The sequence below is a fragment of the Perognathus longimembris genome, chromosome 4 (assembly GCF_023159225.1).
Source record: "Perognathus longimembris pacificus isolate PPM17 chromosome 4, ASM2315922v1, whole genome shotgun sequence".
NCBI lineage: Eukaryota > Metazoa > Chordata > Mammalia > Rodentia > Heteromyidae > Perognathus > Perognathus longimembris.
The window spans coordinates 80,936,353-81,008,441 of NC_063164.1; the positions used below are offsets into that span (position 1 = coordinate 80,936,353).

At 36.5% G+C, this 72,089-nt stretch overlaps 1 protein-coding gene across 1 annotated transcript; it reads left to right on the top strand.

The window, feature by feature from the left end:
* Positions 1-23,615: 23,615 nt before the first annotated feature.
* On the top strand, positions 23,616-57,600 carry Nxph2 (neurexophilin 2). Its single transcript, XM_048345761.1, has 4 exons — positions 23,616-23,741; positions 27,875-28,009; positions 42,739-42,987; positions 56,857-57,600. Exons 1-4 carry the CDS (start codon positions 23,616-23,618, stop codon positions 57,598-57,600), a joined length of 1,254 nt encoding a protein of 417 aa, XP_048201718.1.
* Positions 57,601-72,089: the final 14,489 nt, after the last annotated feature.

A 72,089-nucleotide genomic window follows, 5' to 3' on the forward strand; every position in this document is an offset into this window, starting at 1 on the left:
AGAAAAATGCAATTAATTCACCTCCACTTACTTACCTAAACAAGGATTTCTGGGGTTTATATATTTTAAGAATAAAAGATGAGCTGAATTTATGACCAAAAAAATGAGCAGTATCCCCAGACAAGGAGTAGGAAAACACTGAATAAATAAAATGAAATAACTAAATAATGATAAATGTTTGGGAAGCTCTGAAGATGATCAGAGAGCTATACAATAATGAAAGAAGGAACTTAGCACTGCTGCCAGAGGAGCACTCTGGAAAAAGATGAGACTCTAGGAATAGTCAGGATGGATGAAGGAGCACCATGGTAGGAGGAGCTCCCTGGAAGTAGCCTATTGCAGCCTATGCAGCCTACTGCTACATGGCAAAACATTCCAAATCTAGTGATATGAAACAACAGTAATTTGAGCAGACACAGTGGGAATGGCTTGTCTCTGCTCTACATTGTACCTCGGCTAAGACTGAAGAGCTGGGTAAAGTAGAAGGCTAAGGGCTGAGATGATCTAGAATTATTAGATTTTTTTCTTGCATATTTGGTTCTTGTGCTATCTGGACTCAAACAAAGACACTGGCTAGGACATCAACCACAGAATCTACATATGCTGCTCCAAAGGTTTGGGCTTCCTTGCAATGTGGTGTATCATGGAATTCATGATTGTTTGGGGGTTGTTGTTATTGTTTCTCAAGCAGTTCAAGCAAATAATACATGATTCCTCGCCTCAGAAATACAATAGTCTGAATTCTCTATGATAGTCTTAACTTCAAGATCAATATAATGTGACTTATTTTGCTTTATTTGAGTTTTATCATTTCTGAGGCTTGAACACAGGGCCCACACACACTCCCTAAGCTTTTTTGCTCAAGGCTAGCACTCCATCACTTAGGCTACATCTCCACTTCCAGCTTTTTACTGGTTAATCAGAGATAAGAGTGTCAAGGATTTCCCTGTTCAGCAAAGCTTGGAACTACAATTCTCAGATCTCAGCCTCCTCAGCAACCAGCTCCCAATAATAATGTGATTGTTTTAGACAAGGCCTTTGAGGAGCTAACTTAAATAAAAAATTGTATGGGACTATTCTAATCTAGTATGATTGATTTCTTTATAAGAGGAAATTGGGACATACAGACCAAGGGAGGACATATGAGGACACAATCAGGGAACAGTCATTTGCAAGTCAAGGAGAGAAAACTAGGCAGAAACCAGCTCTGCTGACACCTTAATCTTTCATTTCAGTTCCCAAAACTATAAGAAAATAAAATACTGTTGCATAATCCACCCCATCTATGGTATTGGTTACAGCAGCCCAAGATAACACACCACATAGTATCATTTCTGTTATATTTTTGTTCAAACTCACCCAATTAAAACAGAGAAACATGGTATCACCTATTGCTGAGAGGAATTTCAAATGATAGGCCTGGTGTAAAACTGCAGCATATTGGAAATAGCTTGGCAGTTTGGGACAAAATGGCTCTGATATGGTCTGGAAGATGTAAGATAGGAGGAGAAAAAATCAGACATTGTTCCAACTGCAGTTGAAAGATTGTGGAAGGTAAAATAGAAAGTGACATTTTGATTTATATTTTTTAAATATACTAAAACTTTTGTGGATAAGAGAACCTCAGGAAGTGGAGTGACTGATTATGAATCAAACTGAGCTGTTCTGGGGAGCAAAGCTATGAGCCTGGCTGAGGGGGGATGGCCAGGCAATGAGTGGGTCAGGATTAACAGGTACAATTGACAAGTGCTAAAGACAAAATGAAAGTGAGAACTGAGTAAGTTGAGGTTTGAAGCAGCACGCCAATGTTGCTGTTGTGAGAATCATGTTACTTACTGGGATGGAAAAACTTGACGAAATTCTTTTGGGATAACAATAGGAGAACAGATCAAAAGACCTGTTGGATATACAAAACCCCTTTTAAAAGCATTGTATAATCTTTGAATAGTTATACAAAGAACGTTCAATTTAGCTTATCAATTTTTGAGCACAATGCATCTTTTTATTATCTTTAAATAGCTGTACAAAGGAGTGTCATTTATTAAAGCAGCACATAAGTACATAACTCATTTTGATCAATATCATCCCTTTCAACATACTCATCCCATCCCTCTCCTACCCACCCCTACCCTCACTTTTCTTAAATTTGCAGGATGTTCATTGCATTCTTGTTTATATTTTCCCATCTATTCTCTTCTTCATTCATTTACCACTTTCTCCTTGACCCACCCCAGCCCTTTCAAGTACCAGTTTCCTGGCATTTATTTTGCTTCACCTTGATTTTGCCTTTCTAAAGAATTACACAAATTGAGTCCTTACTTAAGTATCATACTTTTACCATAATTCAATTAATATATTAGTTAAATGCACTTTGATCAATATCAATTCTTCTATCACCCCCCCATCTGTCCAAACCCCATCCATCTCCTGAATTTACTTAGTTCCATTTTTCACATAAAGACATGAACGCTATGACTGTATTTTCACACACTTTCTGTTCTCATTGTCTGCCCCTTCTCTTTGACCTACAGTGCCTCTTAACAACACATGTCCCAACATCCATTTTGTTAAAGGAGTTTCACCATTGCAATCCTCCCCTGTGAATATCATACTTTAGACAATATGATACATTTATATATATATATGCACATGACCCTATATATTTTTATATATGTTTATAATTTATGTGAGAAAATACGTGCCATTTGTCTCTCTGAGGCTGACTCACTTCATTTAACATTTTTTCCATGTAGGTCCATCTCCTGCAAATAATATATTATTCTTTCTGATGGATGAGTGAGATTCCATTGTATGTTCCTAATTCTCACTCACATTTTCCCAGTTAGCATAATGATTTAGGAATAAATTATCTGGAAAAATGAAAGAATAATGTCATGGAATTTACCTGCAAGTTGTCAAGTCCTCTACACAATCTCCTCATTTGAGGTGGATCCTTAGTAAGCAAATGTGTTCTGAAAATTGTGCTGTTTACTTTAAGGAAATAAATGTAAACCTGTTCCACTATCAATCACATACTGTGAAATAAAATAAGTCTCCTCTTTTAAGGAACAAGTAAATCCAATTTATAGATAGGTAGATATTATAATTATATGTATATATATATGTTTAAGCAAAGAATAGAATTAGGAGAATTCAATGTTAATCTCACTTTTACAAGAAGAAATATACTTTATTTTGAAGAATAACAAGTAAACATGTTCTCTAATAAGATAATATGAGAAACATAAGGAGAATTCTGAATACCTTTGGAAAGGAATAGAACCATGTAGAAATCTATGGCTTTCTCCAATAGATAATATTATCTAATAATTGGGCAAATATGTGTGGGGGAGGAGAGGGAGAGAGAGAGAGAGAGAGAGAGAGAGAGAGAGAGAGAGAGAGAGAGAGAAACACTGATACATTCAACCCTGGAAAAGTAATTAGAACCATATGATAACTTATAAATAAATAAAATATAAGGAAACAATATTCCCTTAGCCAAACCTAAGTATGTCTGCATAATTCTCTACATTTAGACTAAATAATGAAAACAGAAGTAATTTAATGTTTTGTAAAGCTGCAACTGGAGGTTGTCCTGTTTCTTCCCATTTTACCCTCTAATTTTACTTTGCTTCTTATGCGTAGCTTGATGTCTAGATAATAGCAACCATTTTTTATCAGAGAATATGTGTATCTGCGTTGTTCCAGCAGTATTTTCATGAAGGGAATTTTTTTGTTTATATCTGGTATTTATAGGCATTCTTTATACTTTAGGGAATTATTTATACCTATTTATATTTCATACAGAGGCTTTCTTTTCACTGTCCATAGATCATGAATCCTGGATTTTAAAATAGCTAACATTTGTAGAGGTTTACAAGCCAGATGTTAAGTTAAATCATTTAAATGTCATTGTTTTTAATCCAAGTAGTCCTTATGAAGTATATGTTATTTTTGATACCAAGAAATAAAATACTCAGTTTTAGATCTTGTGATTATCTTCTAGGGCTTCCATAATGAAATACCTCATAGTAGGTGGATTGGTCAATAGAACTTTATTTTCTCACAGTTTTACTCAGGAGAATTCCAAGATAAAGTTGCTGCAGGATTCATTTTTTGTGAGGGCTCCTTACTGGCTTCTAAATGACTGCTTTCACGTACATTCAAAGGGCTTTTCCCCTGTTCCTCACTCATGGGGAGACTGAAAGCTCTCTGGTATGTCTTCTTATAAGAACACCAAATGGTACAGGATCCCATCCATACTTATGACCTCCTTTGACGTTAATCATGTTCATAAGGGCCCTGTCCTTTGACGTTAATCATGTTCATAAGGGCCCTGTCTACAAACATGGTTACTTTAGGAATTAGAGCTGTTTATGAATTTGTGGAGCATACAGTGACACCTACAGCTTCCTGTTAAGAGGAAATATGATAGTCAGGGTTAGATTACAGGTAGTTTGATAAATTAAGGTAGCCTTAATCTTCCCAGTTGTTTGTATTTTCACCAGGAACATATGCTTTTATCCTCCCGAAATTATAGTCGCAGGATCTACAGAAAATAGGGGAAGAAACTTATCCAGGCTAAAGAATGGGAAACCATATAACATTGTTTTCCATTAAGATTATCATTATTTTTCTTGTTTGTGGTACAGGGGTTTGAACTTTGGGTGTCATGCTTTCACTTTATTCACACATTCAGCTCTTTGTTTTGCTGATTATTTTTTAAATACAATCTCCATTCAATTTTTATAAGCACAAGCACCTGAGCTACAATCAGCCTACATTAGGCTTTCTGTCATTTCTGGATTGCAGGTATATGCAAGTCCATTTGGCTTTCCTCTATGATTACAGGATTTCTTGGACTATTCTGTCTGGACTGGCCTGGAGCCATAGACTGGTTTGGGAAGTTCATTCCCCAGTCTCAGTCTGCTATGTAACTTGAGATGAGAGGCACGTCTCTATCCAAATGTGAACTGAAAAGCAGTCTCATGAACTTTTCTGCCTGGGCTACCCTTGAACCTCCTATCCTTTGCCTTCCAAATATGTGGGATTATAGGCATGAACAGGCAGGGGATAGCTAAAATTTAACTGTTCTGATCTGCAGAAGACGCTGTTAATAAAATAAGAATACCAGCACAAATTGGGAGAAAATATTTACAAACAATATATCTGATTGAGGACTATTATCTAAAATATGAAATTCACAAAATTCATCCATAAGTGAGCAACTTGGTTTTAGAAATGAGCAAAAGGCAATTCACTGAAATAGTTTTGCAGGTGACAAACATATGAAAAGATGTTGCACATCATGACATTAAGAAAATGCAAATTAATACAATGAGATACCACTACCCATAAATTAGGATGGCTGAAATCCAAAACACTGACAGTAGCAAATACTGGTAAAAATGTGTAGCAGAAGGAACTCTGATTCACTGCTGATAGGAACCCAAAATGGTACTATCATTTTGAAGACAGTTTGGCAGGCATGTCTCTTGGTATTTATCCAAATAAGTTAAAAACTTATGTCCACACAAGCCTCTGTATTGGATGTTTATAGCAACCTTACCTATAGCTGCTAAGAACTTAAAGAAGAAAAAAAAAGATGCCCTTCAGTAGATGCAGGATAAAATGTAGTCCATCTAGATAATGAGGTCTTATTTACTGGTAAAATCCAATGACACTTTAAAATGACACGGAAGAGCCTTAGGTATACATTATGAAGTGAAAAAGCCAATCTGACAGTGTTGTCTACTGTATAATTACAGTTACCCGACATCCAAGTAAAGATAAAGAAAAAGATTCATGGTATCAGAGGTTGGGGTTGGGAAAGAATAAAACAGAAGAGCATAAACGATTTTGATGGCATTGAAACTACTCTGTATGATACTATAATAATAAATATATGCCATTAGATATTTATAAAAACCTGCAGAATATGCATTGAAGATAAACCCCAATGTGACCTATGGACTTTGGAGGTTAATGAGTCAGTATAAATGTGATTGTTTGCTAGTTTAACAAATTGCAGAACTGGAGACTGAACCCAGAGCCTACTGCTTGATATGAAAATGTTCTCCCACTTAGCTGCAGTTCCACTTCCAGGTATATGGACTGTATAAATGCACCATGATGGTGGTGTTGATAATGTGGGAGGCAATTTGATGTGGAGGTGCAGATGTGGTCAAAGTATACACAGAAAATATTTGTACTATCTGCTTAATTTTTCTGGGAATCTAAAACTGTTCTTAAAAAATGGTGTACTCGAAAAACAAGCAAAAACAAAGTGGAATTGCAGCTCAAGTAGTAGAGAACTAACCTTGAGCCCTTAATAAGCTCAGGGACATTGCCCAGGCCCTGAGTAAAAGCTCCAGAACCAGTACACACACACACACACTTATGTTCTTTCAGTAATTTGCAGTCTAAATAGACAATCACCTCTCCTGGAAAGAGTTGTCACAATTTCTAATGTACATACAGACTTGCGCCTCCCTCCCTTCCTTCCATCCTCCCTTCTTTCTCTTTATTTTCTCCCCCCTCCCTCCCTTCTTCATTTTCTCCCTCTTCCTTCTGTTTAGTTGTTGTTTGTTTGTTGGAGTCTTTTCTTGAGACAGAGCTCATAAGTATGCACCACAGTCTGCACCCCCACTCCTCAAATGAAGAAAAGATCACCCCTTGGATTGGCCAGACTCCATGCTGCCTTTCTCTGTTTCACTTCTTTAATGTTTTCCTTCCTGAGTCTCCCGATTCTAGAACAATAGAACTGACTGACAATATTATGAGGGGGATTGAAACTATGCCCAACCAATATCTAGCCAAGCAGGACAGGTACTGTACTAATAGAGACAGAAAATAGGAAGCATATCTGGGAAAAGGAAGCCCTGAAATCATCTGTTGTCCTTATATTTTACATAGAATCAGGTAAATCTCCACAATTGTACCATTTTGACCATCTGGAAGCATTATTTAATAGCTAGGGGTGCATCAAAAACATGATCATATATACTGTCCCTTAGCTTTTTTGGTCAAAGTTGGCACTTCACCAGTTGAGTCACAGCTCTACTTCTGGCTTTTTAGTGGTTAATTGGAGACAAGTGTCTCATGGAGTTTCCTGCCTGAACTGACTTCAAACTTAGACTTTCCTGCATTGGTTATCTTAGAATCTTGATCTCAGATTGCAGCCTTCTGAGTAACTAGGATTCCAGATGTGAGGCACTGGTATCTGGCTAGTTCTCCTTCCTTCATCCAAAATAAATCCTTATCAAAAAAAAAAAAAAAGAAGACAAACAACAACAACAACAACAAAAAAAAAACAAAACAAAAAACACTTATCTTTGACTCAACCAATAACATTTGGCATCAACACTAGTTCAGAGGTGTTTGTGCATATTTTCCTTTTCTATTTTTTTCCCAAAAAGAAACAAAGGAATTTAGGTCCTTTTAGATTGACTATTTTAATCAGTAGAAATCCAAAGAATTTGTCCATATAAGAAAGGATCAATTTAGTGAAACAGTTTCTACATTTTTAAAATAATCTATAGAAAATAAATCAACATTATGTTAATTAAACTTTAAATGGGTCATACTTTATAGTTGTTATTAATGTCAGGGAAGAAAAAAAGTTGATATGCAAATGCCTAGAATATCAAGATATTGTCAGGAAATTGCTATGTAGATGAGACAAATTCACACATCCTGAAACAGGAATATAAATGAAGATAATGTGGATGACAATAAATACTAAAAGCAGGCACACTGGAACAGTGGTAATATTTCTTACCTGCAAATGTGAAAACTCTTTGCACGCAGTAAATGAGTTTTTTATGCAGGAGGATAAAAAAGCCTAGAGTGGCTGTCAGAGAAATTGTTGAAATTGGAAGATGCAATTTACTGTTTGATTATTTTGAAATATGAAAAAAACTATATACATAGTGGTAGGACAAACATGAAATAAATTCAAGCATAAGGAAGAATATGATCATAATATTCAGTGCATATCCCTATGAAACTAGGAAAATTGAAGGGAGGGCTTTGGTTGGGATGGATGGAGCAGAATATTTAAAGGGATAATATTGATCAAGATGCACTGTACTTATAAACTGATTTGTTGAATAGTAACCCCTTTGTACAACTACTTAAAGATAATAAAAGTATAAATTTTAAAAAAGTAAAAGACAACTTTGTAAAAGAAAAGCAATCTGTATCCATGCTACAAGTATGTAGTATAATCCTGTAATATTGTGCTACTCCAATATTTTTTTAAATTTCTATTCATTTTTTTCTGAAACAGTTATGAATTTCTCAAGATTCATTAGCATCTATTAATGAATTGTCTTCCATTCTATATCATTACTCAATCAGAAACTCATATTCTGTAAGAAATTATATCTTTCTATCTTCCTCTCCTTTCTTCATCCTATTACCCTAGGTAGCTTATCAAGACTGGGATAAATATGAGTAAAACGAAACTAGCAAGATGCAACATCATATTCTCATGTAGGTTTCTCACACCTATTTTGAGATACTGGCTCAGCATTCACTACCACATATCAGATGACAAATGTAAACAGCCACCAGTTTGTAAATATTTGTAGTGCATTATCTTAAATGGTGCACATTTGGGCCAGGTACTCGTGACTGGCATCTGAAATCCTATGTTTTCAAACCCTAGTACCACCAAACAACAAAGCAAAGCAAGAAAAACTGGCTGAGTATTCATTCCATTGATTGATTTCCAACCTTGGCTAGTGTTCTTTACTGTGTACAAGTGCCTAGTATGAGTATGCAGCATAACATCTGTTGCATAATAAGCATGCCATTGCTATTTGTTTACTTATTCAACTAACGAATTAATAATATCCCTCTTCTTGGGCAACGCACAGATTCATTTGGAAAAAAAAAACATGTATAGATACACACACACAATTATAAGCAGCGGAGTTTCACATTTCACTGAACCTCTCTAGCACTCAAGCAGGGCTAACTACATGTTTCTTGGTGTCCTCAGCCCGCTATGTTATATGGAAATAACAAATAATTTAAGGAGGAAATGGGTGAGGATGAAAGAGAGGGTTACAAACCATGAACAATGAGCTGAGTTTTTTAGATGCCTGGCCCTAGGAGAGGACAACATTTTATGTAAAAATAAAATTTGGAAAAGCAAAATGCTAATAAAAATTCAAGGCTATTCTCCTAATAGTTTTTTAATATGTAAACTTCACCCCTAAAAAGTAGAATTTAGGGGCAGGCATGAATGTAATGTATTGACTATTTTTTAATGTAGCAAATGCACAATTTATTTATTTTTTACTTATTTTTTATCATCGTAATCACCTTTTTATTATTATCTTTAAATAGTTATACAAAGGAATTTTCATTTAACAAAGCAGTTTATGAATTCAGATTATCTTGATCATGGTCACCCCTTTCCATATTTTCACCCATACCTCCCCTATCTACCCCTTTCTTCACTGCTCATTTTTAGGATATATGTTGGCTTTTTTCCTCTAAATACTAGGTTATCCACTATGATAGATAACCATGATTTTTCCATTGTCTTTCCAGCATGTCTAGTCTTCAATGTATCAATGTATTTCTTTCTTTTTTTCCTTCCTTTTTTATTGCTCCCTTCTGGAGTTAAATCTTCTGCCACTACTGGCTGTTGCTTTCAAAGCTTTATTAAAGCTCCTTGGACATAAGCCATGAGCCTTGAGAAACACTGTTTGTGGGCTAGCTTGTTAGTGTAGCTCAGCTTTGTTTTAATGGGAAACTCTACACTAAACCACTAAACCTCCTTGTTTGGAGAAAGAAAATATTTTGCCTCATGCAGTTCTTGCCTCCCCTCTCTTTCCCTTGGTTGTAGATCTCAGATTGTGTAGTGCTTAGCCTTGGCACTTGGTTCACCTGCAAAAAAAAATGAGGACACAGGTAGCAGTGTATCACAGATGGCAGAGAACCTGATGCCACGATTGACATGCTCTATGGAAGCCTAGCAGCTGAAGAGCCTGGAGCTGACAAAGCTGAGAATCCCAAGGGAAAGTGGAAAGGAACTCATGCTCATGAACAACGGTGGGATCTGTATTTACTTTGTCTTATTTCTACAAGATGAGCCAAAAATCCTTAAGCCAAATAATTGCACCTTGGCAATCCATCATTTAATTCTGTCAACACCACCTTCTAAATATAACCAGAACAAACCCCCACATGTTTGCACCTGCTAGCCTGGGCTAAGCCTTTTGATTTTGCTGGTCTATGGATCCTTGAGTGTCAACTAAGAACTGGAATGATTTCTTCTCCAGGTGCCTCCCACAGTCTGCACTCAGAACACTTATCTCCAGTGATCTTTGTTGTGTTCAGTGCAGCTGCCTTGCTCAGCATCAGTGCCTGGGATACTGTTCTGAATGCTGGCTCAAGTTTGATGAATGTGTCTCCACACTGTCCACACCTCCATCCCTGGAGCCACTTCAACCCCACAGACCTCTTCAATCTTGCATTCTTTGAAAGGGATTTTCTTCTGCTTCTCAGCCTTTGACTTTGTTTGCTAGTCCTCTGTTCACTAGCATTCTACCCAATTGTGTTCAAAACGTATTTGCTGGCTGGGATTGTGACTCATGTGGCAGAACTCCTGCCTAGCAAACAGAAAGCCCTGAGTTAATTTCCCAGGTCTGTGAAATAGAAGGAAAAAAAAAACACCATTTATTTCTCTCTTCCTACAAATGTGAGCTTAAGTATTGTTTTTACAAGAATACTTTCTTTTAATTATTTTATATAAAAAGTTGTGTTCAGCCCTTCCCCAGCTTCTTTCTCAGTTTGTCCTTCTTACTCCATATTCCATCTTTTGATATACATTTATTTCATCTGCTTCCACAGTATGTGAATTTCATAAAATATACTAACAAATAAGTTTGATTGTCCATGGAAAATTACTTCACTTACCTATTCTAAGTGGACCAGCTAGAATTCATCTAGCCCATGTGATTGTCACTGCAGCCTCTGCTCTTTCTGCTAAATTAAGCAGCTGACTTTGAAGCCCAAATAGGTAAGCTTCATCCATTTCTATTTGTAAGCATATGCTTACAAATTCAATAAGCATAGAATATTCAACGTGTACTGCACTTCGATGCCTCCCTTCTTTGTCTAAATTCTGCACACTCCAGATATTATCCACTTGCAGACAAGTTTACTCAGCCAGGGAAGTTCAAGTCTTTATATCTCAGGTTTACCAGAGAAGAAAGGAAAAAGCAAGGCAGAGCCTTTTTTTCTTATCGTTAGTTTGTCACACCTGTGTAGGTATTAAACAGACTCTTGTTTCATTAGGATTTTTCTTCTCGCTTTCCTCTCTAGTAATCTCTTCCTCTTCTACTGTGGCTTTAAAAAAAACAGCCTATACTTCTGAAATGAAATAATCTTTTTTTTTCCTACCTACATACAGTATTACTACATAGTATTCCTTCCAAATATATCTGTCTTTTGCCATACAAGGTCTTTATAAAACATAAATCTGACCATTTTATTCCATTTAAATTTTATGATCTTTGAATAGTTGGTCAGTTGATAAGTGCAATGTATCTTGATAAGTGTCATCTGTCCCATAATTATCCTCCATCTCTCCCAACACAACCCTTTCCCTCAAGTTTAAGAGTTCTCTTTTCACATAAGTACATTAAATACTAGGGCTACTTTTTTTTTATTGTCAAAGTGATGTACAAAAAGGTTACAGTTTCATACATTAGGCCTTGGGTACATTTCTTGTACTGTTTGTTACCTCCTCCCTCATTCCCTCCTCCCTCTTCCCTCTTTTCCTCTCCCCCTCCCTGCCCCCCCCCCCCCCCCCCCGAGTTGTTCAGTTGGTTTACACCAAATGGTTTTGCAAGTTTTGCTTTTGGAGTCCTTTGTCTTTTTATCCTTTGTCTCTCGATTTTGATATTCCCTTTCACTTCCCTAGTTCTAATACCAGCATATACAGTATCCAGTGTACTCAGGTAAAATTGAGTGATAGTCCGGGTACAACAACAGGAAGGGGATACAAGAGGATCAACAACAGAAGCTACGATTTCACATGGCATGTTGAAAGTGATTACAACAGTGATATAACAGTCGTTTCCATAACATTCAGTTCGTTTCACTTAGCATTATCTTATGCATTCATAGTGACTAACCTAAACCTGTGCTAATTATTCCCTGTGAGGGAAACCATAGAGTCCCTGTTTCTTTGGGTCTGGCTCACTTCACTTAGTATAATTTTTTTCCAAGTCCTTCCATTTCCTTACAAATGGGGCAATGTCATTCTTTCTGATAGAGGCATAAATTTCCACTGTGTATATGTACCACATTTTCCTGATCCATTCGTCTACTGAGGGGCATCTGGCTTGGTTCCATATTTTAACTATGACAAATTGTGCTGCAATGAACATTGTTGTGCTGGTGGCTTTCGTGTGTTGTTTGTGGTCTTTTGGGTAGATGCCCAAAAGTGGGGCTGCTGAGTTGTAGGGGAGCTCTATGTTTAGCCTTCTGAGGAATCTCCATACCATTTTCCAGAGTGGCTAAACCAGCCACCATTCTGGTACAGCCACCAGCTGGTACATTCCCACCAGCAATGAAGTAGGGTACCCTTTTGGCCACATCCCCTCCAACATTTATTATTGTTGGTTTTCTTGATAAAGGCCATTCTTACTGGGGTGAGGTGGAATCTCAATGTTGTTTTGAGTTGCATTTCTTCTATGGCCAGTGATGTAGAGCACTTTTTCATATGTTTCTTGGCCATTCTCATTTCCTTATCAGAGAAGTTTCTTTTTAAGTCTTTAGCCCACTTGTTGAGGGGGCTGTTGGTTCTTTGCATTTTTGTTTTGGAGGAATTTAATTTTATAAGTTCTGCATATATTTTAGATATGAGGCCTTTGTCCATTGTATGGCCGGTAAAGATCTTTTCCCAATCTGTGGGCTTTCTGTTTATCTTGCCAGCTATGTCCTTTGCCCTGCAGAAGCTCTGCAGTTTGATGCAGTCCCATTTGTCCAACATTTCTTTGATTTGTAGCATTTCTGGGTATTTTTTAAGGAAGTTTCATCCTGTGCCAAGTAGTAGGGCCACTTTTTACCCACTTTTTCTTTCTCCATTTGCTCCTCCTTCCCCTTGACCTCTCCACCATTTGAAAACAATTGCCTCTACTTCCTGGTATTCACTTTGTTAAATGACAAATTTGTTTTTGAAAGAGTTACACCAATGCAATCCCTCCCACATTTAAAAAAAGAAATATGCCTGGAGGGGGAAAAAAAAAACCTAGGAAAAAATGAGGGTGATACCATTCAAAAAGAAATGTATTCCATACCTGATTTATATAATAATAATCCTTCCATACATTGCCTTTAAAATAAAATCAAAATAAATAGGCAAACAAAACAAACAAATACATAAATGTAACTATAATGTGAAATGATTCCTTGACCATGCTTTGGCCATAATTTTATTCTTGTGTAATTCTTTTTAACCTTGTGTCTTCTCTTTAGCCTTCCATGCTCTGAAAACTTTTGGTTTTATAATATTCAATATGCCTTATATACATATTCAGTTTCACATGGTCTTACTTTTTTAAAATTTGTTTTTATTGTTATTGTAGAGTCGGCATACAGATGAGTTACAGTTACATGAATCAAGTAATGAGTACAATTCTTTTTGAACCATGTCTCTATCCCTTTCCTTTGCCCCCTCCTAGGTTTTCCTTTCTGTCCCCATCCATAAGATGTACAATTCATTTTCCACATAGTGTCTACTGATAATATGTTTATATTTATTCACCCTTTTTTCCACCATCTCTGTGCACTTCTTACCTTCCCCAAAGCAAACTAACCAGCAAACAAAAGGAAAAGAAAACAAAACCAGCAACAACAGCAACTAAAAAAAAAAATCTGTTTCCTTTTCTTGGATTTAATTTTATAAAGTATTATATATGACCATATATACATAGCTATTGAGCCCTTTCAACCATTCTTATGCATATCATCGTTGGGCCTCAGTGTGTGAATATCTAGAGTCCTACATAATTTATCATATTCCAGTATGTAGTGTGTGAGTGTGTGTGTGTGTTTAAACCATTCACTGTGATTACTTATAGATTTATAGACACATTCTAGTTATCACAAAGGAGGGAAACATGTAACCTATGTTTCCTTGGCTCTGACTTACTTTGCTTAATATAATTTTTTCACATCTTTCCATTTCCTTACAAATGGTGCAATATCATTCTTTATGATAGATGAGTAGAATTCCATTGTGTATATATACCACTTTTTCTCGATCCATTCATCTACTAAGAGGTTTCTGGGTTGATTCCATATCTTGGCTATGGTAAATAATACTGCAATGAACATGGTTTTACTGGTAGCTTTAGTGTGGCATTGTGTTCTATTGGAAAAATACCCAGGGATGGTATCAGATATACTTAGAGCTCAAAAAGTCAAATCCCCTCCCCCCCAAAAAAAACCCACAAAAACTAAATCAATAAATGAGCTAAAGACTCAAAGAGAGGCTTCTCAGAGGACTAATGGTCAACAGACACATGAAGAAATGTTACGCATCTGTGCTTTTAAAGGAAATGCAAATCAGCATTGAAATTTTACCTTACTCCAGTTAGAATGGCCACTAGCAAGTAAACTAACAACAAGAGATGCTAGCTAGGATATGGCCAAAAGTGAACACTACTATACTGTTAGTGGGAATATAAATTTGTTCAACCACTCTGGAAAGCATTGTGGAGGTTCTGTAATTTCTTTTTTAATACCCCAGACACTACTCTGTGTACTACTTTCTCTGCCCTGTAGCTATCGGTTGTGCCTGATTGTCATTAATATCTAGCACCTTTTCAGAGCCTAGGATGCAGCAGGCCATGTGTGAAGCATTTTCTAAATCATTTAATGATTATAGTAATCTTCTTTTAAAGAACTTAGTCTGTATTTTACCAGTAAAACAATTACAGCTCAAAGAGCCCAAGATCCAATAACCAGCACATGGAAAAGGGGGTTCTGAACTGTATTTTCTTGCTGCAGTGCTAGTTCATGACATCTTTTGCTGCATGCCATTCATCTGGCCCTGCGAGTCTATCCATCCTAATTGCTGCAAGCTCTTCACAGGAACAAGCTTTTATTTCTCTTTGTAGCTGCATGCTTTTGAGACCCAAGTCATCAATTTTGCTGTTACATAAATAGTTTATTGTCTATGAGAAGATACATGACTGGGAACTGCATCTTCACACCATCTGCAGGCAGTCAGCCCTCACTCTTGGACCACATGACCTCACTTTTCACTGCTACCTAAGTAGTGTCTGAACTGCACTGAAGATCATTCAAGCAGTTTATGATGACCCCTGGTCAGTCACACAGCTGTCCACGAACACTCTGGTCTTGTTACAGTCTGTATATGTGGCAATTTACAAGCTTACTTATTGTCTACCACTGATGATTTTTATGAGTGGAGGTGGATTCTGTAACACTCAGACATGTGTTCTTGTCATCTATTATAAGAGACTGGCTGTTATTTTGCTTTTAATGGTGGTCACTGGCCTTGGTTGGTCTAATCATGTACCTTATCTAATTTTCAAATTATGTTTTTTACAGTTATAAAGCATGTTACATGTAACAAAAATCCTGCTTTATTCTTGTACTGTACTGATTTATACATTCTCATGGAAAAATAACTGTAAGAAGCCAAGGAATATATGAGAGGAAGAATAATGAGGTGGTATACATAGGAGCACATATTGGAATTTAATTTAAAGCTAGTATAGCATAAAAAAGATATTTGCACAAGAAAAATCTAACAGAACAATGGAATAGAATCAAACCAAGAAATGTATAGAAGTTACTATATAATAATGACAACATATTCATTCCATAGAAAATGGAGCTTATTTAGTAAGTGATACTATCATTATTTATCTATCAAAACACAGAGGTTATATTTTAATAAAATAATTAATTGTTCAAAGCTTTAAATGAAAAAATCAATAATAGAACTAAATGTATATATACTTACTGTTTTTATGACTTTCTGTTACACATAACCTTTATAATTTAAATGAAAAAGTATTTTTTTTTTGGCCAGACCTAGGGCTTGAACTCAGGGCCTGAGCACTGTCCCTGGCTTCCTTTTGCTCAAAGCTAGCACTCTGCCTAAAGTATTTATTTTTTAAATGTTTTTTATATTTATCAATATTTATTTATTTAGGTCAAAGTGATATAAAGAGGGGTTACAGTTTCATACATAAGGCAGGTGGTACATTTCTGGTTCAACTTGTGACCTCCTCCCTCATTTCCCCCCCCCCCTCCTTCTTCCCTTCTCCCACCATGAGTTGTTCAGTTGGTTCACACCAAATGGTTTTGTAAGTATTGCTTTTGGAGTCGTTTGTCTTTTTATCCTTCATCTCTCGATTTTGATATTTCCTTGCCCTTTCCTAGTTCTACTACCACTATATACAGTATCCAGGGCACTTAGATGCGATACAGTGATAGCAGGGGCACAACCACAGGAAGAGGATACAAGAGGAACAACAACAACAACAAAAAGCTACGATTTCACATGGCATGTTGAAAATAATTACAACAGTGACATAACACTCGTTTCCATAACATGGAGTTCATTTCACTTAGCATCATGTTATGGAACCAACCCAGATGCCCCTTATTGGATGAGTAGATCAGGAAAATGTGGTACATATACACAATGGAATTTTATGCCTCTATTAGAAAGAATGACATTGCCCCATCTGTAAGGAAATGGAAGGACTTGGAAAAATTATGGTAAGTGAACTGAGCCAGACCCAAAGAAACATGAACTCTATAGTTTCCCTCATAGGGAATAATTATTACAGGTTTAGGCTAGTCAGAGCAGAAGATCACAATAGCCCAATGGCTATGCTCATAAATAATGTTTTAATTTTAAAAACATTAAAAGAGTTCAGAAGTTCTAGAGTCCTCAATAGTCATCTGTTTCTCTTTAATGAGAGCATGAGTCATGCACATATATATGTATATATATATATATATATTATTTTGCCTCAGTGAGAATTATATTCAGTTTTTTTACATTAAACATAGTAGTGGGCAAACTTCCACAAACTTATATTAGAAAACCAGGTGCTTATGGCTCATGTTTCTAATGTCTACTCAGGAGGATGAGATCTGAAGATTGAGATTCAAAGCCAGCCCAGATAAGAAAGTCCCTGAGACTCATCTCCAATTAAACCCCCAAAAGCAAGATGCAGAGCTGTGTCCCTGTGGCTGAGTGCTAGCCTTGAGCCATAAAGTTCAGGGACAACACTTAGACCCTGAGTTCAAGTCTGAGGGCCAGCACACACACACACACACACACACACACACACACACACACACACACACCACGTACATACACACATGAGGCATATTTCATTTATTTCAAAGTCTTTATGATACTCGATTATATAAATATGATTCTGCTTAAATTTACTTAAGAAATTTTTTATTGGTATGGGATGTTTTTAAAAGCCAATCATATGTAAAGATTAGAACACTTCAAATTGTAATGTCTCCTACTGTATCTTCCATTCTTTGCACAAGAAAATGCAGATCAATATTTCTGTATCATAGTTCTAGGATTATCATTGCAGTTTAAGTCTCTCTGTCTCTCTCTTTCTTTCTCTCTCCTTTCAACTTTGGTAAATCCTTGTTTGTAAAAGTTTTGATGTAGAAGCACTATTCCATCTTATGCTGTCTTTGAGCTATGCCATCTAAGGAGTTAGACCATCCCTTCTGAGTGTTCCGTCATCTGCATGTTCTATGACTGTGATTATGCATTCCATGGTTAATCTGTAGGTGAACTCAAAGCTTCTTAAAGGTAATTGAAAACATATTAATGAAAATGTGCTCTTATTAATTTTTGCTACAAACCAAGTTTTGCTGTTGCATCTATAGAGGAAGAAATATAATGTTTATATTATTATACTAGTTTATATTATTATAGTAATCTTTAGTGCCTACCCTCAAAGGACATTTCCCCAAGCAAGAGATCCAAATGATTTCTCTTTTATAATTTTTATTATTATTTTTAAGAAGTTGTGCAAATGAGTTGCCATTTCTCTTTAATTTCTTCAGTTTCCTTACTAATTTTTGTTGCTATTCTTAGGTATGTATGTATGTGTGTGCTTTCATGAGTATGTGTCTGTGTATATGTTCTGGACTATTCTATGATTAAAATCATTTTAACCAATTTTGGAAGATTCTCAAATATTAACTCTTGAAATATTTCTACTCCTGTATCTCCTTTTCTTTCTTCCTCTGATTTTCTCAGACATATGGTAAAACTTTTTATTTTTATCATATTTTTAAACATTTCCTTCCTATTTTCCATCTCTGTATCTTTCCGTGTTGATGATATTTTTATCCAGTCTATTTTTTCTGTTGCTAATTGCCTCTCTGTGTCTGACTTGTACTTTTGCTTTTTTATTGCACACACACACACACACACACACACACACTTCAAGTTCATTCTTTTACAAGTCTACTTGCTCATTCTTATTAATTTCTCATTTCCTGTTTGTCTTCTTGGTTTCTTATTTCTTTACAATATTTACATAGAGATAATCAGTATATATTCTGCACATGACAGTCCAGTTTCTACAATGCTCAGCAATGTAAATCTTCACTTGTCATTTCCTCCAATTCCAATTCAGGAAGTTTGTCTTCCTTGTGCATAATGATCATCAGTTGTTCATTTTTTGTTTGCCCTTTCATGGTGATCTTGTGGGCACACTTTTTTCAAGAGATTCTCTGAATCTTTCTTCTACGAACAAAAGGTCACCAGCAGCCTATGACCATTTGGTCACCTGCAGGCTGTGATGATTTGGTCCCTTTGAAATTCACAATTCAGCATAGGATTCTCATGCTCAACTGGTCTACTGTCTACTATTGCCTACGGCTGGCTAAAGACCCAGTACCTGATTTACTGTGCCACTATGGGACAAAAAGGTAAGGATAATCCTGCCCATCCCTTCTGTCACTTGACAAGCCTAGTTCTACAGAGATCATGGTTGAGAATTTATGATCATCAAAAAGAACGTTCTAACTAGGACCTTTTCCACAACAGATGAGTCCCACAGACCACCTGGTAGAGCATATTGCTGGAAGCAGTTATCTTTGTGAATTATTTTTAGCAGTGTACTAGGAAGCCATGAGGGATTACATCAAAAGTAAAAGAGCATAGAATGAATGAAAGAATTTGTCTGGTAAATTATGATAAACTGGAATTAGCTGCTAATCACGATGTATATATATATATGTATATATATGTATATATTCTCTGACCACCTTTGTATTCATTCAGTATCATTAATTCCTAAGTTAATTTTTCTAGTGGAAATGTTTTACAAATGTTCATTAGACAATATGAGTAAATCATGCTAATAACCCTTTTCATGAACTTGGCCAATAAGATTACTGGCTCTTTTGAACAATGTAATTCTTTCTCTCCAATTTTATATTACTTTGGGAAAATAAATTGCACTAACAAACACCAATGATTGTATGTATGTGTGTATATGTGTGTGTGCATGTATGCATATATGTGACTTTAGATGTTATAATATTTCGCATGAAATCATGTTGTTTCTAGATGTTGAACTTTCTCGTATTCTTCTGCCTAGATCTGTTGAAGCCAATAGGAAAAGTGGAACTAAGCAAAGTATTTCAATTAAGTCAACACCATTATCCCAGAACATGAACTTGGGTCTACAGAACCTCACCCTTCTTGTCAGGACAGAAACAAAAGACATGTGTCAATTCCAGGTGGAGGAAGAAAGGGAAGTGAACATAGCCAGTCTCCTGTCTCTGTGTTAGAGCAATCACATAGTCTCATCTTCAGATGCTATCTTCCAACAGACCCCAAAGTTTTTTCTAAAGCACTAGAATAGGAATGTCTCACATTTATGTGAAAAGGGGAACTCCATTGCTAGCAACTCAAAAACATTTTTTAAAACTTTCTAATGAATGAGGATATAATTATTCAGTGTTGGGTAAGAGCTTGTCAAGCTTTTACTAAAATTTTGTCAAATGAATGAATTGCTTTGAATTAGGGAAGAAATAGTATAAAATGTCATATTAAGAATGATCCAATGCCAAGAGTTTATTATCTCTTTCACAGTGCTGTGTGCCCTACTGGACGCACACACACACACACACACACACACACACACACACACACACACACACACACACATACACAGCAAGCAAGGGAAGGCAAGTAAGTTTAATCCATTCAACTGTGCGTTTGGGGGCTAAATGAGCTATCTATTCTGGAGCTTACCATTGAGATTTACATTTATGCTGCAACAGTTGTATAGGGGAAAAAAAAACAAAAGCCACTCACAGAAAGCCATCCAATTTAAGGCCAAACTCTGTAACACAGAAGATGTGGTGGAAGGCCCAAAGAGAAGATAAGCTAAACGCATGGCACATGTATACCATGTGCACTGTGTTTTTCTCATGTTTCCTTTTAAATGAAATTTCCTGTTACCCCTAAATAAAAGAAGACGAAGAAGAAGAAAAGAAAGAAGCTCTGTCTGACTTTTCTCTGGCCTGTTATGTCCCACCACATGTAGCTTTATTTTTTTTCCTTTTGAAAGTAGAGTGCTGAATAGGAATGTGCCAATGTGAAGTACAACTTAGCTTGTGAGGGGATAAAAATCAGCATACAGAAGACTGTTCAGTAATGCACAGAGAAAATAAAAATGTTTGGTTAAAAAACACACTGGATTCCCCTGACAGGTACCTTGTGGCTTGGTGTGAAATAGAAGTCTGGAGGGGCTCCTTTGTGTCCCCAGTCCTGATACCTGGAACTCACAGCTCCATCCAAGGCCTGTGGTCTGGTCCCACAGTCTCATCATAGAATGCGCAATGAAGTGAAATTCTCTTCTGATCTTGGGCAGATGGATATTTTGCCTGTCTCAATACTGGAATTAGTTTTTAAAGATTTCTACAACCAGTGTTGGGTGCTGATTAAACAATTACTTAGGAATGGTTTTATGTACCTCCTGTTCTCCCTTACTAATTATTCCACTTCTCTTTCCCTAAAATCAAGAGATGTATATTGAGCACATTTGTAAGCCAGCAGTAGGTGGCAAAGCTGTATACAAAGCTAAGTTCAACTTTGACTAGGAATCCTTTCCTTTGGAAGCTTCTGAACAATCAATCTTCTGTTGTGCTCACTGTGTAAAGCTCTGCAGACCAAGAAAGATTCAGGAGGTGACCAGTCACCTTTGAGACCTTCTGTTCAAATCCAACAAAATCAGACCCAAGTCAGAAGGGCAACAATCAAAAAGCCTATCCCGGTGCCAAGTAAAGAGCCACATGGCAAGGTGAAATAGATGCCAAATTGCTCCCAGTCCAGCTTCTTCCAGCAGTCAGCCCTTGAGGTCTTAACAGAGATATTTACTGTATGGCCAACTATTGAAGGCCTGTTGTGTTGTATAATTTAATTTTTGTATTCCAAACTTATTTTTTTAACAACCAATGCTTAAAATGTAGCTCAACAATTCTACCTCACCCCAGTAAGAATGTTCATTATCAGGAAAACTAACAATAACAAATGCTGGAGGGGATGTGGCCAAAAGGGAACCCTACTTCATTGTTGGTGGGAATGTAAACTTGTTCAACCACTCTGGAAAGCAATGTGAAGATACCTCAGAAGGCTAAACATAGAGCTCCCCTATGACCCAGCAGCCCCACTCTTGGGTATCTACCCAAAAGATTACAAACAAGAACACACTAAAGCCACCAGCACAACAATGTTCATCGTAGCACAATTTGTCATTGCCAAAATATGGAACCAAGCCAGATGCCCCTCAGTAGATGAATGGGTCAGGAAAATGTGGTACATATACACAGTGGAATTTTATGCCTTTATCAGAAAGAATGACATTGCCCCATTCGTAAGGAAATGGAAGGACTTGGAAAAAATTATGCTAAGTGAAGTGAGCCAGACCCAAAGAAACATGGACTCAATGGTTTTCCTCATAGGGAATAATTAGTACCAGTTTAGGCTAGTCACAGCAGAGGATCACAAGAGCCCAATAGCTATGCCTTTATAAACACTTAAGATGATAAGTGAAATGAACTCCATGTTATGGAAACAAGTGTTATATCACTGTTGTAATTACTTTCAACATGCCATATGAAACCGTAGCTTTTTTTTTGTTGATGATCCTCTTGTATACCCTTCCTGTGGTTGTCCCCGTGCTATCACTGTATCTCATTTAAGTACCCTGGATACTGTATATACTGGTACTAGAACTAGAGAAGGGAAGGAGAATATCAAAACAAGAGATAAAAGATAAAAAGACAAATAACTCCAAAAGCAATACTTACAAAACCATTTGGTATAAACCAACTGAACAATTCATGGGGTGAGAGGGAAATGGGAAAGGGGGTAGGGGGAAATGAGGGAGGAGATAACAAATTGTACAAGAAATATACCAACTACCTTAAGTATGAAACTGTAACTCCTCTGTACATCACTTTGACAATAAATAAGTAACTAAAAAATGTAGCTCAACAATTCAAAACAATCACTAATAAAAGATATAGCTGAAAGAATGAAAAAAATAGAATTTATTGCAGACTATTCATTAGGACAGCTGAATTTTTCAGCAATATTGTCTGAATACTTCCTGTGTGTTAGGCCCTGTGTAGAATAGAGAGTTATGGATGATATTGCTATAGTCTTCACATACATACAGTACAATGAGTTTTGTGGTCATTGGCAGAGAGTAACCACGTGTGGAAATAGTAAAGTAACTTCAAGATCAGAGAAAAAGATTGGAAAGAAGTCTTCTCTTCTGAGAGTTAAAGTAGAAGGTATATTAAGGCATGTTTATGACAACTGCAACATGGACTAAGGATAAGACAAAGAGGTGTGCTTAAGCAAAATTATACACAAGTCATTAGTTGAAGGGTAATATTGTGAATTTTTATTATTGCTCTTGAAAGTAAAACTATACATTGACCAAATATGGCCAGCATGTATGGTTAAGCAGGTCTAAAGTTCAGAAATGGGAAGACAATTACTCTAAGGAAATAAACAGGTCAACCTCTTTGACAAAGGAATCTCAATTTTCATTCACCAAAATAGCACTACCATGCCATATTCGAAGTCTCCATTGTACACACACACACACACACACACACACACACACACACAGCTCGATTCCATGCATTCAACAAATGCACATTTCTTCCTCAAAGTCACTTCTTCCCAAAATGTAAGATTCCTCAGCCTACTGGACTAAGGAGGGGATCCAAACCTTGGTAAAACCTGATATGAGACACTTAATATTCAATCTTTTTCCCTGTTCTAGATATTTCAAGACTGTGGGTGTTTTTCAGATCCAGCTAAACATAGGTCAAATCATAAAAAAATCGATGTCAATCCAGTGAATTTCACTTCAGCCACAGTCATGATGGAAACCTCTTCTTGAATAAAAATGTAGGGATTAATTAGACATGGTGGAAAGAAGTATCTGCCTTGAGATTCTGGAAATGGTGAGTGAAGCTTCAGGGTGGAATGGGAAAGTTCTAAGCAGGAGCAAGGAGTGGAATTGATGGAGCTAGGCACTGGATTCAGCTATAAAGACCAAATGATGAGACAGATATTAAAGGAGCCAAAGCTGGAAATGAGACTGCTGTTAAGAAAGCAGTCTTCTGTTATGAAGGCAATCATGGGAAAGGTGAGCTGGTACTTGGTGGAAGGCCAGCAGTTGTAAAATCAAACTCTGAAATATATTAGATAAGAACTTAAGAACATCTAGTAGGTTTGAGCAGAAGAATCTGAACTGTAAAAATAGCCTGTGCAGGTGACAATGGAGATTTAATTGAAATACAATATATTGGCAAAGACATAAGTCTGGAAAATGTTGTTATGAGATAGTGATGCCTCAAGAACAATGGAAGCACATAAATAAAAGGAAGGAAAGGGCAAGGATGGGGGAGGTGGTTGCTATTAACATCGGTGTTCTTTCTTTACTTTCTAAAACTCACATATGAATTTTAGAGAAAGAAGACAATGATCAGTCACCTTTGTTAAATATCAAAGTAAAAAATACACATCATGCTTAATTTTAATTAGGAGAGCTGACCCTAGGAAGATGGTAGAAAAAAGATCAAGGATCAAGGAAGACATCAACAAAGCAAGTTGAATGGCCTCAAGAAAATCAGGCAAAGGCTGAGAAAGTCAGTTAATAGAGAGGCCAACTTGGATAAGTAATAGGAGTAGGTGGTTTGGGTGAACTAAGCACTTATAGGTGGCTTAATCTACTTTCACAGACTGGGGGGCAGAGGACAAATGACTAACAGTTTTGTTAGAAATAGTTATGAGACATTACAATAAAAGTTAATGATGAAAACTGGAATGAAGAATGATAGATCTTTGAATGGTAAATTATAACTTATGTTAAATTTTATGGACTTAGAAATAGTATAAGGATTCCAGTTAATGAGTAGGCCGGCTTCTGGTTAATCCTCAGGTGAACTAATCACTCTTCCTGAGTCTCAAGAAAGACTGCAAACTGGAATCCTTGTATGTTGTTGGTAGGTATGTAAAATGGTACAGTTGCTTTGAGAGAGTTTGGCAGTTCCTTTAGAAGCTAAACATAGTATTACCATATGATTCAACAATTCCACTCTTGGATATACACCCAAAAGAACTTAGACGGATACTTGCTTTACTGCATTATTCACAGTTGCAAATGATGTAATCAACCCAATTATTTACCACTGAACAAACCATGGCACAAACAGTGGGTATTATCCAGCCATAAAAAAAGGAATGGAATTCTGATACATCTACTACAGGCCTAAGCCTTGGGAACATTTTGAAGTGATGCAAAGCAGACATGAAAGGGCACATATTATAAGATTATATGAAAATTAAATATCAACAATAAGCAAATGCATAAAGACAGAATGTAGGTTACAAGGGGCTCGAAGTAATAAAGAGTTATTCCTTAATGACTAAAGAGTTCTTATTTGGAAATAATGGAAAAGTTTGAAAACACATATAGACAATGGTTGTACAACTAATGAATGTGATTAATGCCACTGAATTGTGCATTTAAATATAAGAATATTTAAAATTTAGAAGAACCTATGATGTCACTCCATATCAATGTTAGCATCCCAAATCAAATATCTGAGATAATCAGTTTATAAAAAGGAAGATAGGGCTGGGAATATGGCCTAGTGGTAAAGTGCTCGCCTCGTATACATGAAGCCCTGGGTTTGATTCCTCAGTACCACATATAGAAAAAAGCCAGAAGTGGCGCTGTGGCTCAAGAGGTAGAGTGCTAGCCTTGAGCAAAAAGAAGCCAGGGACAGTGCTTAGGCCCTGAGTCCACTCCCCAGGACTGGCAACAAAAACAAAACACATAAAATCAAAAAAAAAAAAAAAGAGGAAGATATATTCTGGCTCACAACTGCATAAGTTTCAGTCCATGGTTAGCTGAGCCATCTCTGGTGATTTGAGGCCTGTGGTGAAGAACATCATCATGGAGAGTACAAGGCAGAGTAGAACAGCTTACCTTGTGGTGGTTTGGAAGTAAAAAGAGAAAGGAAAGAGCCGATTTTGGCCTTTTATGGACCTAATGGCCCCAATGATATCGCCTCCTTTCACTATCCACCTGCTAGAGTTTTTACCACCTCCCAATAGTGCCACAGGAGGGCACCAAGCCTTCAACACATGGGTTTGGGGTGGTATTTAAGATCTAAATCATAACAACAGATGAATAACACAAATTAACTTTTTCAAAGACAATGGATTATTATTCAGTGCTAAAATGTAATGAGCTATCAAGTTCCAAAAAGAGTCAGAGAAACCTTAAATGTATATTGCAAAGGGGAAAAAGCCAATATGAAAATGCTTCATGCCTTGTGTCTCACCTACTTTTGGAGAGGCAAATTATGGAGAAAGGACCAATAATTGCCAGAGGACAGAGTGAACAGTTTGAGTACAGAGGATTTGGAGGTGACAAAAACACTGTATAATATTATGATGGTATATGCATGTCATTATAATATGCCCATGAAATGTAGAATGAAAAGTAAACTTTAATGTGAACTAGGGTCTGTCTTTAAGTTACAATGTTTCAGTGTAGATTCATCAATTATAACAAATATAACAAATATATCACTCTGGTAGTATATGTTAGTAGCAGAGATATACATGTAGGAGAGGTTGGGGGACATATGGGAAATCTCTCTCCATTCTATTTGTTATGAATCTAAAATCACTCAAGAATTAGTCTATTAAAAATGGAGCCGGGAGTGGTAGCTCATGCTTGTAAAACTAGCTAGTCAGAAGGCATAGGTAGAAAGGATAATAGTTCAAGGACAGCCCGGGGAAAAAGTTTACAAGCTTCCACCTCAACTCATTAAAGAAGTTGAGTGTAGTGGTGCACACTTGTCATCTCATCTACATCGGAAGTGTAATGAGGAGAGTCATGGCTTGGGCATGAATTCTAGACTCCATTGGAAAAAAAATGGTTAAAACTAAAAGGGCTGGGGCTGTGTCTGAAGTAGAAAGGTCCCTGTTTGTCCTGAGTTCAAATCTCAGTACTTCCAAAATAAAAGTGACAAATTTTATCATAAGTATTTCACCACATGAAAAAATATTTAAGAAGAGAAACTGTGAAGGCTGTTAAGTAATTAAGACTGAGAAAGTTCAGCCTAAGTCTTGCTATTGGGAAAGATCCCCACTCCTAAGGCCAGCTGCTCTATGATCTGAGAGGGCGAAGGGGCTGCTACAACATATTGCAACTGGATCCAGCATCCTTGGAACATTCAACATCCTTGTGGACCTGAAACATTTCCTCTTTGATTAGAATTAGCCCTCCTGCCAGCCCCCACTGCTAGAATGCCCATGTAGACCAGTGAAAATTTGAAGTGCTTGTTTCTGAAGCCCTTCATTTGGTAGCTTGCCAGACAACACAGCTTTGGCTGTCAAATTTGGTCTAAATTTAAATATTCTCTTGTTTTTATTTCAAACTGCTTTGTGTGTGTGTGTGTGTGTGGACACAGCTTCGGTTTGTGGGCACAGAGTATATTTTGTCAACACAGAGAGAATGAATCAGAGTATTTTGTTGTGTAAACCAGCCCTTGTGTTCAGTCTTGATTTCCCTAAACTTTGATAAATGTCCTCCAGCCTTTGAGCCAAGGAGAGGTTGGAATCCAGAGACTTAATTGGAGGTTTTCCAGTTCACAGTAGTTAACTCTTCAGCAAGTTGTCTCCTTAATTTAGAACAACAGTCAAAGAATAATAAGCACTATACCTCACATTAGTTTTGGCCTATTTCTAGAATATTCAAAACTAAAAGACATTTATTGGCTTTCAAGAGATTTCAGTAAGGGTATAGAGGGAAAAAGTTGCTTAGAAATTTATTAACAGTTTTTAGTCAAATTGCTGGAGGGTAATGAAGAAAGGGCAATGCAGAGAATGTAGGATACAATCTTAATTTGCATATTAAATCAGGTTACATCTGCTTCCATTAATGAAATTATTTTTAGATTTAACAGTCAATATTACCTTTCACAGTATTCAAGTCTTAATGTAGGAAATAATGAAGTGCATTTGTATGGTCAGAAACTTCCTGGAACCCCTCAATTAGTCTATGCTTATTTGTTTTTCAAGCATGGGTCGCTGACTCTGATGATAAATTGTGAGATGGATAGTAGGTATGATGACAGGAGAAAGAAGAAGCAATGCTTTGTTATTGTGATCATTTTCTAGACTTGGCCATCCTTACTCTCCGCAGTCAGAAAAATAAATAAAATTTATTTAAATGCATTTACTCAACCCCCTGTGCATTAGGCTAAACAAAATCATGAGCAAGAAAGACATAGAGATTCACATGAAGCTCCTTCAAAGAAGACAGCCCTTCATTTTGGTGCAGTAGAATTTGTGACTGCCATTACAGATTATTCCAGTAAGATGGAAGCTGAGGAAGTAAGTATCTGTAGTGATCAGCTTGCCTGCCCAGGGAGCCTTTTCACAAAGTCAGTTTGTAAAAGGGCAGACGCAAGTCTTACTTATTAAATTAGCTGATGATATGAGTGTCAGAGAAAGAGGGAATATGTTGGCTGACAGGAATCTAAAGGAAGTTAAAAGGGATAATTTTTAGGCCTGGAACTTGGACACAAAAAGAACACCACCATCCAAACAAAAAAGATACATGGTTAACAAGTATGGAAAAGTTGTAGCTGAAAATAAACTAAAGGTGTGAATCATCAATATGGCAAAAGCTTTCCAAATGTTCATAAACTTTCCAGAATGCTTATGCAATCCTAGGCTTTATTAATAGGCTATGGTATTTAGTAAAGGGAACATGATAGCACAAAACATTTGGAGGCAGTGTACACAGAAGTCAAGCAAATGCTGTATGAGGTCAACTCAGATCCTACCTCCAACACACAGTGTGGTAGATATTTTCTGGTCACCAGAGCAGAGCCATGAGTGATAAAAAAAAAAAAAAAAAGGCTGGGAATATGGCCTAGTGGCAAGAGTGCTTGCCTCCTACACATGAAGCTCTCAGTTCGATTCCCCAGCACCACATATATGGAAAACGGCCAGAAGGGGCGCTGTGGCTCAGGTGGCAGAGTGCTAGCCTTGAGCAGGAAGAAGCCAGGGATGGTGCTCAGGCCCTGAGTCCAAGGCCCAGGACTGGCCAAAAAAAAAAGATTCCAAGGTATATTAAACTTCTGAACGCAGACTATAAATGTCCACTGGTTTACAAATTTTTTGGTGTAGGACCAAGCATGGTAGGGAGGAACTGATCTTCAGCCAGTACACATGTGTAGGGCCACATCTGTAGTTTGTGGCTGCCCTCTGTTCTCAGTTGTTTGATGTATATACAATATTTGAATACCATCCCTCTTGGAGTTTTAGATTTTTACCATTTAAATATGTCCCACCCTTAAGGAATCACCTACAGTGTCTAACTAGCACATCCCATTCCTTTTACTCTCCCTTTTTGCTTTTCTTTCCTCTCCTCCTCATAACTGAAAAAGTGCCTGAAGACATCTTTCATCAATCTACATCTTTCTAATATTTTATTCCTTTCATAGTTCCCTTCCTCTCATTTATTTCAACTTTTAAACAGATTCATCTGCACAAATTTCTCCAAACATTCAACTTAATTTCCTTATAAATGATCATTTTTCTCACTCATATTTCATTAGCTTACATAATGTTTCAGTAAGTCACACAATCAAAATGAAAAATAGAACTTCCATAAACAGCAGGAGGGAAGACAGCATACATAGAATTCAGAAGTGGAAGGACATGGAGAAGAGCCTTCAAGCTATGAGCCTGCATTATCTTGTGGGCATCAGCCAGCCCCAACACTGCTCTGTCCTCTGTGGGCAGCATTGGTAGTCTGGTTAGTGGATCACCAGGCTTCAACCTCTCCCCTGTGCACATCTTAATGTAGATTAGAGGTACTCTGTCATTCCATACTCATATTGTCAACTTTCCCTCTTAAGCAGTCTTTTATATCATGTAGTACTGGAGTTTGAACTCAGGGACTACTGAGTTCCAGAGTTCTACTAGTATTAAAACCAGTCTTTCTAATTATTCTTTTTATTCTGATAAGCACTCAAGCTTTTTCCCTGTGACCCAGCCCCAGAACATGATCCTCTTACCTTCACCTCTCCAGTAGCTTGGATTACAGTATATACCACCATACCCAGCTCTAAAATGATATGTTTTAAACTATCTGTATAAATGGCTAGGTGGTGCTTGTTGTTCTAAGGGATAAAGTACATATTTCGATGTTGTTGAAAAGCCAAATTGCTACAACCTTTATAAACATAGACCTATTTATGTTGACAGTTTGAAGATCAAATTTTAAGGGGCACTAATTCTAATATTATCTACTACTCATCATGTTCCGTGCAACTTCTGACATATCTGCGTGGACTTTATGCTTTAATAGCCTGAGGATACTCTTTAGTCAGGAAGACTAGCTTTGACTTGGGATTGAGTTAAAAAAAAATGCTAGATTTTGTCAATATGTTCTTTCCCAGGCATTATCTCTGACTCCTAGGGACAGAAAACAATCCAGATTTTGCCCTCAATAGAATCACAGTTGGATATGTGTAGCTGGCATGCACTCAAACCATTGCAATGCAATTCAGCATGCTTTGCACTAAATAATGCTCTGACAGGTAATATAGGAAGTCTGTGACTCTTGAGGTCTCTACAAAGTTTATAATGAAGCCCAGCCATTTGTATTTTTAATGCCCTTTGAACCCACTTCTTAAAGGATAAATAACAGCAGACCTTGAATCAGTACTAATAAATATGTGTCTCTCAATTAAAAGGCTGCTTGCCATACTTTTTTTTGTAATAGCTTTATCACCATGTTAAATGTCCTTTAAAATGTATAGAAAATGTCATTGTTTTTCATGATTTTAGCTCAGTTTACAGTTAGACTCATCGTGTCTCAAATGTTGTAACTGAAGTAGAAAATTTGACCCTCCCTTTAAAACAGAGAGGTATCAATAAGAGCTATTCTTTCTTTGATGCTTTGTATAGACAGAACCTATGCTGGGGTTCGGTAATATACCACTCAGATACCTACTGTGTTTCAACATAATAATGCTCAGGATCCATCTCCCAGTTCTACTGAGCTGGCTGGAAATAGTTATCTGTGGCACCTCTGCCTTTAAAAGGCACCAGGGACTTATTATTTTAATCCTTGTACAGCCTGATTTATCCCTCCAAACATCTGTCAGCTGTGCTTTGTCTTGAAATTGGTACTGACGGTACTGCTGATTTTTGAACAGCAGCTGGGAGATATTAATTAGTTCGATTCTCAGAGGTGTGTGTGGTTGTAATATTTTCTTTTACTAAAGATCTCTGAAGCATTACATATTATGCATCCCATATCTATAGGAAATCTCAAATTTTTATTTCCCTACTTCAAAACTCGAAGCATTAGGTTTTACTAAATTAGATAAATTGTTAACAATCCAGTCTTTGGGTTTTGGAAATCAAAAAGAAAATAGGCTTTAAATTCCCAGGTTAGATACTTGTTGTTTAACATAAGGGCTAAAACACTGGCTGTTCACTCCACTAGAGTTGAAGCACCATTTCTATTAAATGATTTCCAATTTAGTTTGTTAACACTACATTTGCATTTGCTGATTTAGCTCTTCTTAAGCTTGATTTTTGCCCTATCTTTTAGCCTCTTTCTACATTCCCCAAGGAGAAGATATATTTTACTCTTCCTTCTTAAATCTCTTTCTTTACTTGCCAGGAAGCCATGGGCCCATTTGATAATCTTGTGTATGCTCAGATGTAAGTATAAAGTATATTTAAAAGTGAAGAAGTGGCCTCTGAAAAATGGTTAAGTGGACTCAATGTTGCACAGAAATCTTCCCATATTCCTCACACTTGCTTTGTCTGAAACCAGAGCAACTGTCTTCTTTCATCTTCTTCCCTCTGTGCCCATGCATTTGCTGTTGGTATAGAAACAAGACATTGTCAGGAATTTCCTCATGTCCCATTATCAAATCCAGAATCTGATCTCTTCAAGCCTCAGTTTCCTCACTTGTATATTGCAGATAATACTCCCCTGACCCAAATGACTAAGCACAGATGAAACATTTAGTAAACGCTGTCCCTTTTAATCCTTTCTCATAGAGCACCTGTGTGTAGATGACTTTCAAAAATATAGCCACACTCCCATGTGTTTGTTCTTCCTGCTCTCTTCTCTTTCCTATGCATCTTTTTATTCCTAGTCTCCTCTTATACACGTTTGTTCTCTTGAGATTGGTTTTCTTCTTTCTTCCTCCCATATTTTTGCATTAGGTCCAAAAATGTATTTAGTTCTGCCAACCAATTGTCATTCCCCCAGCAGGCTGATGCCACTCCAGGAGAATGATATTTTTACCTTTATCATAAAACAAGGAGTCAGCCTACACAGCCCATTCCTCACCCATTTGGGCCAGTAGAGTGCAAAGTCTCCCCAAATTAGATTAACTAGTACATTGCTAAAGTCTTCCCAACCTGAGAACAGGGCTATTACCTGACTGGCTTTGATTGCCTTTGCTTTTCCCCCTGGAAGACATTATCATGAATAACTTTACAACTGATTCGGTTTACCATATTTACAATTCTTCCCAGCCTTAAAAAAAAACAACAGTGTTTTGTTTTGTTTTGTTTTTTACATCTTCCAAACTGCACTATGGTAGCTCTTGCTTGAGGCTCTAGGGGATGAGAACAGATGTGAAACTCTCCTGCAGTTAGAAGGTATCAGCGCCACTGCAGTTCAGCCACAGATATGAACCAACAGATAATTACAGTTTAAAATTAGTATTTTAATGAACCAGTCTTAGCAAATGTAAAGAGAAATCTCCCAGGCATTCAAGAAACAAGCAGGAGGGAGGACATTAAGTAAGAAGTCCAACAGATGGATGGTCAGCAGGTGCTGCTGGTCTGATAGAAAGTTGAAAGCTCTAGTTCTTCTATGCTGCACAAAGGGTTGGGGGAGGAAGCCCATTTTTTAAAGGTGAGCACAAGTGTCTAAGAGTCACATGAAAGTTGAAGCATTCATAAGTAAGGCCTCACTCCAAGTACCTCAAATTAATTATCAGATCAAAACAGAGAAATATGTTCCTCATTCATTTAAGCCTAATGTCTGAAAATGGAACCAGATAAAGTGCTGGGTGGGGTTGGGAGAGATGGGGAAGAATGATGAAAAGAGTGACTTAACGAGGCACCAATGGCTCATGATTGAAAGAAATCCTAGCTACTCAGAAGGCTGAGAGCTGAGAATCACCGTTTGAAGCCAGCCCAAGCAGGATAAAGAGACTCTTCCAATTAAATCCCCCCCACCCAAAAAGAAAGAAACAAAGAAGAAAAGAAAAAAAGAGAGAAAGAAAGGGAAAAAAAACCAAGAAGTGGAGATGTGGCTCAATGGTACAGTGATCGCCTTGAGGAAAAAAATCTCAGGTACAGCTCCTAGGTTCTGAATTCAAGCCCCAGAACTAGCACTAAAATAAATAAATAAAGATAAAAATATTGTACTAATAAATTTTCATGTTGAATTGAAACCCTCTTGTACAAATATTTAAGGATAATAAATAAACCTGATGCCACTTCAGAATTAACAGTGGTATTACATATTTATATAGCCAAATACCAGCATTCATTATTTTCAGCACCATAATAGGTATTTTAGAAACCAGTTATTTGTAGGGGAAAAGATTGTTGAGGTGTTCAATCTATTGTTGAAATGCAGACGGAGTTAAATATGTATTTTAGTAAGATTTTTTGTATAAAAAGCCTATTTAATCAAAGGAAGTTACGCTGATAATGTTAAAAATGGTGTGGAAGCTGGATTAAAATAGTCTGTGCATATATTCATGTACAGCTAATAAAGGCCACTTGGCTCTGCTTATTTTTCAGGGCTCATTTGCTTACAGAACTTGAATTAGTTGTTTCAACTCTACGTGCCCTGATCTCTCAACTGCAACATGAGGTTATAACCATTTCCCTTACATGACTTACTGGGAAATAGGGGAAAGGAATTTAGTATGACTCAAGCTGTACAGGTCAACACAATGACACATTGAATATACAAATAGAAAAAATATTATAATACTTCTTTGAGCATGCATGGAGGAAGAACTTGCCACAGAGGAACATTTATTTTTATCTGGGTATTTATTGGTCTCCTGCAGAAACTTTAATTAAAGGTTCCTATTAGCCACAAAAAGCTCATGAGCATATTTCCACAGCTGGCGCCCTGTACCCCAGCAGGAGACCAGCTGGGATCAGAAGGAAAGTTGCTCACTCCAAACTCTGACCCAGTCAAATCCCTACAAAAAAAAAATCCCTTTGGAGCTTGCATTTAGCCCTCTCAGAAGCATGCTGGAAGTCCAGGCAATTGTGGCTCTGTTATCCTAGTTACTCAGGAGGCTGACACCTGAGGATCAAGGTTCAAAGCTAGCCCAGAAAGGAAAGTTTATGAGACTCCTAACTCCAACTAATCACCAAAAACCAAAAGTGAGGCTGTCCTTCAAGCATTACAATACTAGCTTTCAGTTCAAAAAGCTAAGGGACAGTGCCCAGGCACTGAGTTAAAGCCCTAGTATCAGAGCATGTGCCTGCACACACCCGCGCATGCGCGCGCGCACACACACACACACACACACACACACACACACGCTGCTAGGCCATTTCTACCAATTCTCCTGTCCCTCAGGATATCTTCTATTAACCTAGTAACCTCTGTGATCCAGTTTAATGGTCCTCACCTCTGCCCCCAGGCTAGCTTAGCTTTCTAGGTCTTGGTTGTTAACCTACTTGGGGATGGTGCTGCTAAGTGACACCTGAAAGAAAAGAGGAAAATGTCTTGCTTTTGACCTCCCAGTGCTATTAAGGGAGGTTCTTTTTCTTTTATGTTTTTAAAATTAATTTACTTTATTGTTATTATAGAGGTGATATACAGAGGAATTGCAGTTACAGGAGTCAAGTAATGAGTACATTTCTTTTCATAAAGTGTTCTCTCACTCTCTCTCAGTACCGCCTTCCAGTCTCCGCATACGAGTTGCATAGTTCACTTTCATCAATGTCCAATGAGCTCCACTGCTGCACTTTGTCATCCTCTTTCCCTGGAGTTCTGGGTCTTCTGAATGAATTATTTACAACATATCAATAGGTCAGCCTGGAGATATCGTTTCTTTACTTTCTCTGTTTTCTCAGCTCCACCTAGGATAGAGCTTGCCCTCTTGTCTGTGGAGAGAGAAAAACCCCTCATTGTTGTTGTTGTTGTTCTTCCAAGGATTATAGGGAAAAATTTCTGTCGCAATATACAACTTATATTCCTGTATCCCACAGAAGGATAATTTGTACATTATTGATAACTTCAGACTGAATTTGCTTTCATTCCAATTTATTGATAGTTACCAGAAATTTAGCACAGTTGATGAACATCAGCTTTGCATTCAGCATGCGAATTCAGACAAAACACTAATGTAGCATTAGTGACAAGAAAGTTTATTGGGAAAAATATGTCAGAGAAAGAGATTATATGCTTAATGCCATGGGAAGACAGGGCTTCAGTTCATCTTTAATCAGATTCAGGGCTTACACATTGGTCTTTGGTTAACCCGAAAAAGTTAGGGTAGAGGGTGAGAAGATACACATATTGAAAACATTCCTTGGCTGGGTGCTGCTGGCCAAAGCTTGTAATTTTAGCTGCTCAGAAGGCTGCAATCTGAGGATTGTGGCTCCAAGCCAGCCTAGCTGGCAAGGAAGCCCACGAGACTCATCTCCAATTTACCAGCAAAAAGCTGAAAATGAAGGTGTGGTTCAAAAGGTAGAGTGCCAGCCTTCAGCAGGGTGGCCAGTCCTGAGTTCATGCTCAAGTACTGGTACAAAATAAACAAACAAATATAAATAAAAACTAAAACACCAAAACAGTACCTAGTCACAGTCATTGGTGGTCAGGAAGTCTAATAATCCAGGGTCTTTGGATTGGTAGAGTGCTATTATGAAAAGAGATATTGATGGGTGCCTGTGGCTCACACCTGTAATCCTTGCTAATCAGGAGGCTGAGATTTGAGCTTTGCTCTTCAAAGCCAGCCAGAGCAGAAAAATCTGTGAGACTCTTATCTCCAGTTAACCACCAGGAAATGGAAAGTGGAACTGTGTCTGAAAGTGGTAGAGAGCTAGCCTTGAGTGAAAGAAGCTCAGGTATAGCTCCCAGGCCCTGAGTTCAAGCCTCCTGACTAACAGGGAAAAAGGATAGGAAGGAAGGAAAGAAGGAAGGAAGGAAGGAAGGAAGGAAGGAAGGAAGGAAGGAAGGAAGGAAGGAAGGAAGGAAGGAAGGAAGGAAGGAAGTCATTAATGCTTACCAGATGTCCCATGATTTGGCCTTTGTTGGATTCTAAGATGTTTGCAAAGTGACTGCTGGAGAGAAGGCTCCGGAGAATTAAAAGCTTCCTCAAGATTGTGCATGCCAAATACACATATGCATTTTCAATGTTTTATTAGTTTATTGTAATAAATAATGATTAGTTGTTATGTCCTAGTTATTATATATAAACACAATCTTAACTTTATTCTCCAGACACCAAAGATGCCTTTTAGTCTGATCCCCAAATTCCATACCTATTTCAATTTCACCAGAAACTAGATGACTAAATGATTCTACCATATAGAGCAAGTTACTTGGTTCTGTTAACATTGGTCTTGCCTTTTAAGAGATGTTAATTAAATTTATTCCTGCTAGTTGTTGACTATTTTCAAGATCATAAAAATGGATTAAAAATGGAAAAATGAAGAGAAGAAACATGGAAGGAAATAGAAACTCAATGCATATACTACACAATTAAGAAAAGTGAGGGAAGTGTGGTTTGGGAGATAGAGGAGAATAAGTGAAAAGGAATGATATGACCGAAACATTGTATTTATAAACTACTTGATTGACTGTCAGCTCCTTTGTTCAACTACTTAAATATAATTTTTCAAATAACATCATTTTGAAAAACATGTTTTCATTCATGATATATTAACAATTATAAGTAACTTTATAAAATAAAGATACAAGGTAACAATGACCTTTCTTGCTCAGTTGTGACTGGTAACTTTTAGGATATTCATTCTATCTTTTCTCTATTCAGTATAAAAATACAATGTAATTAAAAGAGCACCTCACAAACAATGTAGTATATATTTTAATCAAGCATGACAGAAATAAGTATTGCCCCATCTTGTTTAAACTCATTTTAAAATAAAGGGAAATAAGATTTTAAATATACAACTTTGTATATAAGTATACAAGTATATAAGTATACAAGTATATAAGTATATTTATATACAAAGTTATAATTCCCTTCAAGTTTGAGGTCATGCTTTATGCACTTGACTACAGAATAAATAACACTGTAAAGAGAATCACTGTGCTCACTGTGCATACATCTATCACAGCTGGAAATGGAGAAATTTTCCGAGGATAGAACTTCATTGGTACATTTATTACATCACAAGAAATAAGGAATTTGGTTATGCAAAATAAAATTTCTTCCCCCAAATGCTCTCTTATTACCATGACAAAGAAAGGAAAACATCCTTTCACACACTGAATATTCTCTTTTCAGTTTGAAAATATATTTATGGTTTTTGTACATTTCATGTTTTCTAATCTGCTAGGAATGCACCTGTTGATTAATTTGTACTTATGTGATTAGTAGTGAGGCTGTAGGGAGGCTGAGTATATTATTTCCTCTAAGGAGAATTGCTTTGATCGCTTACCTCTTAGTTTGTTTTTATTTTATTTTATTTCATTTGCTCAAATTACTTATTTTGTCAAGTTAGAAAAGTAATGCTGCTTTTATAGAAAGTAAGGCCAGGTACCAGGTGCTCAAGTACTATCTGCTTGGGAAGCTGAGATCAGGAGAATCACAGTTTGAGGCCAACTTGAACAAAAAGCCTCACCTTAACCAATGAGAAGCCTGGATATGATGGAGCACATCTGTCATCTCAACCACTTAGGAAATAAATATAAGTAGAGAGATCATAGTTCAGGCTGTCTGAGCACAAAGGATGACTCAACTCAAAAGGCAACTAAAGCACAAAGGACTGGAGAATAGTTCAAAAGCTGGAATACTCACCTAGCAAGTATAAGGCCCTGAATGCAAGTGCCAGCACTACCAAAAAAGTCAGAAGAAATTCTTATTTGAGTAAACAGCAATTCATTAACTGGAAAGCATCAAACCAAGGTTTTGTGCTTACTGCTGTATTGATGAAGTTTGGCACCAAATGTTTATTGGGAAAAAATAAAAGATACTTAGTTAACTGCGGGTATAAAATTGTTGTTTTTAATTTACTTTATCCTGATCATATAATCATAAATTCATTGACTGCTTTTGACTTGCTAACATTTTGTTTTTCTTTAACTTAAGCATTCTTTCAGAAATGCTTACATTTGTAGTTTTTACAAGGTTAAGGATCTTTTTTAAGGTCTAGTTAGTTTTGTTTGCTCAGGAAATTTTCAAGTTTGGTCTCCATTAATTTTTCCTCAACAGACTTCAGCCTGTCTTTTAGAAGAATACAATTCAACTTATAGCACCATCATAGCAACAGGCTGTTCTGTATGACAAATGCATGTAATGAAAATTCCCTTCTGTTACTAAGCACATAGTATGCCTAATATTGCCTTGGGATTGTCCTAGGGAAGACCATCACAAATCTTGCCTTGCTCTTGGTGGACATCTCTGCAGATGAAGCACAAAGCTCTCACACTGGATGGAAAAAAGTAAAGAACTGGCTATAGTCAAGTATCTGCAAATTCATACCATACATCACATATGATATATCATCAATAAAGCTAGGCCATGGTGCGTGAGAGTCTGAACATCTTGTTTCTGATTCTTATCAAGAGTCAGTCCCTAATTCAAATGACTCACCAACCACAGGGGTGTGTAAGTTGATGATTACCGTCTCCCACATATAAGCCGAAACCTAAGATTTTAGCCTGTCCAACAGCTTTAATGAAAGGACTTCCTTACTTTTATAGTGGAAGCTCTCCTACTGGTTCATAGTAGAGAAAGAAATTGTTAATTAACATGAACAATTTTCAATACTCTTGTAAGTAACTACAGTGGTGGGAATAGGTGGCTGTTGGAATTTTCTCAGTATCATATCCAGTGACAAAAACTGGGAAGCTTAGCACATCACATACACAGGGCAAACAATGAAAAATACCAAACAAAAACACTGAAAGGAATAAATACAGAAAAGAAGAAAGCAAGGAGTTAAATGTTATTTATGTATTTCATCTTTAAAATAGGTGGAAATATGAGATCTCCATAGTGGAAAAAATGGGGCAAAGTATAAGTTATTTGAAGACATGCTTTATTTTTTTAACTGACACACAGAAGGTTGTATATATTGATGGAGTACAATGTAATGTTCACTACATCGATATATCACTTAATGTTTAAAGTGGACTAAACATATTTACCTGCTCAACCATTTATCATTCTTTGTTATGAAAACTTTCAAAAATACTTTCTTACAAGGATTCTGAAAGTTAGTATCTGTAATCTTAACTACTCAGGATGCTGACTGAATGAGATTTGACAGCCTCAGTTCAAAATCATCTCAGACACAAACATGAAAGAGTCTTCTTAAGTCTAATTAACCATCAAAAAGCCTGAAGTGGAGGTGTGGCTCAAGTGGTAGAGCACCAGCCTTGAAGAAGAAAAAATGAAAGTGTAAGGTCCTGAATTCAAGTTCCAGTACACATAAACACACACACACACACACACACAAACACAGGTTAGTATCATTTTTGGCTACTGTGAGTACTGGTGCATGGGAACCCAGGTGTGTCTTCAACATACTGATTTCAGTTCTTCTAAATATGCAGCAGTTTTAGTACTTCTGGATCACATGTTATTTCTATTTTTAATTTTTAAGGAACCTTCCTACTGTGAAAATAATCTTTAAGTATTCTCTTCACAACAGTCTGAACATGGTGAAGACTTAAAACAAATGGGATTTTTAAGGCAAAACAAAACAGGGATGGTAACTTAGCATCTGAGGATATTTACTTACACTTCTTTCATGCATGTATTAAATATCACTGTACTAGTATAAATTATCCAAAACTCAGCAGCAGCTGAAAAGACTTAGTTCTGACTCATAGTCTGACTCATAGTCTCCTCTAGAATTTATGTCAGTACTCTAGATTCAGGTGACAATGTTCAGGAAACCCATAGATTGAATCTGGACTTTTAAAGAACCTGATAAAATAGGCAGCTTTCTACCTAGCACATGGAAATGGAAAGGACATTTGCAAGAGGAACAAGGGAAAGCAACAAAAGCAAAGAACTTTTCAATGCAGGAGGAGACACTGTTAACATTTACATTTCCTCAGGGGAGTGGAGGTGGGACAAAGGGTGAACCTATTCAGCAGTGATACTCACTATGTTGGAAATGAACTATACAACTTGGTGGGGAGGTGAGTCAGGAGAGGAAAAATACTGGGAAAAAATGAGGGAGGGATGACACTATTCAAAACAAAATGTATCATTACCTGACTTATTTAACTGTAACCCCTCTGTATATCACCTTTGCAATAACAAATTTGTAAAGAACATTTACATTTTCTGTGGTTTCTCAACCAGTGGAAAACTTCCTTCTGCCCACTTCCTCCTTCTGCCACCACTTCATGCTGCTCCCTGCATGCTCTCACCTTGAGCAGATGTCACCAGAGAGTTTGCTCAGTCAGCACCTTAGTGAACTGTGTTCAATTAGCAAGTTGATCAGTTCATCTCTTAATACTTCTCTGTATATAAGGACACAGTAGGTCACTGTTACTCATCTCACCCCCAAAATACACTAGTTATGAAGTATGGTATATTATTTAATGGACTATAAGTTTATTATGAAAACCAAATACAGTATAGTGAAAACATGTAGCTTTTTTTCTGAGATTTGTATCCAGAACACTAGCTATTGGAAGTAATCAAATCTTCCAACATTACTGTAATTTATCTGAAAAACTTCTTTACTCCTTAACCTTTGACTTTAAAATGAACTCGTCTGGAAAATTTACCCACTCCTTGGCAATTATGTGGGTGCTAGGCTAGTCCTTCCCTGGATGTCAGACAACATTTCTCATAGCAATCTTATACTTTAAAGACAGGACAACAAACCTTTATTTTCCAGCTCCCTCCCTGAATCTGACATAGCCCTCATCCAAACTCAATAACCCTTCTCCTCTAAAATTGAGGCTACGACTTTCTTTGAGTCCCGGAAGGCCAATGAACTGCTAAGACCCCATCAAAAAACTACTTGTATCTTCCTTCCTTCCTTCCTCAATTGTGCCTTTTATTTTTATGTTGAAAAAAAATAATTTGAAACTCACATATTTCATTCCTGATAATTTGAAGATTTTATACAACTATTTGGGAGCCAGCCAAGAATAATAGGACAATGAACAATCTCCAGGGAAATCTCAGGGAGAAGCTAGTCATTCACTCAGTAAGGAAATGATACTGGAACCTTGTAGGCAGGGTTACCTTTTCTTTAGCAACATATATTGACTAATTATACTTATTTATTTGAGATGCTATTCTAGGTTTTATGAATATAGTAAAGAACAAAAAAAGTGTCTCTGTCTTGAAGTTAAGATTAATGCAGGGACACAAAGCAGTTCAAGTGTGATTATTGAAGAGTGATTCTGGATACCTAAAATGTTAGAGTGACTTGATTGACCAGTTATCAAGAGCCATTATAGAAGAGTTGCTTCCATGAGATATTTTGAGGCTGGTGTTAAAATGATTATCTGTGATCCATGATTCCAAGTTTCATGTGTCTTATTATTTACTTATTCTTATTGAAAAGATAGTAATAATTGTCATGAATTTGAATTTGTGTATAATTGTGCACTAAAAAATGGCATCGGTATCTCTTGTATATATTGAAATTCTAGAAAGCTCTAACAAGGCATCTGTGACTCATGCTTGTAATCCTAGCTACTCAGGAGGCTGAGATCTGATAATCACAGTTCAAAAGAGGCCTGGACAAGAAAGTCTATGAATTCTTTTAATTGAAACTTTATTGTAAAGATGATGTATGCTTTTTGAATAATGTTATCCTCTCCTTAATTTTCTCCAACTTCCACCTCTCACCGCCCCCCAACCAGGTTGTAAAGTTTATTACCAACATAGTGTTTAGTGAATATCACTGCTGAATTGATTAACCTTAGTCCCACCATTTCTGTGATTCTCCTTACCCAACCCAAATCAGATAAAATTACACATAAGATAAAGGGTACAGAAATCAAAATCAGTGACAAAGGGAATAAATCAAAGGAAAGAAAAAAGAAATAATTGCAAACAGCACAATAAAAAATCTCTTGTTATCTACAATTAATTAGCAAAAAATCAGAAGTGGAGCTGTGACTCAAGTGGTAGAGTACACCATCCTTGAGCTAAAAACTAAGTGACAGTGCCCAAGCCCTGAGTTCAAACCCAAGCCTGAGTGCTGCCATAAAAAAAAAAAAAGGAATGGAAAGAGGGATAGGAATGTGGACTAGCAGTAGAGTGCTTGCCTCATATATGTGAAGTCCTGGGTTCAATTCCTCAGCACCACATATATAGAAAAAAGCCAGTGTGCTGGCCTTGAGCAAAAACAAGCCAGGAACAGTACTCTGGCCCTGACTTCAAGCCCCAGGACTGGAAAAAAAACAAACAAGCAAAAAAATAAAGGAAGGAAGGAAAGAAGAAAGGAAGGAAGGAAGGAAGGAAGGAAGGAAGGAAGGAAGGAAAGAAGGAAGACAGGAAGGAAGGGGAAAGGAAAGGAAAGGAAAGAAAAGAAAAGGAAAGGAAGAGATAAAAGGCTTGCTTCAAGGAAAGAAAATAAAAGTATGAGAAACCTGCTTGGGGTAATTAAGGGGATATTTATTTATTTAGTATTGTCAGTCCTGGGCCTTGGACTCAGGGCCTGAGCACTGTCCCTGGCTTCTTTTTGCTCAAGGCTAGCACTCTGCCACTTGAGCCACAGTGCCACTTCTGGCCCTTTTCAATATATGTGGTGCTGAGGAATCAAACCCAGGGCTTCATGTATAGGAGGCAAGCACTCTTGCCACTAGGCCATATTCCCGGCCCTAAGGGGATATTTAAGAGCTTTTATTTTTGTTTATTTCACTTTAGAAATTCCACTGGCTAACATGTTCTGGCACAGTAGAGATTCTGCCTCCCTCTGCAGTCCTGGCCCATCTCCTATTCCCACCAATGGCCTGTTTGACCTTTGCCAGGTATTTTGAGCCAGCTTTGGAGACAGGTTTTGGTGAGAAAGAGGTTAAGGGTGCTAAGATTCTGCCAGAGAAACTGAAGAGGTTGCAATCTCGTTTTTCAATTATGGCATTTGGCAAGAAAGAAACCACAACTGATCTCATCCAGGTATCAGATGATGGAACAGAGCTTCTTGAATATACATGTAGCTATGTAAATTGTCAGCAAGGTAAAAACTTTCATGGAATCACACAGCAGATTCTATGAGGAAGTGTTATGGTCAGTTGCACTGTAACAAAGAACTCACAATTTCTACTCTATTTTTTTAGTCCTTATTTTCAATCACTGCGTTACTATAGAGGAATAAAATTATACTCTACAAAATTCAAAACTGATATTGCACACTTTTCATGATTCAATTGAAGTGGATCTATTTATTACAACAGTAGATATATAGATTTAGAGGAAAAGTAGGATCTGTATGTTAATAGTGACAATAGATGGTGGATAATTATTCCTGGAAAGTAACAGAATTAATTATTTTTATAACATTTAGTAAATTATCCTTTTAATAATTACTAACAAATTTTTCCAATGTTATTTTTCATGAAACTTTTTTATTTATTGTCAAAATGTGGTACAGAGGGGGTACAGATTCATATATAAGGCAGTGAGTACATTTAATGTTTTCTAGGTTTCATTATTTTTCTATCAAAACAAATTATCATTACTCACTATTCCATTCCATACTCCCCTTATTATTGACATTATTTTAATTAGGATTAAAAACATTTCCAAAATGGCCTAAGAGTAAAGTCTAAGGAATTGAAATGGTGTGAAAGGTCCAGGGAGACAGGCAGCTAGATAGCTAGCTAGCTAGCTAGATAGATAATAGAGATAGATAGATCACTGACATACATATATAGAGATTATTGATATATGTTATGTATGATATATATTACAGATAGGTAAATGATAGATATATCACCGATATATATAGAGATTACTGGTATATATGTTATATATGATTATATATGATACATATGATAGATAGATTTGGGGGTTGTTTTTTTCTTAAAATTTTATCAGGACTTATTGTGAATTAAGATCTGTAACAGGGCTGGAGACAGAATTAAGATAGAGTATTCCTCATCAAGAGTTTGTTTTTGTTTGTTTTATTTTTTTTCCAGTCCTGGGACTTGAACTCCAGGCTTGGACACTGTCCCTGAGCTCCTTTTTGCTCAAGGTTAGGGCTCTACCACTTGAGTCACAGCGCCACTTCCAGCTTTTTCTGTGATAAACTAGAGATAAAAATCTTATGGACTTTACTGCTCAGACTGGCTTCCAATCATGATCCTCAGTTCTCAGTCTCCTGAGTAGCTAGGATTATAGGCATGAGCCAACAACACCAGGCTACATCAAGAATTTTATGAAAAGAGGGGCTGGGGATATAGCCTAGCGGCAAGAGTGCCTGCCTCGGATACACGAGGCCCTAGGTTTGATTCCCCAGCACCACATATACAGAAAACGGCCAGAAGCGGCGCTGTGGCTCAAGTGGCAGAGTGCTAGCCTTGAGCTGGAAGAAGCCAGGGACAGTGCTCAGGCCCTGAGTCCAAGGCCCAGGACTGGCAAAAAAAAAAAAAGAATTTTATGAAAAGAAATATCAAGCAAAAACAACAACAAAAAGAATGAAAAACAATTACAATAAAGAGTGTGACAAGTGGAGGCATCTACACTTTCATTGGCTTCTCTGGAGAAACATTTAACACTAAATCTGAGCTTGTGATTATGTCATCATCAGATATCCCTGCTACTGGGTTCTGGGAAAATACAAACAACAGGCAAAATTGAATCATGAAAATACAACATTCACACACAAACACAAATATTGAAATCAAAACTCTTTTCCCCAAAATATAAGATGTAAAGAACAGACTCCTAAATATCACTATTCCAAGGAATTGGCTTCAGTAGCTCTGGATAAACAATCCCCAAGGCCAGAGTTGGTGATGAAGTCTGGAGGCAAAAGAGAATGCATCCTCCTGATGAACCTTCTATTTTGCTTAAAAAGCTTTCTATCCAATGAACAGTAATCTGTTTGTTTAAAGTGAACTGATTGCTCCTGAGCAAACATGAAAGTTGTGGCTGAGGCTGGGGCTGGGGTTTGAATACAGGGGCCTGGATATTCACTCTGGAGGGTTTTGTTGTTATTTTCTCCTTCAGTGCTAGCACTCTGCTACAACATTAATGAGTCACAGGCCCGTGTCCAGCTTTCTAGTGGTTAATTGGAGATAAGTCTCATGGAATTTCCTGCCTGCGTTGGTGTTGAGCCAGGATCTTCAGATCTCATCCTCTTGATTAGCTAGGATTAGAGATGTGAGCAACAAACAACTGACAGCTTTTATTGTTATAATGCCAATATGTTTTTTCCAGTACATTTTAGCTATAATGAAATCCAGTGCATTATAATTTTCTTAAAAATACAAAATTATATAAGATATTGTGTACAACATAACAAGAAAAATATGAGTTATATATTTAAGCAATTGTTACCATACCTTTTCCGTCTCTTAGATTAATAACCTTGAATAGTTTGGAATAAATTTCTAGAATAAACTAATTCACTTTGTAGTTAGAAAAATGTTTTTAATTTATTGAGCAAATATATAATCAAGGGTTTTTGTTTGTTTGGCTTGCTTGGGTTTCAGATCCATTAGACTACTAGGACAGAAAGATCATGACCTGCTACAAAGACCTGAGTTCTAGATTTATAGTTGTATTTGGATCTTGAACCCTGATCTTCTAAGGTTATTTATTATCCTATGTACTTCACAAAGTATCAACTCTGGTTATTTGAAAAGAATCTTTAATTTCAGCATGAATATCAAGAATAATTATTATTAAATAATTTAAACAAAATTACCAGCTTTATATACAAACATATGATTTTATATTCTTATGAAAAAGCCATCTTATTGTTGGTAGACTATCAGTAATCTTACAATTATTTATGTTGGATCATAATACAGGAGCAGATATATATAAAATACATATAGATAGATGTTTATATGCATGCACATATATGTATGTGTACATATACATGTATAAGTATACTTATGTGAATATGTACACATATATACATATGTGTGTATGTACATACATATATACATGCACTTATATATACTTATACACATATATGTACATACATATATATAAATGTGTATATGTACATACACATATGTGTATATTTTATTCTGTAAAAAAATTCCTGACTGTGAATATTATATTTAAGTTAGGTATTATACTATGCATTACCTTCTTAAATTAATTACTGTCCTGTATGTCATAAGAATATAAATAACCAAGAATTGCTAATATTGTGAACAATTATAAAACTTCAATCCATTATAGATGAGTACTTGGATAACTTTGTCCTATAGCTTATCCAAGATTAGCACACAATCAGGTTTGAGATAATGGGAAAACCAATGATACCTGAGGTTAAAGTAAAAAATAAATTTGATACAATTTGGTACAATACAAAACCAATCATTTTATTTTAGTACTAGTTCTGGGGCTGGCATCCAGGGCCTGGACACCATTGTTGAGCTCTTTTTCCTCAAGGTTAGCATTCTACCACTTATGCCAAGCTCCATTTCCAGCTTTTTGTTAGTTAATTAGAGATAAGAGTCTCACAGACTTTCCTACATGGGATGTCTTTAACCCAAATCTTTAGATCTCAGCCTCCAGAGTCATTAAAATTACAGGTGTGAGCCACTGGTGCCTGACTTTAAAAAAAATCATTTATATTTGCACATTTCTGCCCTGAACGTGTTCTCCCACCTCACTGAAACGCTGCCAAAAAATACATGGCAGTAAAATCATCTGGCATTTCTACTCCACATTTGGCTTCTCTTCTCTTTCTCATTTTAAATAAATTTTATGTTGTCTCTTCAGGCCATGATAGTCTGGTAGGACTTATGATTTCCTATCTCTCATTTGAAAATGTGCAGATTTAAGGGACACATAGAAGAAAATAGCATCACCTGAGTGCTTTGTCATTCTCTCCACAAGAAAGGACTCTTTCTATTAGAAATTGAAAGGTACCTTGGTTGACTTTGCATAACTTACATTGAATGGGATTGCCTTCTGACTTTGTTTTACTAGGAAAATATGACTGTATCAAATTCAGCAACCTGTACCACACAGTTTCTTTAATACTGGCTTGCAGCTTTCAGAGTTTGTTTAGAGTCCTTTTGGGTTAGATCTCTAATACAAAATGAATTCTGTATTTTTTCTGACATCATTCCCCACAAGTGTTTGTAAAGAACTCTGTGCATGAACATATGTTTATGTGAATGATATTTGGATTTAATAGCATGTGTATATAAGTGTGCATGTATGTGTGTACTGAATTTTTTAAAAGTACTTGAGTCGCTGATTTTTTAGCTTACTGTCATCAAGATAAAATAAGAATTGCCATATTTAACCTTAGCAATAAAGCTACTGCCAAGCATTGCAATCTAGCCTTTTTTGGGCTCTTTCTACTAAGATTTCTGTCTTCACATTTATATTTCCTGTTAGCTCATGTATCAATTTAGTAAAATGTAAAGGGTAGCTATTAAAAGATATCTGGAAAGTACAATGAGTTTGCCCCTCTCAGCAGGAAGCATGTCCACTGTTTAGCTTTCTTCTCTAAGCAATCATTTGTTTTCCATCTTGCAAAATGAATTAAGAAACAATGCCACATTGTGCCATGAAATATTAATAGTTGCAATTAATACATTGATAGATGTTTGATTCTGTCATTCTTCATCTCTTTTTTGTCATTCTTTGTCTAATCTGCTGTGACAGTTCTGTAATGGAGAACCAGAAATATGACCCTAGGGCAAGCCATAAGACTAATCAGCAATATAGTATTGCATGTTGTCCAGCAGAAACGTGTTCTTGTGTTGTCAGCAAGGACGATGTTCTGGAAAATCTCTACCCAGAGAAAGTTTCTAAGATTTATTTACAAGCAAAAAAAGTTAATGGGATGCTGAGTTCAATCTCGACAAGGGTTTTATTTATTTATTTTTCTGCTGAGCAAGTTGCCATTTAGTTTTACTGCAGGGTACAGGACAGGATTGTTAAAGCATGTGTAAGCTGTGAAAGTGTGAGCTATGGGATGTGTAAGCTTATGGAAGCAATGAAAATGAGGCTTTGGAGGACCTTTTCTTACTGGTTTTATCATTTTTCAACTGTAAAACAATCTTAAGGTTATATAGCAGTGGTCACTTAAGGATTCATGGCTTAAATTAATACATTTAGTTATGGTAATAGTCACAGATAGAGGTTACATCATGAACAAATTTATGAACCATGCCAGTTATTCTTCCTAATTGGGTTGTAACCATCATTGTCACGCTGAAAGAACATGAGAGCTTCTAAGATATCCAAGATGCACAAACCAGCTTCCTCTAAAAATATTTGAAGAGATCTATTGTGTATTTGTTTATGCCAATCTTCTTATCAAGAAAAAGTCAAGTGGAAACATGAAATTCATTCCTTATAATCCTGATGAGTCAAAGTATTTCTCTTTGTAGCACATAGGAGAACATGTTTTTTATGTGCTCTAAAATAGTTATAGCCTTCCTTTGTAATTATTATACATGTAAGACATATAGGTTACTCCAATTATTTTATAGTAAGCCAGTATAGACTGTAAATATCTTTTGTTCATTTGTTTTGTATGCTAACCAAGCACAGAAACCTGAAGTCTTCTCAAAGAGTAGATGCCTCTTTTATATTGTACCTGTAGCAAAATTTTTATTATTTGAGTTTCTTTTTCATGTAGAACAATTTTTAGCCTTTGTAATAACAATAAGAAGTAGCTAAATTTATTTATTAGCATGTTTTTATGACACATTTAATCACAAAAGTTAAACCTTATTATTTTACAATGTTCTTATATACATAGGGCATGTTTATTTCACTATCAGGTGTCATTAATATATAGGTATTATAGAAGAACATTGTACAATAATTCTACAGAGGTCTGCCTACCTCAGAACCCAAATTTTAAAGGCACACATACCCCTCAATATTTGTTGGAGTTTTAAGCATGAAAGACAAGGCCTACTAAGAATATGACTTTTCCTAAAAATGCACTGCAAGTTAGAGACTCCACACACTGAATTTCAGAGTTTAAGCTTGTGAAAAATCACCAAATTAGCCTTTCACTAGAAAAAATAGCTATACTTTTGTAGTGTTATCGTACTCACATTAGTAATTATAAGCAAATCAATACACAATTTGGACCCAGTGATAAGGAAATATAAATACCATGGTCGATTTGTTTTTCTTATGGCTAATTCATTCTTTATCAACTACCAACAGGTAAATCTTAGATTTCATTTCTCTCATCTGAATAAATATGTCAATTGTCCAGTTCTTGTTCAATCCTTGTCCTTTCACCTACTTTATTTCTTATATTAGGATAAACACTCCTCATTCCCCTTTATATTAACACACACAACAACAACCACTGTTTAGATTTGTGAATTCTTACTTGTTGGAATATGCCTTTAACATTTCTTCTCAGTGCTGTTGTACAAGGTTGCATAAATACAAAGACTGTCTGTACAGAAGCATACTCTCAGTTTCAAGAACACAAATGTAGGTACCCAGAATATATTTGGAAAACTGGTGCTGAGTAAGTGAATGCACACATACTAGGGCACAAGAGCAAGTCTCATTATTTCTGCACTGCTCTGTGTTCCTCATCTGCTTACAACAGGCCCTTCCATTGAATTTTCCTTATTATAACCCTCTTTCCATGTCGCAGATTGCTTTGTCTCTTTAAAGGGCAACCCTTAGGTATTTTACAATTTCACAGTTAAGAAAGCCAGACACAGAGAAAGGGTATGCTTGCACAAGGTCCTGGGACAGTTTAGTAATTATGCCAATGTCCATTTTTACTTTCCTCATTCCAAGCAATTCTAGGAAACCAAAACAGTATTGCTTCTGTCTCAGCCTTCCCTGCTTTGGACTGGGCTGGTTGTTCTTGAATCTTTCACTTCCCATCACCCTTAGAGCAATTTATCAGAATGGCTAAATTCAGCTATTGAAGGCTAGAGGAGCAGATTCTTTCTACTGTAGACAAATGTTATTGGGACATTCCACTTTTCCACCCAGTCCAATGATTTGCAAGCACCCTATGAGAGTACAGTAGCACTTTTGTGATGACAGGGATAGGCAAAAGTCAATGAAGTAGTCTGGTGCTGGTGGCTCATGCCAATAGTCTAGCCACTCAGGTCTGAGGATAGTTTGAAGCCCACCTGGGCTGGAAAGTCTGTAAAACTCTGATTTCCACTAAACCAGGAAAAAAAAAAAGCCAGGAGTGTAACTGTGGCTCAAGTAGTAGAGTACTAGCCTTGAGCACAAAATCTCAAGGACAGCTCCCAAGCCTAGAGTGCAAGCCCCAGGACCAGCAGGCATGCGTGTGCACATGCGTGCATGCACACGCGCACACATGTGCCGGTCAATAAGGAATGAATGTAGTCCTGAAAAAAAAATTTAAATCATAGATTGGTGGAAATAGTTCTAAGCTGTCATAGTTTCCTACTTTGTTTAGCAGGGTATGTTAACAAAATAGAAAATCATCTAGTGTTTTCTTGCTAAGTCAGGAGAAGCATATTTAGAAGCAGAGGGTTTAAAGGGCTCAGCTGGAATTAGGAAATTGAGGTGCCCTCTACTCGCCGGTTGCAAATAGGCAATAAGCGCTGACTAAATGTGTCACTTAGGATTGTTAAATGCTGGCCTAGAACAGCAAGACGGCTTCCTCTGGGGTATCTTTAAATAAGGAAAATACCATTTATTGGGGACGCTATAGGATGGAGTTATTTATACTGATAACGGTATGTTGGTATTAAATAGAATTTGAGCCCAAGAAGTTGAAAGTTTAAATATTCTGTTATTAAGTATTGCTGTCATAATTTTCACTATTATTAAATGTTGAAAAATATTTTCCTCTCACAGTTTAGACCCCAGCCTAACATGTGAATAAACAGAGAAGTAGCAAAGCTATTATTATGACGACTATATAGAAAATGGTTTTCCTTTATTTATGCCAAAGATCTTCCTCTACCAAACCTCTAATCTCAGACTAAATATTGGTAAATCACCAGATAAAACACAAGTTGAAGACCATTTACAAAATATCTGACCACTATTTATCAACAAATTCAAGGTCACATAAACAACGAAAGTCTAAGAAACTGTCTCATCCAAGAAAAGCCCAAGGCTTCACGATGACCATATTACCATTTTGGATAGGATCCTAGAACAAACAATGGGCATTAAAAAAATAAAATAATGAAGGACAACTAAGTAAAGTTTAAGGGTTAGTTTACACCAATGTAGCAGTACTGGCTCATTAGTTATGCCAAGTACATTGGAGTAATAGGTATTAACAATAGAGAAAACTGGGAAAGGGCATATAGGAAGTCTTGAACTGTTCATCTTTTCTATAAGTTAAAATTCTTCCATAATAACATGCTAATTAAAAAGATATACAGTAGATACATTTGAAAAAAAAGTCTGTTCTGATATGATGTTTTCAGGGGAAGATGCCTTTTAGTTTATAAATTACTTCCACAATTTGTGACAGTTCCCACATCTGCTACTATATAATTCATAGCAAGCTCTCTCCCTCTTGGGAAAAAACACATTTAATTATCAGTAAAATTCAACTTCAGTTTGTTATGATGAATGATTTGAACCTGTCATCTTCACCTCCCCCAAAAAACAAAAGAACTGAAATGAAATACAGTCTTATTGTAGTATCCCCTTCCTTCCACCTGCTTCATTTAATTGATGAAGGTTTGAGCTTTTATTAATCTTTTTGAGCTCTTCTGTAAGATGCAGAAATAGCTAATACGATATCATTGTAACTAGCTAATGTGTGTGCTTTGTGAAATTGATACACCCTGCCAAGACACAAATTACTTAAGCTTTGATAAATGTGAAATCATGGAATGTTCAAATAGATAAAGCACAGCAACCCCTCTTTCTTTCCCTTCTTAGAACTCCATTTTGTGCTTGAGGGTAAATATTTTTGTGTTCTCATTGTAATAAGAAGGGACAAAAGACAGCAATGATGCTGAAATTAGCAAAGAGAGCCCTATGAAGTACAAAAGCAACCAACAGGACACACCCATGTCTTTGCAGATAGCATCTAAAAAGTTTGTCTTGGAGAGAGAGGCTTGCCACCAGGTTCAGAACCATCTACAATCTTCTCCTAACATGTCATCTCCCAAAAGCTGTCTGCTTGGGAATGAGGGTGCTTGCTAGATGCTTTGGTCCCTTTTCTGAGCCATTGGATTAGTTAGAATCAGCAATCCATAAACACATTTTGTTAGCAAAGAGATCACCTAGACTTGTGATTTGAATGTGGCTCTGCTGCCAGTGTGACTGGACATGTTGAAGAAGTGTTTGATGTCTTGAGGTTGGGAAGGTTGATTTATGCTTGGTTGTTAATTTATCACATGGCATGGAACAAGTTACTCAATTAAACATTAATCAATGTAGGCTTGAGAATTCATATAACCCGTTGGAAACACTTCTTGATTAGGAGACTGGAGCTTCTCATTAGACCATGGAAGAGTCATCAGTCACAGAATGTCTTTTGTCAAGGATTAGGCTCCAACTATTCTTTTATTTAGTCCTTAAATACATCCCACAAAGGAAACACAGAACATTGGGATTCAGGTCATGAAGTTATACAAAAAGTGATGATGTCATCAGGTATCAAGTACTATGTTTTGTTCTTCCATTACTTGCTGCTTCCCAGTGGGAAGCAGGATTGAGACTTAGGGGCCTTCCTTTTCCCTGTGTCTTCTGAGGTTAAACATGAGCCTTGGAAGTTTCAGCCATGGCCTTGGCCCATGCAACCATTGACATAGACATGGTTGGTGTTATGGGAGTGTGCTTTCTCAATAGAGATGCAAAAAATGATGACTTATCCCAAAGGAAGACTGGACAAGTTAAGCCAAATGGGAAAGAATTGGAGGAGGGATACAGTTAGCAGCTTCTACTACTATATCATTACCAGATAAATTGTTTGAGATTTAAACTTAATTTGACTATCAGCACATTTGGTTACTCTCTGTGTAAAATAATACAAGATGAATTTGTGTACATCTTTTCTCAATTTTGGTAATAAAATCAAAGGAAGTTAGAAAGTATACTTCTATATATAATCATACATATGATTATAAAATATATGATTTTATATAATCATACATATGTGTGTATACATATAATCTAAGTCATTTTTATCTAGGGAATCAGTGAGTGTTTTTGCTAGAAGAGAGAAGTGTTACAAATCTGTACTACTGACTAAATATTTTTTAATAGATCACTAAAATATCAGGCTCCTGTAGATTGGGAACTGAAGTATTGTGTATTCTAATGACTTTCTTAGAAATCAATTTTTATGTAAAATCTTTTTGGAAAAGTTAAAGACCCTTTCTAAAAACATGTAATTGCATCCATTCTTTCTATTTGATTTGCTGATATTTTTTCTTCTTGGCCAGTCCTGGGGCTTGGACTCAGGGCCTGAGCACTGTCCCTGGCTTCTTCCCGCTCAAGGCTAGCACTCTGCCACCTGAGCCACAATACCCCTTCTGGCCGTTTTCCATATATGTGGTGCTGGGGAATTGAACCGAGAGCTTCATGTGTAGGAGGCAAGCACTCTTGCCACTAGGCCATATTCCCAGCCCGCTGATGTTGTTTTGATTTATACATATTTAGATTTCTTAGGTGAGTCACATGTGTTTGGATGAATTTCTGTTACATCATAATTTACTTCCAGGAACTACTAGAAGTCTTTAAAAGAGTTTTGGTTAATGGTCAGCTATTATTATTATTGAAGAATCTTAGAACCACTACAATGCAAGTCCTAGAAATAAGGATGTGCTAAGATGTTGGGGTTTTTCACCATATTGTCTGAAATGTATCAAAGCCACCTAAGTGAAGACTCTAAATGATTATAAAACCTACTTGTGTTTGAACATTGGTCTCAATGTTTATAGATTTTCAATAACAGAAGAGTACATTGAGCCAAAGCACTGAATCAAGAAAAATGATGCCAGCAGAAAAATTTCGGGAAAATGTGTAACATATGACAGAGTTAGTGGTAGAGAGAAAGAAAAGGCAAACTGAGGCTAGTAGCCAAGATTATTTCCATATTGTGGATGAAAAATATTTAAATAGAAAATTTTTATCTTAGTTCTATTAGTCAATGTTAATTAGTAGGAAATGTGTGAAGAAAAGAAATCAAGGCATTTTAAGCATGTTATAAAGGAAGAATGATGGAAGAGATATATTCTATGAAAGAGAAAGAAAGCAAGCCTAAGGAAAGAAGTTTTGAGGTTGTACCAAATCAATGAATACAGATCAGCAAAAGAGCATTTCTCAAAGACAGAAGTGCTCAGCAAATAGTAGGTCAACTTGTCAGCACTTCCCAAGCAGGAAAACTCCATGAAATATTGGAGATCTTGAAAACTAGGTAATAGACTCTGGGCAATAAGAATGATGCTCACAGGAAAGAAAATTTGAACATGATGACCAGCGAAGAGTGTCTTATCTGTCCAGGTAACCATGTCCTTTCTCTGGAGAGAGGCCAGGACATGTCACTTGGACCAGTGTACAACAGTTCTCAGGAAACTCAAATCAGACCGGGAAGCAGGCTCCTGAATTTCATGGGCTATTAGCACCTGGTTTCTGCATATCACAGTAAGAATGCTTAGTGGTGTTTTTAGTGCTCTTCACAAATGCAGTCACCTATTTAAAGACACTGAATGATCTGATTCATGTGTATATAACTTTAATTTTCATTGTGTCATTTATACTGTATTTTTATGTTTTGTTCATCACTGAATTCTTTCATTTGCTATGGTAGCATGAGAATAGTGTTTCAAATGATTAAGTGATGTAAGACTGTATGCTAATTATGCCATCCTGATAACAACTGGGGAAAGAAGGAAATATCAAATGCAACTTCTGTAAGCCCTCAGAGGTATGATGGATTTGACCTCAAAAATGTAAAACTATATCAATATGCTCTTTTCCAACCTCAGTAATTTTAATGAGAAACACATTTTAAACACACACACACACACACACACACACACACACACACCTCTTACAATTTAAGCCCTTGAAATCGAACTCTGCAATGATCCTGATCTAAGTGATGACACTTCAAAATACTCTGTTAGAATTCAAGTTTACAGGGCTGGGGATATGGCCTAGTGGCGATTCCCCAGCACCACATATATAGAAAATGGCCAGAAGTGGCGCTGTGGCTCAAGTGGCAGAGTGCTAGCCTTGAGCGGGAAGAAGCCAGGGACAGTGCTCAGGCCCTGAGTCCAAGCCCCAGGACTGGCCAAAAAAAAAAAAAAAAAAAGAATTCAAGTTTACACACATAATTTGTAGTTCTAGAGGTTGATCTTAGGGCTTCACACTTGCTAAGCAAGTGTTCTATTGCTTGGGCAACACATCTTAACCTTTTGCTTTTTTTTTCTTTCTTTCAGATAGGGTCTCACTCTTTTGGCTAGGTGGCCTGGGACTACAATCTTCCCAAGTATCTGGGATTACAGACATGCACCACTAATCCCAGGTTAAACTTCTAAACTTTTGTGAAAATGCCAAATGGCTCCACAAATTATCAAACTATACCATATATTCATGTTCAATATTTATAATCCAAGCTATGTTTATGATATTTAAAAAGTGGACTGAATACAATAATATATAAGATCATTACCAAGTGTTTTGGACTGAGACTAGAGAAGCAGTCCACACATGTAGCCTCATTTCTTTGCTAATGCTTTTCATCATGCTGACAGTTCTCTGCAGAATCATTACAAGAGTAGTTTGTGCCATTAGAGATAAGTTATCTATCTGTGTTTCCACTAGAAACCTGTACTTTCCAGACTTTATAAGTCACCCATAAGTATTCATTCCATGAAACAGTTTTCAGATTCCATATTGATTTCAGTGATTTGAAGAAATCATGAGGACACATACTATAGTGCACAAAAATGAAAATACAGTGGTGTTTCAGTGCCTATGATCTATAACTACAGAATGTAATTTGGTAAAACATGTGCAACATAACTTGTGTATCACTTCCATATTTGAGTTAATTTTGTTGTAGTCAAATTTATTAAATCATAGGTAGCTTATTAGTTTATACTTTCCACATTTATTTCTGTTTCCAGAAGAGTAACAAATTGTGCTATTCCCACAAAGAAACTTTTAATGGAATTTTAATACTAACCACATAGTTTGTTAGAGTTTGCAGTGGGATTGTGATTTCAGAAAGCTATAATGTTATGTCTTAAAACTTTGAATATTCTGGCAACAGTAATAATTTCAAGTATGTTTAAGGGGCTTATTACTATCTTATATTCAGGTGGTTTACAGCTCACTGGTATGATTCAGCATCTAGAATTGTCTTCCACCTGAATGACAAGATCTCAAAACTTCCATGAGTTTATTACACAAGTGGCCAAAATATCCTACCCAAGTTTGTGTGAGAATGTTGAGTTGACATTGATCAACATATAGTATATTCATAACCTGCTTCATTAAATAGCAACTCCTTTTTACACCTACTTAAAGATAATCAAAAAATGATTAAAGCATAAATTTGGAAAACAAAAAGGCAGACTAGGAAATGGAGGACACACAACACATGAAAATGAAATACATTTTTCTTACTCTCCCCATTTTAATTGTTATACTTTGAGTTTTACAACATTCACATTATTCATCTCATTGCACTGCTGAGCCCTGCTGTGTAGCTGTGTGTGTGTGTGTTTATCAAGTGCTGCTGTGAGAGAGGGGGAACAAAAGAGTGAGGGGGGAGGGAGAGAGAGAAAGGTATTTAGCAAGAACATAAACAATACTGAGTTTCCCTTCAGTTTCTCTGAGCATGCTCAAAGCATATCTTGAAAATGATTTCTCCCTTTCTTCTCTTTCCAACAGCTGTTTTGTGATAGTAAAGAGGTGGTGCCTGCTGCGGAGGGTCTAGATTGGGAAGATAAAGATGCTGCAGGAACGCTGGTCGGAAACGTGGTCCACTCTAGAATCATCAGCCCCCTGCGTCTGTTTGTTAAACAGTCTCCAGTGCCCAAGCCTGGCCCCCTGGCATATGCAGACAGCATGGACAACTTTTGGGATTGGCTGGCCAACATCACAGAGGTCCAGGAGCCACTAACCAGAACTAAACGTCGACCAATAGTAAAGACAGGAAAATTTAAGAAAATGTTTGGATGGGGTGACTTTCATTCCAACATAAAAACTGTCAAACTCAACCTCCTCATCACGGGGAAAATCGTCGACCATGGAAATGGTACCTTCAGTGTTTATTTCCGGCATAATTCAACAGGCCTGGGTAACGTTTCAGTGAGCTTGGTCCCTCCCTCTAAAGTGGTGGAGTTTGAAGTGTCTCCCCAGTCAACCTTGGAGACCAAGGAATCCAAATCTTTCAATTGTCGCATTGAGTATGAAAAAACAGACCGAGCAAAGAAGACAGCTCTGTGCAACTTTGACCCATCCAAGATCTGCTATCAGGAGCAGACTCAGAGCCATGTGTCTTGGTTATGCTCCAAGCCCTTCAAGGTCATCTGCATTTACATTGCCTTTTACAGTGTTGATTATAAACTTGTGCAAAAGGTCTGTCCTGACTACAATTACCATAGTGAGACCCCCTACTTATCTTCTGGATGAAACTTCTCACAGGGATAGAAATGAGGAACATGTGTATATTTAATTAGAATGACCAAGAAACAAAGCCCAGCTCTTCACGGTAAAGGATCCCTTTTGTTTCTGGCAATGAGCCACAGCTCCCTATCTGGTTTTCAAGTTAAAAGAAAAAAAAATTCCTACATGAAATGTGTTTGTTTTCAATCGTAAGTACCTTTATCTAAAAAGACAAATTGCTTATGAAAATGTCACTTAGTTGTAAGATGGCTAAGTTCTAGAAATATTGTTGTTTTGCTTAAAGAACACCAGTGGCAGCCATGTGTGAGAAGAAGGAACTAAATTATGCATGTAATAAGCATTGCTCCAAAAAGGGTCTGCCTTGGACTATGTTTGGAAGGTTACCATTAAATATAGAACATTCGGTAAAGTAACTTGAGAGAATATTTGATAGATGAATTGTGTTTCTGACATCGATTCTTGTTCTTTTAATATACTACTATCTCTTTCTTCACATCTCAACCAGTACTGAAAGGAGAGAAAATAGGGTATTAGGGTAAAATGTGCTGCTGAACTCCTCTATGAAGTTGTAGTGCCATAGAGGGAGCTAGAGTTGAGTGGAGTGTGACTGAAGTTGTTAAAATGTTATTGGCCACCCCCAACATAATTCTCATGCTGGTTCGTCAGGAAAGCGAATCTCAGTGTAAGTCTTAAGGAAGATCTTTACATTTTTAGAAACGGACCAAACTCCCTGCTGTGACATTAGCAGAAATTACATGAAATTCTCATTCACCATAGAGTTTAGGATCTCATTCTATTCATTTGATAGTATGATTTTACATGCAATAATAGAACAAGTCTGCAATTGAGAGCAAGTAATTTCTTTTCTAGGTAAAATTGTGAATAAAAAAGTGGAATATAGATTGGGAATTTTGATAGAGAAACAGTGGAATAGAGGAATATCCTGGCTCTGAACTCATTACTTTTGGGTTCCCAAATTAGGTTCTTTTTTAATTTTGTTAATCATTAGGATGAACAGTCAACCCCTCCCCCAAGTGGAAATAATAGTTACATTTGGTCATATCTCATTACTAATACTGATAAGCAAGGTCCTGACTTACTAGGCTCTTAAAATTACTTTGAATTAATGCCACTTCACTATCGTTGCCCTACTTGTCCTCAGTGATGGGTAAGGGGTGAGCCTGTAGTATAGATCTAGAGAGTCAGTGAATTAGCACAGAATGTTTGTCTGGGGAGAAGAAAACTTCTAGAACTCTAGACTCAAAGAATGGTTATCCTTTTAACAGTAGATGCTACCTTCATTTTTCCTTTCTTTGCTGTAAAATATTAATGAAAGTAAACCCTTGGATTGAAAATTAAGGAAAGGATGTCTTAAGGAACAAAAAACTCTCATCACATTGTCCAGAAGCCAGCAGAGCTATTCTCAGTTTAGCATCTTCATTCCTTTCCTTTTACTAGTGATATCCTCAGAGTATTCAATTTTGTCTTTTGTAAAAATTGTACTAGGCTTAGTGTGTGGTCATACAGGCTTGAAGTTTCTGCTCTGACTTCATTGGGTGCTTCTGTAATTCTGTGGTTGGTGAATAATATTTTGAGACATCTTTTTATGTTCATCTAGAAACAAGAGTAAAGTACTATTTATTGTAAAGTATGTGGGAATCATGTATGTATATATACTTAGAATTTTCTGTGTACAGAAAAGGTATGTGTACACATTTCTATGTAAATAAAAATAATTTGCTAGATCTGTCATATGTATTCAGGGTAGTTATTTCTGGCTCAATTTTGCCACAAGGAGTGTGTGTGTGTGTGTGTGTGTGTGTGTGTGTGTGTGTGTTGGATAATAATAATTAAACATTAAGGTTTCCTTATGTGCTTATTAATCTATATAGCTTTGCTATGAAAATTATAGAGTAAAAGATAATTTATATCATGATTGTGGCGTATACCCTGACATCATGTAAGAACACTAGAAATGTGACCCACTATTATGATAATTATTACTGAAATATGAAATGAGATTTAAAACTGATTTTTAAAAGTTAGAGATATAAATATTATTTTCTTGCAAAGTAAAATCCTACAAATCAGCTTGTACAATTCATAGATTTCAACCCAATTTATGGATTTTTTTAAAAAGTTTCCCATGGGCATATTTAGGTTGGAATAGAACATATGCCTCATATTTCTATCATAATTTCAAAGCCTACATAATTGTCAGTGATGATACTTGGCACAACATAAATCAGACTCCATTTAAGCATGCACATTCACACTGTTCTACAAAACCATTTTTTCCTTTTAGTAGTGCAGTTGAGGAAAAGGGCATTTATACAGGCTAATTTGGCACCCAAGTACAAATTACTTAAAAATATAAAAATAGAAATCCTTAAAATATAAAATTAAACTAGTAGATTTAATATAAAAAATAAAGAAAAGTGGTTAGCTCAACACTAAGACAGAAGAGTCATTTCTAAGAGTATATCTTACACTTGTTTACGAGCTGGCTCATTTCAAAGACAATTGTGCCCTAGCTCCTGGAAAGGGAATATGTTTTCTTGAGTAACTGGAAAATCAAGTTGAAATGCATTTCTCCTGATTCCTGGTCCCAGGTCTTTGAGTATATAAGAAAGGTACCTTGAATCAGGAATTCAAGATAAAAAAAAAATCAGTGGTTATAAAAAGATGTGATCTAGAAATCAAAACAATATGAAAATAGTTCGACATATTCTTCTTCTAAAAGCATAAGGATTATAATTTTCCTGTTATTTACCCAACCTAAAAACAAAGCCATGCATTTTCATTTGTACTAAAACCATATTCATCCCAAAGTAATGAGTCAAACTTTCAATGAATGGAAGTATATTATGACCAATAGTAAGAGATAAACAAAAAAAAACTTTTTAAAGATTCCTTAGAAAATGTTATAGGAGGTAATCAAGAATTATTTCATATTCACTTTAATATCTTACTCAATATTGAGGCCTGGAAATTTTAAAAATGCATATTTAATCTTAATCTTAATTTCCCTTGTATTAGTTAAACTCATAAAAATATGTAACCTATTTTCTAAAAGAGTGAGTTAGGGATTGGAGATTTAGCTCAATGGAGGAGAACTTATCTGGCAAGTATAAGGCCCTGAGTTCAATTCTCCGCTCTCCAAAAATAAAATGATTTCACTTATTTTGTCCTCCATAGTGCCCTGTAGATGTAGCCATGATTCTTCAAAGAAGCATATCTAATAAATTATATTAAGATTAATTATCATAATTATAATAAATAGTGTCATAATTACAGCTCACACAATTATGGAAGACAAAAGCTCCCATTATATTCCACTGCAAGATGAAGAACAAGAACAACAGGTGGTATGATTCAGATCAAGCCCAAAGAAAGAACTAAGAGCTCCAATGTCAAGGGCAAAAGAAGATAGAAATCTCAGTTCAAAAAGTACAAGAGGGGGCTGGGGATATAGCCTAGTGGCAAGAGTGCCTGCCTCGGATACACGAGGCCCTAGGTTCGATTCCCCAGCACCACATATACAGAAAACGGCCAGAAGCGGCGCTGTGGCTCAAGTGGCGGAGTGCTAGCCTTGAGCGGGAAGAAGCCAGGGACAGTGCTCAGGCCCTGAGTCCAAGGCCCAGGACTGGCCAAAAAAAAAAAAAAAAAAAAAAAAAAGTACAAGAGGGCAAATTTGCCTTTCCTGTACCTTTCTAATATGCTGCAATACTAAATAGGATAGTTAATACCCGTTCATATTAGTGAGATTGGAGCTTCCCTTCGATATTGGTGAGAGTTGTTCTTTAGGCTATTGATGCCAATGCTAATCTTTTCCTGAAATAGTATTACTCCTATACACAGTAATTTACTAGCTAACAGAAAATACCCTAACCTTATGAAATTGGTCGATTTAAATTAACCATCAAAAGGAGGTACTTGACCAGTTCTGTTGCCTGATTTGATTTCATCTCCAGTGCAATTCAGTGATTATTCAAAATCTACACACACCACATGACAGTTATTTTAAAAATGTCCAATATAAAGACCTTGTTCCAGTTGAACACAATCCCCATTGGAAATTAGGTCCAGAAACCACAGAGAATTAAAGAGAAGAAATACTTTTAGAAATCACCAGGAATAATTTTGGCTTATCATGTAGAGACATAAACCTTATAGAGATGAACATTCTGGTTATGATTATTGTTTTTCCACCTGGATAAAACCATTCTGTCTCTTAATTCCTCCAACTCCTTGATGTTTGTGTCAATAAAAGACTCCCAGCTGATCACCAAAATATATTCTTCTACTTCCGTTGCAATGGAAAGGTCAGATATTTGCTGGTCAATACATTGCCTCACAAATAGCAATGAATGGTCTGTTGCTAAACTTGAAGTTAATGGAGTGTGAGTAGAAAGAACATATACACTTATGGGAGCAAGGTCACATACAAGTATTGTTCTGGGTTCTTTACTTTCAGCTGACTTGTTTGTCTGGACTTATCTAGTCTCACTGAGACTTCACTATTCTCAGTGCTTCTCTGTTTATAGAAGTGGGTTACTTAACTATCCCCAAATCCACCCATGTCTGCTATATGAGAGATTAACAAATATGTAGTTCCATAAGTGATTGGTCTTTTAGGATAGATTTATTATTGTAACTCCATATGAAGTAAATAGTGAAAATAAACATTGAATAAAATCCTGTGTGTATTCCAGATAAGTCTGACCTTTTTCTTTCTTAAGATTATTTATTTCAGTTTACAATAGATATAATAAAATGTGCATGTGGGCTAGGACTATGGCCTAGTGACAAGAGTGCTTGCCTCATATACATGAAGCCCTAGGTTTGATTCCCCAGCACCACATATACAGAAAATGGCCAGAAGTGGCGCTGTGGCTCAAGTGGCAAAGTGCTGACCTTGAGCAAAAAGAAGCCAGGGACAGTGCTCAGGCCCTGAGTCCAAGCCCCAGGACTGGCAAAAAAAAAAAAAAAGTACATGTACATTGCACACATGTACAATGATTGGCTTGGTTTATTATTAATATTATTATGTGATCATTCTGTCATCCATAAAGAAAAAAATAAGCTAATTAAATAACATTTTATACTTTTTTAAAATGTTCCACAATGCCTGGTAAAGCTGTTACTTCAAGCGACACATAGATGTTTTGTTAAAAGGTAACAGAGGAAGTTATTTACTTATACTTTGTTTACAAATGATCCCTATAAAATAGAGGTGGATAGTTTTGTGGGTTTGAAAAAAAATTTTATTGTTGTGTGCCTGCTTGTTTTGTAGCACTGGGGATTGAACTGTGCTAGGCAAGTGCTACCACTGAGCTAGACCACCAGATCTGACCTGGGAGTTCTTACAGGTAAGAAAATAGAAACCCAGGAATCATGCCAATTTACTTCATCTGCTAAAGAAATAAAGAGGAATATACATTTAAAAAAAATTTTTTTGTTGCTGTTGTTGCTTGTGGAGCTTGAACTTAGGGCCTAGGCACTGTCCCTGAGATCTTTTGCTCAAGGTTAGCACTTTGAGCCACAGTACCAACTCCTCAATCTTTATTTTTATTGGTAATGTACTTACGTGGATTCATAATTCGTTATGTACATTTATGTCAATTTAAAAAGAAATTTAAAAGTAATCCATATGGTGTGTGGTTTCAGATTTCCCTTCTATTTCTTTCACTTAGTTATATTGTTTCCTTTTCTAGAGTAAGCTATAGTATAAATTTCTTTCATAGTCAACTAAATATGTGTGTATACATACATATACATATTATACACACACAAACACACACACATACATATATATATACATGAGAGAGGCTTGTGTGTGTGACTGTCCTGGGCTTGAACTGAGGATCTAGGTTCTATTCCTGAGCTTTTGAACTCAAGGCTAGCACTGTACCACTTGAGCAACAGCTCCACTTCCAGCCTTTAAAAAATAGTTTTATAGGGGCTGGGGATATAGCCTAGTGGCAAGAGTGCCTGCCTCGGATACACGAGGCCCTAGGTTCGATTCCCCAGCACCACATATACAGAAAACGGCCAGAAGCGGCGCTGTGGCTCAAGTGGCAGAGTGCTAGCCTTGAGCGGGAAGAAGCCAGGGACAGTGCTCAGGCCCTGAGTCCAAGGCCCAGGACTGGCCAAAAAAATAAATAAATAAATAAATAAAAATGAAAATAGTTTTATAAATCCAGTGCATTTATTCATAAAGAAAAACCATCAAGAGTAAAAATGAAAATCAATTAGCATAGACAATAACCAAGACAAGACTGGGAACCAAAGGACAGTCTCCATAGCAAATAGGAATCAAAAAGCATTCTCTGAATAGTGTGTTACCAAAATTTCTGCCACACTGTCTGCTGTGAACACTGCAATCCTTTTGGAATTGAGTACTTTGGACATCACAAGTAGGAGGGGTATTTACTTGGTTTTTAGTCTCTGAAAGAATCAGTCTCATTGAGAAGTGGGTGCTTTTGTATTTGGCATACGTAACATATTTAAACTCTGACATACTATAATAGGGACATTATGCTGAATATTTAGTAATCTAGTGGCTTCCTTACTCTACCTGTTTCTATTTAGACTCTTGTTTCTACCTCTGCCTTCTAACTTAGACATCTTACATTCCAGGAATATGGCAACCCCAAGTGTAGAGTTCATCAAAAGATGTGCCAACTGCTGTATCAAAGCAGTTCATGATTTTTTAAAGTAGCATTAGATAGACACCAGTGACTTGAGCATGTTCAACCTGCCTTTCTCCTTGAAGTCAGGAATGATGTAGGAATTTTAATAGGAATAGTAGGAATCTCACAGACGTTTTTAGGTGGGCTGGCTTCAAACTGTGACTCTCAGATCTCAACTTCCTGAATAGCTAGGATTACTGGTGTGAGACATTAGCACCCAGCCCAATAATAGGTTTTTAAAATATTTGAAAACATTAATAAATTTCCTTTAGTTTTATGGGATTTTAACTTTTTGTTCATTCTAATTAACTGAGACATAACAATACTTTCATTACTGTACCTGTTTAAATTTAACAAATCTCTTATATGAATGTCATGAAAATGAAATTATGATTTGAAATCACTATCCATATTTACACCAATAATAAATCGGATATATTCATTCTGTTTTCCTTTTCAAAATTTTATATATCTGACCTCATGTATGATGTATAGCTTACTTGTTATAATTATTCACAAACTGATTTTATTGGCCATTAAAAAGGTTTGACTGGAATAAAAAATTCTAAGAACATTTTTTGAGCAAATCATGTGGGAAATTATGTATGGTGGCAGGAATTCATGAGTAGATTTTCATCATCATGTCTTCTACATTCTCTTTCTTGTCATATACCCTCTGACAAATGAAAATCCAAACAACTAGTTTAATCCCTGAACAAAATTATGTTGCAGAACTTAAGTGAACCAATCTCACTTAAAACAACTAGATCCCATTCCCAAATATAATTTGGGAAGGCAATGCATTCTTAGAGACTTTGTGGCCAATGCAACCTATTGTTATTATTATCCCATCAATTCTCACATTAGGCTAGAACCAGGGGCTGAGACTATAGCTTAGTGGTAGAGTGCTTGCTTAGCATGCATGAAGCCCTGAGTTCAATTCCTCAGTACCACAGGAAAAAAATGGAAGTGGTGCTGTGGCTCAAGTGGTAGTGACATCCTTGAGTACAAAGAAGCTCAGGGACTGTGCCTAGGCCAGAGTTCAAGCCCCAGGACTGGCAATCAATCAGTCAATCAATCAATTTAGGCTAGAACAAAATTCATAGCATTATGATTTCTTTTACAAAGAAAAAAAAAGCAAATGCTTCTTTGTGCTCACCTCATTCTACCCATGTTCTAGATATTTCACAAATAAGCACAGACTTTTTATCTTGAAGGTAGATTTTTATCTTGAAGGTATCCTTTAATGGCATTGTGAGCCAGTTACACAACCTGTCTTCACCTCAGGTTTCTCATCTGCAAAAACGGAGTTGTAATACCTGCCTAACAGTGTTCTTGAGGTGAGAGTATCACACAGATTAAAAACAGTATAAGCTACTAACTGTAAGGTCCAGTAATCCTTTTCTTATTCTCCTGCTAGCAATAATTTAATTCAGTATAAATGTATTAAGACCTGTTTTTCTTTAAAATCTCTCACATTAAAATGACTGTCAGTGAACATATCTTTATTGCTAGTCTAAAAGCCACATACACATGTAGAAAGTTACTTAAATTTCTCAGATGTCTTCATAGTATTTATATATTTAAGATACTTTTTCCTACCTATATTTTGGAAGAGTAGAAAACTTAGACAAGGAGAAAGATCAAATATTTTCTTCAAAATTGGAAACTTCATAACACCAAATCCAATTTTCTTTTTTTTTAATTAAAAAAATTTATTGCAAAAGTGGTATACAGAGGCATTACAGTTACATAAGTCAGGCACATTTATTTTTAAACAGTCACTCTATTCCTCATTTTCTCCTGGTTTTTCTCCTCTCCTCATGTTGTATAGGTAATTTCCAACATAGTGTCTAGTGAGTATCACTGTTGAATTTAGTTCACTCTTTGTCCCACTGTTTCTTTCCAAGCCCCATTTTCATTTAAGTAGAAAATAAAAATCACTAATTTATTTAGTTATTAAATGCTATTTAAAAGTATAGTGATCACTAAAGATCACTTATAGCAAAAATGTTGTCTAGATGGGGTAGGCACCTTGTGTCTAGATGCAGTAGGCAACATACTCATTATACTCCAGTAAGAGGAATAGAGTGATTTTGTTAGACCCCTGTGGTTACTTTGTCCAGTGTGCTCTTACCTTATGCATGCTTGCTGCAGCACTGGGGATGAGGATGTCACCTCCACTAGGTCAACCAGATGCCTCTGTGAGGAAACTCTCCCAATTTCAACTTGAAGCAATACATACAGTGGGTGATGGCCATGGTGTTTTCCAACATTCAGGTAAGAGGAAACAAGAGAAACTGTCCTGCTAAAAGAAAGAGAAAGAGGGAAGTAGACATTGAAAGGAAAATACATGAGAATATGAAGTCCTGACAGTATGCAAGTCTCATTCTTGAGGACTGCCTATGTTCTTGCCTTTGGTTTCAGTGAGGCATTAATGACTCATTGTAATAAGCTTTCCTTCTTTTTTAAGCCATTTTTCCTACAGACAACTGAATATTAGTCAAAGGACTAGCAGAAAATACAGATCTAAGAATCCTATTGGGAGAAGTATATATCCCTTCTTCATTCACTTTAAGTTTGATCAGGATGCATGCGTTGGTCGCAATATGAGCAGACAACATTTGTCTTTCCAAGAAAGGTTAATCTGTAATTTTAATCCTGGAGTATGATTTTGGCTGTCTCTGAGATTCTTCTCTGTGTCATGGGAACATCATACCCTTTATCCTGAAATCCTAAATGAGAAGACATTTATTTGGAACCTGAGACACACCCAACCTCATATTTCATGAAGAAATATAAATGCCCATTTTTCTAAGGCACAAATCCATTAACCAAAATGGTACAGAATGGATGAGAAAAAGAATAAAAAATGTTGACTAACTTGAAAAATTGGTTAAATTCACTTATATTTAATGCAAAGAACAGGGATGCTTCAATATTGAAAGACAAATTCGCTTACACAATAATTACTGAGGAAAACATAATCTGAAAATATCTGACAAGAAAAACAACGCAGAGATTGTATGTTGGAAATGAGCTACAATTTTTAATGCTGGAGAGAAAAGTCTTCGTAGGAATAGCAAAAAATTTATTTTTCTGAGCAAGACTCCATAATGCCTTACTTTCTCCCATGTGTTTTGTGGGGGTTTTGTTTTGCTTTAGGTTACACTAAATACTAGTCAGAATAATCATAGTGGTGACACTGTTGCATTTTGCTCAGTATCAATTTGGATAGCTGTATTCCTACCTCACCAATTATATAATGAGGAAGAAAAATAAAACTTTTTGTGTTGTAATTCACAAAGATTTTAAAGAAAGACAAAGAAAGTAATTTTGCAAGGGACAATCCTGAGATGTTGGATGCTACAAGTGATTTATTCTGCTACATCATGGTAAAATAAATGCTCTTTCCAACTGACTGAGACTCTTTTCATTTGTCAACTATTGATCTCTTCCCACAGCCTCTCTTTTTAGTTCCATGATTCTTCGAGAGGTTAAGCCAATGAAGCCCAATCCCATTTATTTCTTCCTGCTTTATGCGACAGTATCTCCATCGATAACATTACAACAGCAAGCCACTTATCTTCAGTTAGTAGCAAAAAGACACACACCAGCTACAGAGAGGCATTTCCATTCAGGATCTAGTGATATACATTATACCTGAAAGCATCAATAGAATGTGTATTTTTAAAAGTTAGTTCCTTTTAATTTGATGTGTAGTCACACTGGCAGTGCCCCTTTGATTAGCAGAGAGTGGAAGGGAAGCTCCTGTAAGCTACCAGCTACGGGAAATGTGGGAAATCCATCGCTGCCAGGTTTCAGGAGGAAAAGTGAAGGAGTGGAAATAAAGGGAGGAGGCTAAGTTGAAGTCTGAATCTCTTCCAAATGCCATGCTCTCTTGGCAATGTTCCTAGGGTCTACTACAAATATGTGCCTTATTTTTAGGTCCTCAAATCCTGATGAAGAACATTTGGAGCTCTAAACACTTGTACTTACTGGTTCTAGTACATAAATAATTATTTCTGATCTCTGATATATTTTTTCAGAGAAACTCATTTCCTCCATTAAAGGGAATCTCTCCATTAAATTAATGTGGTTCTGAACACTTCCATTACTTACACCCTATAAACAAGTAACAATTAGAGTACCTGAGCACTATCCTATACTAAGAACTAAGAAACAACAACAACAACAAAAAATATGTGTCTGTCTAAATAATCATTGATTCCTTTAGCTGAATCAGGAATTTTGTCATTTGAGAGATGTTACTATTTGAATTGCACTGACTTTTTCTTTAGACTGCACATATATCTTTAAAACTTAATCTTAGCATCTTCTAGTCTATAAAATATTCATAGCTCTTTGTCAGCTCAGGATGATGTCTCAAAGAAAACAGTAGACACTCCTATTTATTGATTGGTTGACAGTTCCTTTTACTAAGAAATTATTTAATGAGTTTCACAAAGATAGATTTGTAAACTATATGGGTATTCACTAAGGAGTAGTGTGGCAGTTGATTAGCAATGTCTTACACCATCATGAAGGAAAAAGCAGACAAGCTATTCCAACATGCTACTCTTAAAAAATGAAACCAGAGTTGGGATATAGCTCGGTCGCAAAGCGCTTGCCTAGCAAATTCAGTGTCCTGGGTTTGATTCCCAGTACCAAAAAAGATAACAACAACAGAAAAAAATAACAAAAAATGAAACCAAATAGTTAAGGAAAAAACAAGCAAATAATTATATATTAGAAACAATCGCAGATATGACATCAATGCAGAAAACACAAAAGACTGATAAATTTGATAACTGAAGTTTTAGAATATCAAGACAGACTATAAAATAATTCAAAGGTGTGAGACCCTGAATTTCATCTATAGTTACCCAAACATGCATATACAAATATGCAGTATATGTCCTGAAGCAGGACTGCTCTATACCAAGCAGAAGCAAGAGGAAAGACAAAAGACAAAAACTAAAACAAGTTGACATGTCTATTGTATTCTAAAATGTTTTTCACACAGTTCCTGCTAGTAATTTTTCTTACACCGCATTACAAGGTGTCTATGAAATATGGCCAACCCTGGCTACAAGAGAAATTGAGAAAAATCACTGTTATTTTTAATTCCATTTAGCCAACAGTGCTTTTTTCCACTAAGATATAAAAGGAAAGTGAATATTGGTGAAGCAAGTTGTAATTACATATGAGCCTGACATTCACAATTGGGAAAGGGGAGAAAGATACAGGAAGAGAGGGAATGGAGTGAGATAGGAAGAAGAGGGGAGGGCCAAGAAGAAGAGAGAAGGGGGAGGGAAGAAACAATTAAAAAGACAAATATGTGAAAATAGTTTTGTCCTCATCATTAATTTAAAGCAACTTAAGATTACTGTTTCTTATCTAATACCCTTGGTTCCCTTTTTTTAAGTTGAACAAATAGAAAGATACGTCAGTTCATTTTCTACTTCCAATAACACAATACTACAGACTGGCTGGGTAGTAAAGAGAAAGTATTTGTTTCAGTTCATGATTCTAGAAGTCCAGGGCCATGGGGTGATGGCCCAAACTGCTGTTTGCATCACATGCCAAGGCAGCAACTATGCTTGTGTGTATATGTGTCTACTTTTCTGTCTCCCTGTTCTTACTAAACCACTAGAATTCAATTATGGGTGCTCCACAATATCTACTCTAAATCACTTTCCTTAGGCCCCACCTCTAACACCATCAGATTACATTTCCCTCTTACTACATCACAGTGGGATTAAATTTCAACATATGAGTCATTGGAGGATACACTCTAAGCCATAGTAAATGAGAGCAAATCGTCTTTCAATCTTCCTTCCATGAAGACAGACATTATTTTTTAAAAGATTTTGCTTATCTTCGACCTAGCTGCTGCACTATGAAAAACTAGATATTATAAAGATTATATGACAAGGATACTCACTAGATCTCCAGTATCAATGTGCAATATTGAGGTATACTTGTAATGCAATTTTGTGCAATCTTAGAAAATGTCATTGCAAAAGGAAATCTTCTTGGAACAAGTCTATCAAGTTTAAGTACAAGCACCTAACAAATGATGTTTTTATTTGTCCTGACATAATACATGAAATTTTTTGTGTTTTATTTATTTTTTTAAATAATTACTTATTTATTGTCAAAGTGATGTACAGAGGGGTTACAGTTTCATACATAAGGCAGTGGGTACATTTCTTGTACAATTTGTTACCTCCTCCCTCATTTTCCCCCTCCTCCTTCCCCTTCCCCTCTCCTCCCATAGGGAATAATTAGCACAGGTTTAGGCTAGTCACCGCAGAGGATCACAAGAGCCCAATAGCTATGCCTTTATGACCACATAAGATGGTGTTAAGTGAAATGATCTCCATATTATGGAAATGAGTGTTACATCACTGTTGTAATTACTTTCAACATTCTATGTGAAACCGTAGCTTGTTTTTGTTGATGATCCTCTTGTAGCCCCTTCCTGTGGTTGTGCCCACGCTATCACTGTATCTCATCTGAGTACCCTGGATATGCATGTATTAGAACTAGGGAAAGGGAATATCAAAATCAAGAGACAAAGGATAAAAAGACAAATAACTCCAAAAGCAATACTTACAAAACCATTTGGTGTAAACCGACTGTACATGAAACTTTTGAGTCTTCAATATTTTATTGTATAAAGCTTCGTTGCAGTAGTTTGACCTGAGAATCATTTCAAGGCATAGCAAGCCAGTTACCTTTCTCCAAAGAAACTATCCATAACAAACCTATTGATTGCCAGACATTCAGAAAGACTAATTTCTGAAATAATTAAACAAGGTATTTCCAACATGTATAACAAGGACACTTAAATAATTTTAGAATAAATCATTGTTATTCATTGAGTACATTTACCAAAAATAACATAGGTTAAGAAATCCACTGTACCCTTTCTTTCTGGCAAAAAGCAGGCAGGAGTTGTTTCTTTGGCTCTTTTCTAACCCAACACCCAAACTCTATGTGCTCCAAAAACCTTTATCTTTTTGTTCATAGAAGTGAAGGGTAAAGGAAGATTGTCCCTGTTCTAGTTAATTTACCGAAAAACAATCACTCAGCTGTGGTGCAACATACAAAGATCTCTTGCCAGGAATCAGTGGCTTACCCCTTTAATCCTAGCTACTCAAATGGCTGAAATTTGAGGATCACAGTTCAAATTCAGCCCAGGCAGTAAAGTCTGTGAGACTCATCTCCTATTAACCATCAAAAATCTTTAATTTTATTAGTTAGACAAAGCAGTTATTCCCAATACATTGCTATTATAAATAATATTGAATTCTTGGTGAGTATTTTTTCCTATTAACTTAGTATAACTTCACAAAGATAGAATTAGTAGGTCAAAAGTGAAAACTATTGAAACATAAACTGTGCACCAGAAATATTGGTACAGTTTGCACTGTGCAAGTCTACTCTTCACTGTGTGGCTGTACTGGTTTCTTGATATTCTTGCTAGCTGAACAATTCTTCCCCTCCCAAGGTCAACTTTACTATCACTTCTCTGCCTTTATTTCTGTTGTGTATTCAGCCTGACTAATTCCCACTCCCTTTTCAATGCTTACAATCTTGTCTAGAAAGCATTTTCACACCATCTCTACCAGTTCCCATTCCCATTCCCATTGTATCTAAATTATTTGTTCATACATAGAGCTTTCAAACTAGAAAGAATTACTTGAGCAAAGATTTTTTTCTTCTTCTTCCTCTTCCTCTTCTTCTTTTCTTCTTCATTTTTCCTTCTTCTTCCTTCTTCTTTCTCCTCCT

What these genes read in the sequence shown, in the direction of transcription:
- Nxph2 (XM_048345761.1), top strand. Translation starts at nt 23,616, where the DNA reads ATGGAGCTAGGCACTGGATTCAGCTATAAAGACCAAATGATGAGACAG. An exon ending in TGAAGGCAATCATGGGAAAG is followed by an intron (nt 23,742 to 27,874) that starts GTGAGCTGGTAC and finishes CCTGTGCATTAG; the next exon opens with GCTAAACAAAATCATGAGCA. An exon ending in GTAAGATGGAAGCTGAGGAA is followed by an intron (nt 28,010 to 42,738) that starts GTAAGTATCTGT and finishes ATTTCACTTTAG; the next exon opens with AAATTCCACTGGCTAACATG.